General features: G+C 35.6%; 4 protein-coding genes and 1 long non-coding RNA gene across 5 annotated transcripts in view; 2 read left to right on the forward strand and 3 right to left on the reverse strand.

Moving 5' to 3' along the window:
- Positions 1 to 1,430, reverse strand: part of LOC113355748 (berberine bridge enzyme-like 26) — a 2,723-nt gene extending 1,293 nt beyond the window's left edge. Inside the window, exon 1 of the mRNA XM_026598686.1 lies at positions 1 to 1,430. This exon is cut by the window's left edge and continues 1,293 nt beyond it. Within this exon, the coding sequence (XP_026454471.1) occupies positions 1 to 614 (614 nt within the window). The 5' untranslated portion in view covers positions 615 to 1,430.
- Positions 1,431 to 10,339: 8,909 nt separating this feature from the next.
- On the forward strand, positions 10,340 to 14,079 carry LOC113355750. Its single transcript, XR_003362596.1, has 2 exons — positions 10,340 to 11,674; positions 12,170 to 14,079. It is a non-coding gene; the product is annotated as an uncharacterized LOC113355750 (long non-coding RNA).
- A 24,265-nt stretch (positions 14,080 to 38,344) lies between these two features.
- Positions 38,345 to 40,435, reverse strand: LOC113361107 (L-gulonolactone oxidase 2-like). Its single transcript, XM_026604466.1, has 3 exons — positions 39,743 to 40,435; positions 39,408 to 39,663; positions 38,345 to 39,316 (listed from the first exon to the last, which is right to left on the reverse strand). The coding sequence occupies exons 1-3, from the start codon at positions 40,433 to 40,435 to the stop codon at positions 38,481 to 38,483; spliced, it is 1,785 nt and encodes a 594-aa protein (XP_026460251.1). The 3' UTR covers positions 38,345 to 38,480.
- A 1,869-nt stretch (positions 40,436 to 42,304) lies between these two features.
- Positions 42,305 to 48,131, reverse strand: LOC113355751 (putative ATPase N2B). The gene is made up of 14 exons (XM_026598687.1): positions 47,918 to 48,131; positions 47,389 to 47,525; positions 47,140 to 47,282; positions 46,730 to 46,875; positions 46,348 to 46,427; positions 45,643 to 45,900; positions 45,396 to 45,506; positions 45,044 to 45,166; positions 44,381 to 44,502; positions 44,236 to 44,305; positions 43,827 to 43,919; positions 43,458 to 43,585; positions 42,964 to 43,105; positions 42,305 to 42,651 (listed from the first exon to the last, which is right to left on the reverse strand). The coding sequence occupies exons 1-14, from the start codon at positions 48,063 to 48,065 to the stop codon at positions 42,496 to 42,498; spliced, it is 1,857 nt and encodes a 618-aa protein (XP_026454472.1). The 5' UTR covers positions 48,066 to 48,131; the 3' UTR covers positions 42,305 to 42,495.
- Positions 48,132 to 68,917: 20,786 nt separating this feature from the next.
- Positions 68,918 to 70,625, forward strand: LOC113355752 (chaperone protein dnaJ 49-like). The gene has a single exon (XM_026598688.1). The coding sequence runs from the start codon at positions 69,271 to 69,273 to the stop codon at positions 70,375 to 70,377; it is 1,107 nt and encodes a 368-aa protein (XP_026454473.1). The 5' UTR covers positions 68,918 to 69,270; the 3' UTR covers positions 70,378 to 70,625.
- The last annotated feature ends 1,464 nt before the right edge of the window (positions 70,626 to 72,089 follow it).

The raw sequence follows: 72,089 nt of genomic DNA on the forward strand, positions 1-72,089 counted from the left end.
GTACCATACCCACCTCCACTAAACGATCCCCCAGCACCTACAGTAGGACAAACCCCTGCAGGAAACGCAAGAGTTTTGCTTTTCTCTGCAATTCTGTAATAAAGTTCGCCCAGAAGCGCACCAGATTGAACCCAAGCAGTTTTATTTTCAGCATCAACGCTAATTGCGCGGAGATTAGACAGATCAAGAATCAGAAATGGAACATCAGATATAGAAGATAAGCCTTCATAGTCATGGCCGCCACTCCGAATTTTCATCAGAATTCCATGTTGTTTAGAACAAATGACAGATGCTTGAACATGTGATTCATTTGAAGGAAGAATTATAAACTCGGGTTTTAGAGTGGCAGATGTTATGAATCTAATGTTGTGCACAGTTGACTGCCATATTGATGAAAATCTTGAACTCGTCGAGGTATAAACTGGTATGAAACCTGTCTTAGACTGGAGTTTAAGGCATTGAAGAAATTTTCCAGGATCAATTGATGTAATTCCTAATGAAAAACTGAAAAATAGTACTGATAGTAAAAGTAAAGAATGTCTCTCCATCTGAATTTTTTTCTTCTGTTTCACATATTTTATCACCTTTGTTGGTTGATTATATTGCTTATACATACAGATATACTAGTGCTATCACGTATTTTGAGTGCACAGTTAGCGTGCACTTTTAAAACATCCGATTTGTTATTATATGCATGTTAACTGTATTGTTTGGCAATCATGCAGGTGATGGCGGGAGTCCTTTACCTTAAAATGTCAATTTGAAAATTGAATTATGAATGCAGTTTATATACGTCGAATTCTTACCACACATGGAAAAAGAATTGAACAAAGGTCAGTAAAAATTGCCTGGCCACACCTAGCAATGGAAAAATCTTTAGTCATTTAGGATCTCATGTTATTCACGGATCTAGCCTAGTCTGGTAAGAAAGACTTGGCTATGCTTGATCCATGCCATGGTATTAGTGGGCTAGGACCCCTGAAATATATCTCCCCTCATTCATAATATTCACAGGAAAAACTGCGTCAGATTTCGGAAGAAACGAGGTTTTGTGGATTTCAGTTCCAAATTTCGATAACCCATAGCAATATTGAAGTCAATGCGGCCAACTAGCTTTGAGAATCAGCTTTCAACCACAAACTTACCGAAGAAACCAAGGAACACCAGAGAAAAAAGTGTTTAAATGAGTGGGTTTCTGTGTAATTCAACGTTTATGGAACAAAATTAGGAAACCTGAACCAGAATTTAGTGAAAATGACACAGAATTAGTAACTTACTATAGGGGCGGCATGGTTTATTAGAGGGACGGCAGTGTGATATTAATGTCCTTCTAGTTGGTTAGGGGATGTCCTATACGGGGTGTAAATTAACTAGATTACCCTCCCCATTTTTTAACCTAAATCAAAGGTAAATTGAAAATTTGTTTTTTTTCTCCTCCTCCCATCAACCCTAACCTCCATTAAACTCAAAATTTCATCGTGTTCGATTAATCGACGATTCGAAAATTAATCAAGTGTAGTGTAATGACTTATATGAGGTATGTTTTGAAAACCCTGTTACGATTTGGTTTATTTTGTTCGATTTAAGTTTAATTTTTATCGAAAATTAGGGTTTTAGATGAAAATTGAAATTGAAATTTCTGGGTTTATGTGAGTTACGTAGATTTTAACTCAATTACGAACCGTAACTGAATATTTTTATGTAATAGTTCAATTACCAACCGTATGTTCTTATATCTGAGAATTTTCTTCAGTTACGGTTGGTAACCATTTTAGTTTACGAATCGTAACTCAGTTACGGTTGGTATCGAGCATTTGGTTACGAACTGTAACCCAGTTACGGTTGGTATCGCGCATTTGGTTACCAACCGTAACTGAGTTACGGTTCGTATTGAACATTTAATAATTAACAAATACATAATGTGAGTAAAACTTACAGTTTTCTGAGAGGAAATACAGTCATGCTCGGTATACAAAACATTTTTGCTTCCTCCTCCGGTTTCCCATGGAAAATTATTCATTTTTAGAATTGAACCGTGATTGTAACCCTAACAAGTTTATTGTGCTGCTGATAACAACTATTTATAAGGTTATCATACCTAAATTATATATTCTAAAAAATCTTAACCCTAACAAGATTTTTCAACCGTATTAAAAACGTGGTGAAAAAGAGAAATATCCGGCTAAAAATGGAATATGCAGATAATCCATGGTGAAAACCTTTTCAGACTTTTGGGGCCAATCACGTGGACAGTGGATTGATCTTCCTGATCCACCTTAAAATTTGGTTATAAGATTTTTGAGCATTACCAAATTTATGAGAAAAACAAGTAGGTTTGCAACATTAAAAGTTAATGTTCTATAAAATGTTATACCTTGGAAAAGCAGCTACTTTAGCAGCTTGCTTCAGATTCTGTAACCGGTTCTTTCTGTTCTTTTCAGCATGCTGCTGCTTTTCTGCTCGTTTCTTGGCAAAAGGATCCTCTACTGGCTCTACAAAAAGACAAAGACATAGAACACCATCAGCTAAACTATTAAAATATATCGACCGTGACTTCTCTTTTGTACGGTTAGCAAAAACCAATTGCCAGATGCTAGATAGACTAGAATGAAAAGTCTCTTGGCTAAGCTCTTATCACTAAGCTAAACCTGTCCTACAATTAAGACGCTCCGAAATTAGATTCCTTAACCTTTTTTTTTCATTGTTTTCAGGCTAATTTTATTGACTTATGGGTTAAGAATCAAAAAAACACCTGCAGTAGTGACTTCAAACTACTCCAACAACATCTTGCAAACAAAATACACAATAAAAATCCCCTAAAACTATTGAGTATGAAACATTCACCAAAATATCTTGACTGTTGAAAAAAATCGAGAACTAATCAGTTACTACATAATTTAAGATGTATAGCGTACCACCTGTCTTGGTCTCAATGATGGGAAACATCTTTATCATCATTCACACGATCATAAACGGCGACACTTCCATGAATGAGTCTGTTCATGATAGCCAACTTTATCTTTCTTTCGGTTCTTAATACCTGCAATAATCAGAAAATCACATTTCGCATATCAGGCACTGTCTAGGAAAGATCTAGATTCTAAAACAAAGCATGTAACTATTTCTAGTTTTATCACAGGGACGATGATTGGACTAAATTCTGCAATTTATGGAGCTTCAGATTGGATAACAAACCTTTTGTTTTAGCAAAAGGTCTCCCAAGCTGTAGGTGATAACAAAGAAAAATGCACACATCATAGTTAGCCAGGTGATAAGTTTAGCAAACAGAGGTTTATTCATCTATGAAAACATACCGGCTTTTCCCTGCGAAACCTTGTGGTTGGTGGAGGCAAAGTAACTACAAGGACCATCTAGAGTGTGCACATTTGCAATTGCTTGAACTAGCTCAGCCCCCACTTGCATAAAAACCAACAAATTCCATACTAGTAGAGCTAATCATAACTTGAGAATCCTCAAACGTTGGAAGTTCAGAATCCACTGAAAAAAGCAAAGTAATTTGCTATCACATCCTTAAAGCAACCATTAGGAATTGCAATTCGGCAAAAAGTTAGAATGTAACACAGATGTTGTAGACCTAGATTCTAGTAGTAGTCCTGGATATAAAAATGAAACCCTTACACTCAAAACTACCAAAATCAAGAGAAGAAAGCGTTTAAATCAGTAGGTGCATCTGCAATTCAACATAAATGGAACAAAATAAGGAAACCCAAACCGAAATTTAGTGAAAAATGGTACAAAATTAAGCATCAAGTTGGTTCTTTTATGCTTTGGCATTTAAAAGATAGAAAGAGAAATGGGATACTTTGTGAAAAGATTAAACTTACTTGATTGGAAAATCTCGGATCTCTTGCAAAGAATGATTACAGAGAAAATGAGTCCAAAGTCTGTATTTTCACGGAGGAGAGAGTGACAGTCAGAGAGACTGGTAGGGTTTTTAGTTCATATTTTAAGCTTAGTTGTTTTGCCCCACAACGTAGAAATGTGAAATTGGTTTATAATCAGAAGCTTAGTTGTTCTTCCGGAGATGCGTTTGGGTGGTAATTGTATTGCCTTTTAGAGGTAAGAAGTGGGTAACTTTCCTGAGCAAATACAATCGAGTTAATTGTGAAATGAAACTGAAAAGGTTTTAAAAAGCGAAAGCGTGGGGCGAAGCACTCTCATACCAAAGCGTAAAGCGCTGCGAAAGCGTAAAGCGAAAGCGAGCTTTTTGAAATATATAATAATATATATAAATAAGAAGTTATCAGCATAATAAAAGAAAACTACGAAGTTCAGACATAATGAAAGGAACAATTAGACTAACTAAGCTTATGGCATACTGATATTGCATATACTACCCAAGAGATATTTAAAAATACTAGCCACGCATTTCTGCATCATTCATATCATCATGTAGATAGTCATCATGATCATCACGTCCTATAAATTAAGTTTATTAGTATTTAGTTAGAAAACGTGAAACAGGCCCTACTGGACTTCAAAGGCCGACTTTTCACTTTCTAATATAAACCAATTCGTAAAGCGGCGCTCTAGAAGCGCCTTGGACCTGAAACGCAAAAAAGCATCCAAAAGCGCGTCCCACAAACGCCTTTTTAAGCCATAGCATACAAGAAAAGAGATAAATACCTAAAAAGAAAGACTCAACTGTTTCAGTGAATAAGTTGATATGTTCCGGTAACTGTTTGCTTTGCTCTTTTCCTTACAAACCATTTCAAGATTAAAAGGGTTATATATGACAAGCATAAGACTTAGATCAAAATCTAAGACACATTTTCTTGTATCACTAATTTAGACTTCACCAGTTATTTTCCCATTGTGAAGCTCTGATAAAGTGAGCTAAACATAATGCAAATATGAACAGAATTTGGTGCTAACAAGGGTGTCACCGACAAGAAATTCATGACATAACAACCAAACATAAATGATAAATCCATTATTGCAAATCATCAATGAAAATCATTGAATTTCATCAAAACAATAACTTCAAAAGTTCAAATGTCTAAGCTGTTAGCCCTAATTTTAACCAAAGTCAAAAATGTCAATCCACAAATAAGTGATTTGAAACCAGATTACCTCTTGATTACCCCATTTGAAATCATTTGATTGTTAGTTTAACGATCATCACGAAACAAGCAATTTCGTTTGTTAGTTTCCAACTATCAACACCAGACAAGCAATCTCGTGAGTATCGCTCGTATCCGTTTTCTTGTGTCACTCTCTTTACTGCTCATGTAGTAAGAAGAACTTTGAGAAATTAGGGTTAATGGATTTCATTTGTATGAACGAGGGAGGGACTGTTACTTAAATGGTGTATTTTTTTTTTTAAATTGTCCTTGGGCTATATCAGTTTGGTCGTTTATATTGTTTTTTTGTCCCACAAGTGACATCCAGAGATGTGAAGATTTTCTTACAGTGTATTCCTAATCATATCGTTTATAGGATTAAAGTTATTACAGTTATCCTTAATAGCAGGGTTTGGGAAAGACGGTAAAGGAGAATGACTAGATAGCCTAGCTAAGTTGGCAGTAATGGTGTTTAACTGTGGAGCTAGCTTGATAAATCCCCCTAAAACAAAGTCAATTGCTTCAAAATTCCTGTCATAATTTTGAGTATAACCTCCTTGAAATCTTTCCTGAACTTTTAGTTGGGATCCTGTCTGAATGGCTTGTAATATAATTCCTCTGCTGCAAAATCAATATTGGTCTTGTGCATTTCCTTGCCCCGGGTCAGTACTAATTGAGCTTCTCTGCTTGCTCTGTCTGCTCTGCTGAGCCCAATTGTAGAGTCTTTGATGTTCCTTGCTCCCACACATTGACTTGAGAAAGAAAGTGCCACAAAAGAAAAGTTAGTATAAGATGGTAAATCACTATTAGCCATGATATTGTTTACTTCCAAGATGTTTATGCTAATAGTGATTCCAAATTTTTCTTTCTTGGTTCTGACCAGACTACTAAGTCTTAGATTCGGATCATTCGCATTCTCCTGGTAGTAGAGATTATTAAGAATATGCGTTGGGTTATGATTCACTCTACCAAAGGTGCATAGATGTTGAGTGATTTTCAGCAAAGTAGAATCAACAGTAGGGCTTATGTTCCTGAAGACCAAATCACATCTAGCTTTCCAGGTGAACCAACAAATAGTAGCAAAGGTAGCATTCCAGCTAGCAATAGGATTGTTAGAATGAGACCAGTTGTTGAACCAATCATAGAAGGATCCATAAGCAGTGAAAAGTTGATGGTTCTCCCCAAAGAGTTTGGCCCAAACATCGGAGGCAGCTGGGCAGGCCAAGAGAACATGAGTGATGTCTTCAGGAGCATTCTTGCAGATGGTGTATATGGGATCAATGTGATTCAAGATGTTGGCTGACTTGGTATTGGTTGGGAGGATGCCATGAGCACACTTCCATGTGAAGAGTTGAATAGCTGGTGTAGTTTCAAGTTTCCATATTTCCTTCCATGGAGCTATGAGAGTATCATTAGCGTATTTATCATTAATTTGCTTATCATATAGGGATTTAACAGTAAATTTCCTTGTATGAGTTAAGATCCACCTTATAATGTCTTCAGAGTTAGGATTATGATGAGTTTGGATAATGAGGTTTTGAATATCCTGGGTAAACCAGAGAGCTAGGATATTTGTGTCCCACTCTCCATGGGTATTGAATAGTTGATTGACAGTTTTGAGGCTTGAAGGGCATTGAGGGGTTTTTTGGAGTATGTCAGGTAAGTTATCAATCCATCTATCCTCTCAAATGTGAATATTAGTGCCATACCATATCTTCCAGGTGTAGTATTTTTGAATGCAAGAGATGTCTTCCAGAATTATTTTCCATATCCAGGAATCAGTGTTCTTTGGCTTGGTATCCATTCTGATAACTTCTTGATTAGGGTAATCAGAATCCTTTATGGTGCTGCTCCAGAGAGAGTTGGTTTCTTCAATTAATCTCCAGGCAATTTTTGAAAGCATAGCTAAATTGAAATACTCCATTTTCTTGAATCCCAATCCCCCTATATCCTTTGGTTTGTTGACGCATCTCATGCAATGTAGAATAATCCTTTAGATTTATCTTGCTCTTTGTTCCAGAAGAAGTCCCTTTGTATAGCGCTAATCTCTTTACAGGTGCCCTTTGGGATTTTAAAGCATTTCATTTGGTAAATGCTGGAGATTGAGGTAACAGTTTGGATCATAGTAACTTTTCCAGCTGTATATATATTGGTTTTCCAATCTCATATTTTTAAAGTCTTTCTATTAATCGAGTCATTAGCGACATAATTCCTTGAATGTCTTGAAGATATCCAACGCTTTTTTTCTTAACATGAAAGCCAACGCTTATTAATTTAAGTAACTCCAAAGTTTGGCATCATCTTGGCAGAGCGTATAAATAGTTGGTTTAAGAGTTTTTATTTCACCCAAAAAATAGTCCCTAAGATTATTAATTAGGAACGGCAACTCTTTCAATGAGTTAGATCCCTAGGTTGTTTTGCAAATACTCTATCTGGTTTTTCCTTTTTCTATAATTGGCTCTCTCATGAAAATACCTAGGATTCATGTCGAAAAGCACTAGGGTGTTATCTTGTCCTCTCTGCCTATAATAATTATATTCAATGTCAAGCCAATACTTTAGTTTATCCTACAATCTTTTCATTTGGTAGACCTATCCTCAGAATAAGACAAACCATTAACATGATTAATTTCAGCTATTATCTCTAATACGAATATGGAAATTACCAAAAAAAATTAACATTCCACAGCCTAATACCTAAAGGTGGGACTTGGGTTGGGTTAACCAACCCAACGCATGCCCAGCCCGAACGTTGGACGGACATGGTAAAGTATTTCAAAACTTTGGGCAAGTTTGGGCATAAATTTTATGAACCCGAGCTAAATTTGGGCAAGCATGGGCATAAATATTTCTAATCCATGTAACCCGTCCAACCCGAAGAACTACGGTATAGTTATGAAAACTATATTTGTATTATTATCTATTTACAGTAATCTTAGATATTATCTTCAAATCTAATAATGAAAATATAAGTTACATCTATCCCATTAATCATTCAATACGAAAAAAGTTTATATTATTATAAATAATCTTCAGTTATTTGAAAATTTGAGATAAATTGAGCAATAAAATCATATTATTACAAAATTTTGTTATTATCATATTAACAAACTCGTATATATAGTGAAACTTGGGCCAACCCGGGGAACCCTAGGAACATAATTTAGGCGAACTTGGCCAGTACCTCTATGGGTTCCACGAGTTCGATGGGTATCTGGAATACCAAAGACGTTTTTACTTTGGAAGTCAAGGGTGCATCTAAAATTCGTTCATTAAATAAAACCGAGTAATTGATCATGTGTTCGCATGGTTGCATTTCCCGTCCTTTCAAGTGGTATTTAGACCGTTTGGGTTACTCTTTTTGTATGGAATTAGAAGGAAGTAAGGCAATGATACTCACAAAAATAATTACGTGGGCATGCAGATAACTTTGTGATACCTCAAACGAAAGAAAAACATAACTAAGGTCGTACTAAAATATTAAAGGTAACTAGGCAAAAAAAAAATGGGGATTTAGAAATATGTTCTTCTATTGTTGCATTGAAAATATTTACATAAGTAAAATATATCAAATTATGTAAATATAAACTATTGCATAGGAATAATGTTTTTTTAAGGAATTTTCTTTTTGTATAAACTAGTATTTTAAATTTGATAACAAATAAGTCGACTTTTTCTAATAAATATCATTTGATGCTAGTATCTAATGAAAAGAATATTTTTATATATGTGAATCACATGTATCATATATAATATATAATACAACTCACATCATGTTACGTGCAGAATTGTCGATATTATACTATATATATATATCTCGTGTAAGCCTCAAACCTTTTAATTAATTTGATGAACCAATTTTACAAGAAAAAGAATATTTTATTTTTTAATTGTTTAAAAATTGTTAAAAAAATTGATTGGGTGGTGAAAATTATAAAATACCCAGTGTAATTAGTATAAAAAATTACATATTTGGGAACCCCCTCATCGCCTAGGGATTATTGTACCTCTGGTGTGGACATGAACAAAACTTTGTAAAAGCGCGTGGGAGGAGGAGTGTCGTTGCTGAGGTAGCAAGTAATGAACGAGTTAAGAAGGGGATTCCTGACGAGAAGTATTTATCCCTTGACAATGTTTGCTGTATATAAACAACGACTTTTTTACGTCCCATGGTTTTTTCTTAAGGACCATTAAGTTACCAGGTCAGCCACTGTTTAGGGATAAGAGTTAAGAGGTGTCGTAGTAAGAGTAAATGACTAAATTTTCCCTTTATTCAATTAAATTATTATTTTATTATTTTTATTTTTATTGTTTGATTAATTTTATCAATTTTAATTTTAAAATTTTATTTTATATTAAATTTTAGATTTCTTTTTCCATTTTATTTGTTACTATTTAAGAAACAACGAATTATGGTCCATACCGAGATTTGGTTGGTAACCTAGCAACAAGCTGGACACCAACCCCCTTTTTTTTTTAATCTTTTCATTGTATAAGATAGTCAAAAAAAAAAATTGAAACTTAATTCGAAACTTTAATCAAGGAATATTATTGTGTTCGTTTCAATCGAATTTTTTTCCTCTTAACCGAACTTTAGTCTATAAGAAAAAAAATGTAGAGTTCGGTCAAGTCAAATTTTTTATTCTCTTAACCGAACTTTAGTCTATAAGAAAAAAATGTTGAGTTTGGTCAAGTCGAATTTTTTGTTCTCCTGACCGAACTTTCCTCTGAAAACCTATGTTGATTTCAGTTACGCTGCTACTTTTTTTGCTAAACGAACTTTTGTACGACAACCTATATATTAAGTTCGGTTATATCGCAATCTTTTCTCCTAACCAAACTTTACTATGAAAAACTATATATTGAGTTCGTTTACGTTGCAATTTTTCTCCTAACCAAACCCGTGTTTTTCCGCTTATTTTAAACTAAAAGTTAGGCTACAAATCGGTGGACTCGACTAAACCAAACATTACTCTGTATACCCCATAATAAAAGTTCGTGTGCATGTCCTGGAAATCTGATAGCCGAACAAAGCAAAAACTCCATTAAAACTAAGTTCGCCTACCTGTGCCTTCAAGAACATTAGCGACATTCATTTGTGAATATGTTCGGCTACCTGTTCTCCAGATCTTGTAGCTGAACGTGTTTGACCTAGCCCAGATCAAGCTATAAAATTTCTTATTTTCAAGGAATTTTGATTAACCCAAGCAACAAAAGACTAAATTTGAAGTATTCCTGAGTAGTTTAAAGGTTTGGTAAAAAAAAGATTGGGGTAATTTGAGTTTCCTCCCCTGACGAAGATCATAATTTGCGTTACATCCCCTATAGAGATAGAATTAGTGAAACCTCCCCTTGTTACATTTTCTGTCCAAAACTGGTTATCTGAGTCAGCAGCTTTGTACAGCTGGACTAAAATATACACGTGGACCTTGAGTTTCCGAAAATACCCTTCTATTTTCTGTTTGTATCAAAACCATGACCGGAAACTAGTGGTTTCAACGAACACCATAGATGAACCCTAAATTTCAAATTGGTTGATCTTACCTTGATAAGTGGGACACCATAGTAACCCAAGAATTAATCTCAGACCACAATCTCAATTCTGAGCCACAAACCAACCCATTCTGCATTTTACTGTCATAGCCATTTTTTAGTTACCATCTCCTTCTACTTCAGACTCAATTGCTCCATCTCAACTGGAAAACAACAACACCCATCTCTACTCTCCATCAACAACCTTCTTGACCCCTCCATAGCCACAAACTCTACCCATTCGAACTCTAGCCGCCAACCACATAAAACCCAATCTACTCAACTCATCTGAGTCTTAACAACCTTCTTATTTCACAATCAAATCAAACCCATCATTCAATTACCCTCTTCAACTTTCAATCCAAACCCTAGAATTCCATCAATCATGACCAGTTCAAACAATTTTTTTAGCGATTTCAGATTCAAATCAAACCCACGTTCTAATTTCAACGGCACCGGAGATATCAATTTGTAATTGCAGTAAAATCCATCTTCTGATCCTTAATTTCTTCCACATCTTCACAGCCCCGAACTCAATTTCTCCTCCCTGATTTTTCAATCGAGAACTCAACCAAGCTATTGCAAAATCAACATCACCAAACCCGTATGAATCTTCTCACAACTCGTAGGAAACTCGAGTTTAAATAAAACCCATGTTCAGATTTTTATTTTTTTCCTTTTCTTATGAAGACCAACGTCGACGGAGATAAAAGAAAAAGACGATGATAAAAAAATATGATGAAAGAATATAAAAACGAAAATAAAAGAAGCATTAGCTCTTCTCGGCGTCAAATCCTTACTGAACTCCTAATCTCCCATGGCCGTTGTTGATGGTTTGGGAAGAAAGTGATTGTATTTTTTTATTTTTTTCAGAAATAAAAAGAAGACGGGGATTGAGAAGATGATGGTGTTTTTGACAGCTAAGCACCGCGTGTATGTCCAGTTGTACAAAACTGCTGACTCATATAATCAGTCTTGGACGGAAAATGTAATGAAGGAAGGTTTCACTAATTTTATCTCTATAGAGGAGATAACGAAAATTATGATCTTCGCCAGCAGGTAACGCAAATTAGCCCAGAAAGGTTTTCCAAAACATTTATTGTTTTTCTTCTCTCTAGGTAATTTAATCTTTCTTCTTCTCGGTAATTTAATTTTCTTTTCTTAAAACCAACTTATTTACTTAGTCTTACACTAATTCTAATTAACTTAACTTAATGATTCAACTAATCATTACACTAACTTAATTAAAAAAGGAAATATCGTCATTAAGATATATATTTGGGTAAAGGGATTTCTAATTTACTTATAAATGTTCTACAAAAATTAAAATCATGCTTCCCTCCGTAGTGGAGTGATGCCCGAATAGTGATAACTGGACTAAATCTAACATGGTGTTTCTATATTTCTTGATATAAGAGATATATAAATTATGAAAAGAAAAAAAATGTCTAGTGGTGTGTTTTTTTTTTTTTGGCTTTGAAATTTTAAGTGTAAATTGGGATTGTTAGGGAAATTCTTATGGCTATCAGTAAAAAATTTCATTTGTTGAGCCAGGTGGATGGGAAAACGTAAGCTTGCATTATTGGAAAGCAGTGCGCGACGGGTGATCAAACGCGTGGGCGACCAAAAACCTCGGGAGGCCGATCAGGATCTGCAGGCGCGCGATGAGCTCCAACGGTTAAAAATGTAACGGCTCTATTCTCAACGGCTACATCTTTGAAACCTATAAATTCCCGATTTTGAAACTTTTTCACTCACTCAAGCCACTCTATTCTCTTCTTCTTCATTCTTCTAAAACAAAATCTTTCTACAAAATGAGCAATCTGGTCAGAAAATTCGTAAACAGTTTAAGGGAAAAAAAGAAATCGCAAACATGAGCCTATACTGAGGCCTCCCACAAATATAGATTATACTCAGAATGGTGAAGCAGAGTTTGCTTCGCCGAATGTCGTTGCTGCTCCATCATTAGTTGATCAAGCATCCATAGGTATACCTAACTTCACTGGTTTCTGAGGCATCATAGAGGTAAATATCTAAATTATTATTTTTAAATTTAAAGGATTTTTATGAACAAATATAGATTAAGTTAATATACTAAATTATGGAGTAATTTGCGGTACTAGTGGTATACTTACTCCCGTGTTGGTAAACCAATTCTTAAAGACAATACCCATAAAATTCCAATCATGTACATGTACTGTACGAGTATCCGGGAGAAGAACACTGGTGGAGACGTATCGGTTTCCAATTTTGTTCAGAGGTATCAACAGATGAATCGGAGCCACAACAATGTTGTTGTTCACCCTTACAAGAATTTTCATGAGTTTTCAAATCAAAATGTACAAGTTATTCTTGATATTTCTCTCCGAAGAGTTGTTCTTTCACTCTAGAAATGGAATGAGGGGTTTGGTATCGGGGAGAAAGACTGTTGTACCAGTTGCATGGGATGTTTGCAATTGCAACTAACCCCCCAAGACAGATGCAAACTTCTGCATCAAATTTCGGTCGGTTGAGACAGATGTCGTTGGTGAGGTATGAACTAAATACAAAGGTGGATATTAATGAAGCGTTGTATGTGAACTAGTACAAGTCGATTGCAAATCCTATAATTGGTACACACAACATGCACATATATGGGTTTGATTTCTCAGGGTTGTCGGCTTTGGCCTTGATACAAACATCGTTCCTAGGCAGCCTGCTCCAGAAGATCCATGCTTTATGACTTACACGGGTGCAAGTTCTTCATCATCTTCGTCAAATTCTCCCGAAATCCGTTGGGAGATGCCAAGTATTACTTCAAAAGGTGAGCCAACCACGATCCCCATTGTTTCCCAAGCTATGGAACGTGATTATCCTTAATAAAATGTGGATGTCAGTAAGGATGAGTTGAAGAGACAACCTAGCGATATGTATTGGCTGGCTTGGAAAATGGGGGTTATACACTTGAATGTGTGTCGGAAATTCTAGACAGACACAATGTTTGGATTGAATCCAACTGTAAATGTTGATGGGCATTCATAGTCTTCTGATTCTACAAGGAGCAACCGATTATGGCACGAGAATGATACAATTGTGGGAGAAACACAAGTACCCACAATACTTCACCACAAACTGTGCTTGTATATCAACCTCAAGTATGTCACCCAGATGTTAGGCGCATTTCATCATTGTTCTCTCCCTTCAACCCAAATGACCCTTACTACACTGTTACACCACCAACACAACAATAAACAAGTTATACGTTTGGAGGACCGAGTACTTTCCAATCGCCTAGTGGTGTTCAAGCATTTCCTTCTCCTTATTCAAATTTTGTAATTTTTTTGGCGGGTGGGGACATCATGGGTCTTGGAGAATGGACTACATGCCAAGAAGATAGCAATGGACGGCGTTAAAGAAATTGTAACTGCTAATTTTGCTACTTATGTAATTATAATTTTAATCAATTAAAAGTACGACTTTTCTTTGAAGTCAAATTACATATATTTAAAATTAAGCATTACATTAGCATCACTGAGAAGTATTAGGTGGAACAACAAAGAAGTGGTTGAAATTTTTCAACGCCTTAAGGATTTCGTAACGATTTTTGAAACGAAAAACCATTTTTTTCCATCTTCATCATTCCTATTTTGATCTTGTTACCAACTCGTCATTTGTTTCACTCCGGAGTCTAAAACGATTGACTTGCATGGTTAAAGCTACAAATTCATCTACTTCTTTCTTAATCGATTTAAAACGATTGTTTATGTCGCACATCGCACGACAACTCGGATTACGAGTGTCGCTGTAGAAGCCCTCGTGAATAACCGCACAGAAATTCACACCCGGATAATGTGCTGAAGCAAGTTTTTTTTGTGACAAAACATAGTTTCTACAAATAGCTTCATCTTCTTCTGGAGTATACGGAGCTCGTCGAACTAACAAGGGGAGAGACATCTTTCGACAAACTTGTTGAAGTGAAGAGTTTTTTTTAAGCTCAAATAAGAGTAAAGAGACTAGAGGTATAGAATATGAGAATTTGGAGTTGAAGTGAAGAGTATTTATAGAGCTTAAAATTCTAGCCGTTGGATGATAAAAGTGTGTAGCCGTTGCGATATAGCGATGGCGTTTGATATCAACCCGCTGGCGGATAAAATCAATCTGCGCGATTCTGCCGCATCCGCCAACGGGTGGACTACGTCCGCGCGTTTTTAAATCACACACATGTCTCTTCTTCGTCCACACTCAACGAACTAATAAAATTTTTCACTCATTTTTCATGTTTATTAAGTCCACTAGAAATAACCCGTGCCATATCGGAATAATTTTTGGTCATGGTAATTTAAATAGATACTACAGAATATGGTAGGAATTATTTGATCCCAATGAAATTTGTATCATCCAAATAATCATAAATTCGGTTACACTTGTAATTGATTAAAGTAATAATTTCTGATATGATTGGTAAATTATTTTACTTTTCCGTAAAATAATATTTTTTTTAATCGATTCCCAAAGATTGGTGGTCTTTGATATTGTTTCATGTTGCATTCAAATCATTATGCTGAAAGAAACCATATGCCATAACGGCACTGCTTACGACTAATGTATTTTTTTTCCATCCATTCAATTCAGAGAGAGTTCTCTATTTTGTTTCAAGCAAAAATAATGTCTACGCAAACATAATAAAATTAGCCATATACATCACCAAAATTCTAGAGATAACCCGGGCCATAACGGCACTTATTGCAACATTATCTACTAACATGGTCAATCCCGGACACAACCTAAATCACATATAATATCGTGTTCTAATAATATTTATAAAAAAAAGAAAAAGAAAGGGGCAACGTGGTATTTAATTGTTGCCTTTAGCGGCAATATAGTTGCCCTCTAATGTATATTCTGGTTAGGCCAAGTACAACATATTTTTTATTAGTTCTTAGTAATTTTTTTAGGATTAATACAGATGGTCTGTACATGTGTATGCTATTATTCGTACATCTGCTTCCCTATCATTCCAAAATCAAAATATGAAAAATTAGAGTGAAAAAGGGTCGGTATTTGTCCTGTGTAGAAGCTATTAAAATAAATGAACATTCTCACGATATTCAGTCCAAATTTTGCGTGAGTCTTTATTTCGCTTTCCCAAAAATTACTCATTTTCTCGAAACTAACAACTTCCCTCAAATTTCGTAGATCCCCACTATAACTTTGATTTTTACTTCACATAAGTTCATGAAATCATCCAAATTTTCAAGTGATGTAGATTATATATCAACCAAATGGGTTTTTAATACACTCTTGATTTTTCATCCCATGTCAACTGAAAATTTTGGAGAAGGGGATTCAAAGATTTTATGTATTAGACATCCACAACTCATTATGTATTTGTGATTCTTTGCACATGTTTATCAATTGAAAGGGATAATTCATAGAAACGAAAATGGTAGTTCTGATTCTTTCACTAAATGTCTTCATATCAACGATTTTGTGCTTTGATTTGTTTCTCATCTAGGCATGCTATAAGATTTTGTTCTTTATAAATTACTTTTATTTTTTTATTTAATTTAATTTTTATTCCGATGCATGATTTAAATAAAAAGACAATTAATTATTATGGATTTTCTCTATAATTGGTGTTTTCATGTACAATTCTTCAATGACTGGAGAATAACTTAGTTTTCATTTAATTTTATGGATTTAATTGAAATTTATGACTCTTGATTTTGAAGATTTTTTTGGCGAAATTATTAAAGTATTTATTTATTTGTAGTTAGAGAATATAATGTAAACAATGAGGCAATTAAAGCTAATGGTTTAAAAAAATATATTTAATTTTTATTTATGAACCTAATTATGAGGGAACCCACTCAAAGTATATTTATGATGAAAAAAGGTTAGAACTCTTACATCCGTCAGATGTCTTTGGCTGGGATGAGACTGGGATGGTCGGATTCAACGTTTGTTTCTCAAAATGTTATTCGTCCGTCCAAAATCAAAAACCCATTCTATTTTGTATTATAGACTAGAATATGACCCGTACCGTAACGACCCGGGCTGTTATTAGGTGTCAATGATAAGTGATCGCCAAACTTTCTTCTTGTTTTGTTGTTGTTCTTCACCTATGGTGCTTGATTGATATGGTTTAATGGTTATGCAATTACTTTTTAACGATATGGTTATTAGATATTTTTTGATCATACTGGTTCCAAAAATTTGAATTTCCACCGTCAAAAATACTTGGCAAACCGCCATTTTAAACAACACCCTCACAAAGGTTATATATGTTTCTTTGTGTGGGAAAAGAATTGTCTTCCTTTCTTGTCCACTTTCCTTCAAAAGTGTAATGCGGATAAGAACTTTGTTATCTAAGTTCCCATGCTAATCACCATTACATTAATCATAATAACAACACAAATTCTTAAACGGTTCAACTAAATACAAATAACTGCTAAACAAATATTTAGTACATTTTAGAGTTTCAAAAAATTCACGAATACTGTTCAACGAAATTTTAATAAAAAAGATACTAAAAACTTAAAACGTTAAATTTTTGAAGCCAAACCATAATAATGTCTAGTTGCTGACAGCATCCAGATCCATGGGTTTTACTATTGGACATCCACTGACTTATGAGAACACCATGAGAATAACGATGGTGCACTACAGTTTGTATGCCCTACTGGTCATATATCTTGCTATTATATCTCTCATAAAGAGCTCACCTAAACCTCAGGTATCCGGCTTAGTAAAAATGCGTCAACGGTATCCAAAATACAGATGTAAAATTTAAACTAATGACTATCCATTGAGCATGAGATTACATATATAAAGGTGTGTACCAATGATGAGAATCAACACTTCGATATTGTGAACTATTTTCGCCAGGTCACAAACTTCTTGCTCCATAAAGATACCTGTCAAGAATAGAGGATCCAGAAGATGTAATCTACACCGTAAAATGAAATTGATCATACACGTTCTTTCCATTTTTAAGTATTACAGCTGCCACATTAGAATCTAGCAACATATAACTATGTGACCCTAAAGAAGCATCACGTAAAAATTACAACCTCTCATATCGTCGTTGATTCTTCTGGAAACATACCTATCTTTATTTGCACCAATGTCAATGCAATCTCGAGAGATCGATTTATTTATTTTTGTCAGCTTTACCGACGGAATTCCTGTATATACACATGTGATGCTACGATTAGCTAGATCGGATATTTTGTCCACTAAACCATCCAACCTTTCCCGCTTGATAGCATAATAGCACATTACCAAATTGGGTTGATATACGATAAAAAAGAGAAGATGTAGATGAAAGGTAAAGACGGTGATACAAAAAAGTGTAAGGAGCGTCTTCTTTGCCGTCTTTTTTCATAGTGTAAAGAAAGAAAAATTAAACTTATATTTTTCACCACGTAGAGAAAGATAGAATTCAAAACCAAAGACATTAAGAATAGAACCACAAAAGCACATGATGATAGGTCCCAACAAACATCGGCAATATGATATATAGTCCAGAGTGTTAACCTTGCTACGGGAATTCCCATATTCAATTCGCATTCTCTTCGATATTAGTAATCTAATACATGGGTAGAACATTAAAAGGAAAACTATATGAAATGCACTGCAAAAGCTCACCGAGTAAGTGGGATCCCATTACAAAGAAGTGTCATGAGGTGTTTTCTCTTTCCTTATAGGCAGTGTATACGATGTGGCGGTCTTGTATTCAAGCACCTGCAATGAAATATATGCATCATGTGATGTATTGATAATTGTGCATATTTAACCTTCACACCCTAAAATATTGTATAAAGGTTATGAAATACTAAATTGTTCACGCTTATACGCAGAAAGTTGACTGATCGATTACTGAATTAGCAAGAACAAAGGAATCATAAACCGAAGATATGTATCATGGATCTATAACTAAAGAGATGTTTAATCAGTTGAACAATCTAAATCATTAAAAATGTGTGTGATATGATTCCATGGAAGGAAATTTGTTTTCTTTAGTCAACATCTGAAAGTAATAAAGTTGCCGAACAATTTATTTGCATCCAAAATGATGAAATTATATTTGAAGAGCTTAAATTTCCATAACATAGATGACACTTTGGTTGGCACATTTCAGTACCACATAAATTTCCTAGTGTCCCATCTATAATATAACACAAAATGATTTGTTTGGTGTCCATGGTTGGTTTCTTTTATGGACCAAAATACCCTTATATTTTAAAATCATTTCCTTTATATAGTCCTCGTATCTGTTTATTTTCACCGCGGACCATTGTCATCACTGTCACCATGGCACCACCTTTGCCAACACCACCGAAAATCGCAGTATTGCCGCCACCGCCTCCACCTCCACATCCGCCATTTCATATTTTGTGTAAGATAGTTTGACTGAAACATTAATTTAATAAATACTGTCGGTTATTCACCACCAACGCCATCACCGCCACCGTAATCAGCACCCGCGCCACCGTAATTAGAACCTCCACTGTTACCACCATCACCAACATTTATTCTTTCACCACCAACATCATTTAGTCCTTCAGCACCAATTCCATGAGCACCACCGCAACCAGCACCTCCACCTATGTCTAATCGTCAGATTTTGGTAGATTTCAAGAATTCCTCCTCCACCAAAGTCAACGACACATCATCACCGCCATTACAGACTGACCTCCTTCAGTTTTATCTTCTCCCACACAAACCAGCACCAGCAACACCATCACCGACACATCATCACCACCATTACCACTACCGCAACTTTGATTTCATCATCTTATTTTCATATATTATAATTACATCTTCGGATTTCAACTTCACTCCGAAACAACTCATATTCCTATTTCAACCGAAACAACTCATATTCCGATTTCATGAGTTGTCTTGATTTCAATCGAAACAACTCATATTCCGATTACAATTACATCTTCGGATTCAACTTCATTCTCTGCCTTCTACGCTACTAATAAATGGCTATTTTTGAGATGCCAAATTTCTTCGATCATAATACCAAATTAAGACAAATTAAGGTTAAGTGGTTGCTCTACGAAAGAAGACCACGGAGGAAGTTACGGTTTTGATTTACTTCTGAAATTACAGATGCAAAATGAACTGACACGGTCCTTAACACGCATCCTAACAGAAAAAAAAAATCTACCTGTCTCGCGGAACTAAATTGTCTCATGTGACTGTAATGTGGCGTATTGGCTCTAACCCCTCACATAATGGTGTCTTGCACGTGAGATATGCACCTTATTTTTTCCTTATTTTTTTCTTTTTTTTTTATATTTAACAGATTTTCCGTAGCAACAAATTAGCATACAGTTGACGTGTGAAATTTCATTCGAGTAGGAAATGATGGAAGGCTTCATGCGAGTAAGAGATGATGGAAGGCAAATTTTAGGGTACTTTAATTGTTGTAAGAGGATAATAGCTTTTGAATCATATCTTCGTTTGTAATCCTTCAATTACGAAAGATGTCATGCATTTTTTATTCTCGAATCTGCGTAGCCAACACAGCCATCAAAATGACCACAATGACGTGACGTAGCACCTGAACCCCTTCCACCCCGTGCCATTATGGCACGGGAAATACACTAGTCTATAATATAAAGCAAAACGACTTGTTTGGTGTCCCAAAAAATTTTGGTTACTTTTTCAGTAGACATAAGTGCCCCTCCGTGTTTTCGCTTTGTTGCCTGCCTATCCGTCAGATTTTGGTAGATTTGTTGAACTCGAATGAAAAATTGGTATTCGTTGTTTTCTCAAAAAAAAATCATCGTGATTTCCTCCTAAGCCAGCGAAACCACTATTACATACCATCCCTCCTTCAGTTTCATCTTCTCCTACACAAACCACCACCAGCAACACCATCACAACTTCCTTATTCTCTTCTTCTTCCAATTAATGTTGTTCCCTTCAATTTCTTCCACCATTAAATTTAGGTTTTACACATTCAAAAATCCTTCATTCGATTTCATCATTGTCACCACCACTACCACTACCGTAATTCCGATTTCATAATCTACTTTTCATAGATTTCAATTACAAATCTCGATTTCAACCGAAATAATTCATCTTCCGATTTCAATTTCATCTTCAGATTGAACTTCACTCTCTGCCTTCTACACTACTAATACATGGCTATTTCTTGAGATGCCAAATCTTCTTCGATCATGATACCAAATTAATATGAATCAAGATTAATCGACTAATACACTCAAGTCAGGTACTCTGTGGTGGTGGTGGTGGTGATAAGGGGGTCGTGCAAGGTTTTGAGAAAAACATAGATTGTAAAGAAAAAAATGTAGGTGATGGAGTCATAGAGTGAGATATGAGTTAATGGTAGTCGTGGACAGTGGTGGAATAGAGATTGATAGCCAACAATAAAAAAGAAAGAAAGGGGAGAGATGATGGTACTGCGGCTGCTCTATGAAAAGAGGAGGAACTTAGGTTTTCATTTACTTCTGAAATTACAGTTACAAAATCAACTAACACGGTCATTGACCACGCGTCCCAGAAAAATCAACGTGTCTGGCGGAACTAATTTGTCTATGTAGCTTTGCTATGAGTGTAGACTTAGTAGACTATAGTGTTAGAGCAAGTCTTATGGTAGAATCCAACCTATTCCAAGTGTGGAAAATTCATGGAATGTCAAGTCTAGTGGCTTTCAAGTTGGGGTTTTCCACAGAAAATCCAAGCAAGGTTCCATGGTTTGGTGGAAGGGTTCGTGGAATCCATCTAAACGCCAATAAGAATAGTGTTAAACGCAATGTGTTGTTGAAATCTAACGGCTGAAAAAAAAACTCCATTCTTAATTGCGTTTTTTTAGCTCCATTCTTAATTGCGTTTTTTTTTATCCGTAGATTTAAAATGAGCTGTTGAAATCTAACGGCTGAAAAAAAAGTTTCATTCTTGTGTTTTTTTAGCTCCATTCTTAATTGCGTTTTTAACTCCATTAAGAATAGTGTTTCTACTATTCCACCATTACACTTGCGCTTCCATCCACAGTTCCAAATGCTGAGGTGGCGTGGAAGATGAATGGATTCCACCATAAGACTTGCTCTTATAATGTTGGCTCTACCCCTCAAATAATGATGTCTTGCACGTGCAATATGCACCTTTTTTTTCTTTTTATATTTAAAACATTATCTGTAGCAACATATTAGTATACGGTTCATTTGTCAAATTTCATTCGAGCAGAAAATGATGGAAGGAAAATTTTAGGCTATTTTGATTATCGTAAGAGGCTAATAGCTTTTAAATCATATCATCGTCATACTTTTATAGTACATAAAAATGTTGCTCATATTTTTTTCTCGAATTTTTCTGGTGGCAAGCACATAGTACGGTAATCACAACTGTCAAAATGACCACAATGACGTGCCATAGCACCAACACCCCAAACGACTCCATGCCATAATGGCACGGGCAATCCACTAGGAATAGTATAACCCAAATACCTCAATGGTTTTTTGTAGAAAATGAATCACCACGTAATAAAATAAATAGGAGACTTGACGAAATGGTTATGTGGGCAACAACTTAGCTTCAGCTCCCTAATTTGCTTGTCGCGGCTTTTTGATTCGCTGGTCCTCCTTCTAATTCTGATATAATTTCATGCTTCACTGGTGATAGTGCACGGGAGGGTTCTGAAATGAAAACTTCATCGCCAAGGTTATGCGGCAACTTGGAAGCTGTGAAGGAGGGATAAGTTTCGCTCTTTATATTAAATTCAGCGAGTGTGACTTGGTTATCCTTCTCAACATCACAAAAACAAACACCTGTGATTTTCTTTCATCCGGAGTAAGAACCTATATCAAACGGGATCAGAAGAGATTAAGTAACACTACACCATTTTTCCCTAATCGCAACTAAAATTAGTAACGGCCCAGCAGCCGTTACAAATTTTTCTGTTACAAAAGACCGTTACAACCTAGACGTAACAGGCGAAAGCCGTTACGAAATTTTTTCCAGATTCGTAACAGGAGGTAGCTGTTACGAATCGTAACATGCTAATTTTTTACGTGTGCTAATCACACGCTTGGTCATACTAGAGCTGGTAACAGGATATTATTGCGCGTGTGCCATTCAGCCGCGTGCAACTTTTTTCCGCCCAAGTTTACTAATGCTAGAGGATTATTCCTCCCCTGAAGAGAAGTATACCTATCGAGTAAACTCATCAACAATTTCTATTCTTCATTTATCTTTCTCTTCTCTTCGCCTCTGCAGATATTAGGGTTTTATCAATTATATCGATCTGTTAGTTTCGATCAAAGAGATTAGAGATTAGAGAGTTGCATCGATCGATATGTTAGTTTCAGTCATAAGTTTTTTCGATCTGTTAGTTTCGATTTGTTAGTGGGTTTTTCATTTGATCGTCTGCTTTTTCATTAGTTTTTTTTTTTTTTCATCTAATAAATCTCACCAACTCATTTCTCTCTATGATTTCATTTTAGGGTTTTTTTGTTCGGATAAATCTAATACGATTTTTTTTTTGGTTTGGTTTTAGGGTTTTGTCTCTGGAGAAGAACTTTGAAGAAGAAGGTATTTGTTTCATCGTATGTTAAATTAAATTTTAGGGTTTGAAGGATATATACTAACTAATCTAATCTGATTTCATGTTAGGGTTTGAAAAACTGAAGGTATTTGAAGAACTCTGAAGAACTGAAGTTGAAGGTATATGAATTGATTTTTTTTAATTTTAATTAGTATAAATTGATTTATTTTAGTTCAATTTTAGGATTTCAATTTGTAGCATCCCAATAATTTATCTTTTGATTATTGATTTATCAAAGCACAATTAGTAGTAATTGTGTTGTTTATGCTCATGTTTTACATTAAACCAACCATACGGTTGGGTAACTCTTGAGTGGTTGTGTGTAATTTGCAATTAGGGTGATAAGAATTTTTTTACATTGTATTCCTTGTGTTTGGTGATCCTAGATTAGCTTAATAGTATGAGATAGTGCAAATCAGAAAATTAGGGACCTAGTTTGCAGAACTGGTAGACATGTGGTGGGATTTTTCATTGACACCTAGGGTCCACCTCCTGGTTCGGTTTTACCATGTTATGATATGTTTGAAAGGGAATGTTGTAAAGGAAATAAAAAAGAAAAAAAAAGAAACGTACTTATCTAGTTCACGTCTTCTTCCAAACACCATCAGTAGCAAGAGAAAAAAATTGAGAAGACTCAACTGAAAAGAAATTCAACCAAGGTTTAGAAAAAAACCCTTCCCAACTGTGTTTTCTTCTAGAGTGATTGAAAGTGGTGGGTTTAATGTTCATTTTTGGTTGACCTTCATGGGGATTTGAAACTAATTGAGAAGGGGTTCTCCGTGTCCTCCTTATTTGGTGATTGAAGGTATGATTTCAACCTTAATTTTTATGGTTCCAACTGATTGATTGTCCTCTTTGATTCAATTGCTCAACTATTATCAACTTTGGTTAATTTAGGAATAAGGAACCTAGGGTTTCATTTGGAATTGATGTTCAAACCTCTTTATTACTGAGACAGGTTGTGAATTGGAACTTTAGGGTTTGTTTTGATTTTTTTGGTTACTGTACAGGGTATTACTAAGCAGATCTGTTGAATTGAAATAATCAACATCTTTTCAGAATTATTATGTATCGTCTGGTGACATTTTGGGCCTGATTATAGGCATTTTCGGTACTGAACTAGGTTAAAATGTCTTCTTTAGAATCATACCTCTGTGAACAAAAACTTCCAGCGTGACTACATTGTTGCTGTGACATCTTTTTGCCTTCAGAGTTAGTCAGCTTGTATGAAAACCGTTCTATAACCTTGGCAGTTCTGCTCTCTACGAACTTGACATTTCAGTACCTTAAATTAGCCTTAATTTCTTTACTGATAAGTTAGCATGGTATTCAACAATCCAGTTACAATTATATGTTTGATTATGCTAGCTTGTATGTATTGAGTTCCGCACTCCTGGCAGTTTTACTTTTAAGAAGATTAACACGTACAATTTGGTTTAGCCTTAAGTATCTTCTAGTGAGGTATTGTCCACCGTTTCAGTGCAAATGTTTAGGCTGATATTTATTGCTACCGCAATTGATTTGTTTCATGTAGTTATGTTCCAGTGAAGTTGTTCTGTTTTCTAACTTAGCTTCTACACGATTAAGGTATCTTTGGATTCGATAGGCAGGCAACGGAGCTTAAGGTTTGTTTTGCGAACTAAGGTGGGAACTTACATTACTCTTTCATAAACAGGCAACGGAGCTCAGGTAATAATGTTGTTTTATCTTGTTTGTTCATTATTTTCTGTTTTTCTGTGGTTGTATCTGCAAGAAATCATAGAGAAACATCAATCTGAACTTGCAGCTCAAAAATAATTTTACACTAGTGGTTTAAATGCTTCCAAGGAGGCTGAAGCATTGGCAGAGGATAGAGCGAACAGAGAGGTAAGTGTTTTAATACTTATCTTGAAAATGGTAAATTTTTTATAGTTGTGATTTATAATTGAAAATCTTTAACTTCTAGTGCTTCTGTGTGAGTCTTCTCACAGATGATAGCTTACTTTATTTCCTACTTTTAAGTGTTCTTTGGTCGCAGGTTAGTAGATGAGTGTGTTGCTATGAAATATTTAATTTGTAATGATTTGATTTCTCTAACTTTTTTAGTTCCAATGATTCAGTGGCTTCGGCGCCAACTTTATTTACTTCTTTCATTCTCACTCATATTTAATATGTCCTGCAAATAAAACTCAGTCACTGACATCTGGGTATCTTTTTTCAACTTCTAAATGTGCACTTCACAGTTTGTGGCCACATCCAATGGAAAATAGAACACTTCTGCAATGCGTTTATGTCTCAGTCAACTACAGGCATTCGGTCGTTGTTAAAAGAGCATGTAAGTAGTGATATGTTTTGCTTTTTCTGATTGTTTTTCATTTATGAGTGTTGAAATGAAACTTTAACATCGTTCCTTTCACCCAGGTGCACAAGGTAGCTTTATGTTATGAAATATTGTCTTTGGACCAGTTGATTTGGAAGGTGAATCGTTACGCAATCTCTAACAAGTACTATCTGTGATATTATTGCAGAATTGGTGTTGCTATGGAAAAGCAGTGGCAGAATGAGCAGCATGGGAGGTATCAAAAGATAAGGGAGTATATTTAGTAGTAATGAAAACTCATGCTGAGGGAACATATCTATCGATCTCGTAGAGGTTAGTTTTGCTCTTCATATATGGTTATCATGGCCATCAGAATCTAGATGCTCATCTAAGTTTTACAGAATATAGAGCTTGTATTCTTATACAAATTTTTTTTTGATAAATTGCAGTCCACTTGAGCCTACATCGCAGTCTCGAGGTCCCGTGCGCAACTCTTTTGCCACCTTTTGTTCTCAGCCGAGGTGTTGGTTGGCAGGTTAATTGGATGATGCTCTGCTGCAGCAAGTTTGGAGCAGAAAGGTTGGAGAACAAGGAAGTCCTTAGGTTGAAAAGCAGCTGCAAATTTGGTTTGTAAGAACTGAACTTAGGTTGAAATTTTATTCGATGATAGAACAAACTCCAGTTAGATGAATTTGTGAACATAGGAATTTTTATGAACTGAACTTAGGATTCCTGTGTATTCCCTTAGTTTTTGATACTTAGAAGAAAATTTGAGTAATTAGAAGAACAAAATTTGGTACTTAGAAGAATTCAAGTTCTTTTGTGTATGAATCAATTTGAATGTGATAAAAATTGATTGAATGAAGATGAATTTGATTGAAGAAAATATTGTTTATTGTGAAGGACAAATGAAAGGTGTATGCAAGTGGTTATTTGGAATTCCGGCGAATTCCGGCCGAGAATGAGCTGTCGGTCAACCTTGATCTGGTCAAAATTAGCCATTGCTGACTGATTTTGACCAGGTCAAGGTTGACCGGCAGTAATTTTTTTACAGTTACAAAAATATTCGTAACGGTTTGAACTTGTTACAACATCCTGTTACTAAATAAATTTGTAACGGCTTGGGCGTGTTACGACAATGCCACGTAGTAACGGCTACAAGCTGTTACAAGGGCCGTTACGAAAGAATTAGTAACGGCTGCTGGGCCGTTGCGAAAAAATTGTAGCACCCCTTTTCGTAACGTCCAAGAACCGTTACAACCCCGATTCGTAACGCTCAAAAACCGTTTCGAATTGGAAAAAATGGTGTAGTGTAATCACATAACAAAAAAACATAATTTTCCTTAGTAGTACCATAGGTACGTAATGAGTAATAATAGAACCTAAGTATCCTGTATATTTGTTTCTCACTTGGTACGTGTACTCCATTGGTCACCCTCCTCTCCAACTACAAACCACTGGTCATATCTGTTTTCTTCCTACATTATACTAACATTAAAAAATAGATGGTGTGGTGGTGTTGTTGGTGGTGGGTTGATAGGCACATTTTTATGTCTTATATAATCTCAATTGTATATATTATTAGTGCTCGATTTTATATTTATTATGGGTTTTTATGTCCCTGTAGGTATTTTTGGAGAAATAAGCTTTTGCGGCGAAATTGGCTAAAAAAGTGGTTTTTCCGCTCGTGAGAGAAAATTACTATACGGACTCTCACTTTGGATAAGGGGTAACCTAATTACTAAGGGGTGACCCATTTCCAGGCATCTGCTAAAGGGAGACCGGAACTGGATAGGGGGAGGTCATCTTCAAAATTCAAAACAGAAATTGGCGGGAAAAAAAGGCAGCAGCGACAACAGTTTTTGAGCAGAGATTTGAGCGACTTAGGAGGAGATTAATGGGCATATTTGGTACCTACGGACTCTAGAAGACATTACAAGCCCAGTACAATCAATTGGACCCGGAAAATTGGGCTGGAATACCCGTGAGAAGCAAAGAAAGGGAAAACAGAATACGTGTTCTCTGTTGGGTTTTTAGAATATTTTTGAGAGAATTCTGGAGGACTTTGACGCTGGATTAACATGTACATGGTCCTATTCAAGATTATGGAAGAGTTTGGTAGCTATTTTACAGCTAACAGCACGTGAAAAAGCTCAACAGAAGCGATTATCGTTTCAACTGCATGAGAAGAAGAAAAAGAATAATCACATATTTAGTCGAGATTTATGGATCTGTTGGGCTATATAAGTGTTGGTTTACATCAAAGAGAAAGTTTTAGAAACCTTTAGGAGAGAGTTTAGAGTCCAGGAGAGCCGAGGAGAAGCGATTACAGAGAAGACAGTGTTGTTGCTGCTGCTGCCATTGAAGAGCTTCAAGAACACGAAGAACAGACTCGTAGAGTCAGTCGTTCTTCAACAGTCTTAAACAGCAGTATCCGTGTTCCTCATTACAGCAGTACCGAAGTGTCGTTATTCAACAGTGCAAACAGCGAACTCGCTGTGTCGTTCTTATACAACACTTGTGTTGTATCGATTATTTTCAGCACTTACCCTTTTGTAACAGTGACGCTGTAACACTATTACAGCGTTACAAACTTCAATTATCAATTATTTTCATCAATAAAAACACTTATTTAGCCATGAATACATCTTGTGAATATGTTTTCGGGATGAGGAGATAAACCCATTAGCCAAGGCGACGGAGGAAGCCATTGTTCCACATTAATTTGTATAATTCTAATTTTACTATTTATTTGCAATATTATTATTGGATTATTTGCATGGAATTGAATTGAATTGAAATATAGTTTTTTGAATAGTTGTGAATTAATTTGATGAAGCATGCTGGGTTTTAAAACTTTTGATGTTTTACTTTGATTACAATATTACTTCAAAAATATATTTGAGGCAAATATTAGAATTATTTTTAAAGATAGAATTGCATGAATATTATTTAGAGTTTACTATTTATTTGGTCAATGGAATCCTAGTCTTGGTATTTTTCTCTAAAACTTTGAATTATTTTATTTGCCTGTTTAATTTAAATCTATAAAAATTGTTTCTTCACAAGTCTGAAAAGACCCGTTTTACCACTACAACTACAATCACTATTTGAAAACCATCAAATTTTTGGCGCCGCCGACGCGGATTTGTGTTTAGGTAGCATTTTTTTAGATTTTTTTTTTTTATTTTATTTTTGTTCTTCTTTACGTTTTTGGTTTTTTTTGTTTCCTTGCAGATTTTTGAAGTTGGAGCGAAAACAATTTTGCCAAAGGTGATTTACTTAAAGTTTGGGAGCGAAAAGCAAAGCTAAAGGAGCGAAAGAAGAAGATTTTCTTTATTTTGTAAAAGAGAGAAAAAAAAAGAGAGATTTTTTTTTTTTATTTTTTTTTTAGCTTCTTTTGTTTTTGCACTTTTTTTTGGACTTGGACTTAACTTTGGGACATTTTATTTTATTTTTAACCCTACGGAAGGGTACCCTTAAATACAAACTGTTTGCAGGGAAGGACGACGATTACGATATCGTCTCGGCCCCTCGGGTTCGCACGGACATAGGAGTCGTGGCCCGAGTCGACTTCGGTTCATCGCCCGTCTGGTACGGGAGGTAAAATCGAAACACCGCGAATCTCCTGCAAGCGGGTTACTGACTCCTTAAGGTGATAATTGTTTGAGGACGAATATGGACTGTTTTTTTTCCTAGTAAAGGGCAAGGCCTGGCCTAAACAAGATAAGGGTTCGGATTTCATCATCGCTCCCTTCTTGCCCGCCTTAGGAAAACGAAACCTAAAGCGAACCTAAGCCTAAAATTTGGACTATAAAGAGACCTATAGGGTATCGAGCTTAACAGGACAATCATTCGAAAAATATTGGTTACTCTTTTAAGCACACCTCGAAGTTCTTGACGGTTTCTGCGAGTTGAAATGCGTGACTGCGCCGCATTGGATCGGTGAGGTTTTGGGTATCAAAGCTCCACTGAGGTTCCCTCGCCTCTATTCAACTTACTTTAACTCGGATTGATTCCAGAGGGGTTTGCTTAAATTGTAACGAATTCCCTTTCGAAGGATTAGAAGCTGGTCTAGAAACAATCTTAGTGGAGCCATCATGCTTGTTGTTTGCTAGAAATCTTTAGGTATGATGTGGTAAAGTCGAGTCAGCCTGCTGTGTGATTGCTAGAACCTTCCTGTTAAAATTTTTATTTCTTTTTGATATTTTTAGTGTATGCCCGATTTTGTTAGGGCTTGGAAAAGAGATACTCTAGGTCGATTGATTAGCGAAAAACCTAGTAGTTCTTCTGATTTAAGCAGAGAGCTCGAAGATTCTTCTTTTGAGAGCCCTGTTTTTGGAAACTACAGTTTTGAGAATTTATCTCTGAGTGATAAAAGTACCCCTAGTACTCCAGTTGTGTCAACGATGGCAACTTTGAAAGATTACATGTTCCCAACTAGGACCAACCGAGCTTCGTGCATTAAATTACCAGCCACTACGGCTAATTTCGAGATAAAACCTAGTATTCTTCAGATGATTCCTATATTCTTAGGAAAAGATGATGAGAACCCTTATTTCCATATTAGGGACTTTGAGAAAATCTGTGGGACAATTTGAATAAAAGACCTTACCGATGAAGTCTTGAAACTTAAGATGTTTCCCTTTTCTTTGAGAGACAAAGCCAAGACCTGGCTGAACAACCTACCGTCTGAATCCATAGAAACATGGCAGGAACTTATCGCTGCCTTCTATATGAAGTTCTACCCTAAGCATAAAACTGCAGCTGTTAGGCAGAACATTAGTACTAGTGTGCAACAAGAGGGAGAGTCTCTTTATAGATTTTTAGAGAGATTCAATGATCTTCTATCCCAATGTCCTCACCATGGATTTGATAAGATGAAACTTGTAGAGATTATTTATAATGGTTTGGACTATTCGACCAAATCCATGGTCGAATCTATGTGCGCTGGTGAGTTCACTAGTAAAAATGTTGAAGATGTTTTTACCTTCTTAGGAGCTATTGCTGAAAAATCCCAACAGTGGGAGTCTTGTGTTGAACCCCCTAAAAGACTCTTGGTCAATAGAAGTAGCACCAATATGGTAGAGACGATTTTTGCGTCAGATGCTAAGTTTGCTGCTTTGTCCAGAAGGTTAGAAGCTTTGGAAATGGGTCAGACTAAAAATAGGTCCCTTGTTGAACCTAATAGAGCCTCTCAAGTCTCTAGTTGTGGAATAGAGCCCGATAATTCATTTTGGGAAGGTCAGGTTAGTGAAGAACAAGCCCATGCTGTCTATAACAACGCTAGGTTTGAGAACCGTCAGAAGTTTGACCCATACTCAGAAACCTACAACCCTGGTTGGAGAAACCATCCCAATTTCTCTTGGTCTAAGGGACAGAGTCAAGGCCAGTCTAGCAATTCTCAGCCTCCCCCAGGTTTTTCTTTTAAGAACTCTTCAGGTCAAACCCAGTTTCAGAACACTTTTGAGAAAAAGATCTCTACCTTAGAGGAAGCTATCACTATGTTAGTAAGTAACCATGACATGCTATCAAAGAACCACATGAGCTTTCAACAAGAAACTAGGCAGGAATTGAAGAATACTCCCCAGAGTCATGCCAAGTTAGAACTTCAAGTAGGACAAATAGCTAAGTTTATAAGTGAGAGAGAAGATGGAAGGTTCCCTAGTCATACCGATCCTAACCCCAAAGGAGAAAATCGTACAATCATGTGAATGTTGTCACAACCCTGAGGAGTGGAAAGAAGGTTGGCAACAAGGTTGCCATGCCTGATAGTGAACATGCTGTAGTTCACCCTGCTGAGCCACAGAATGAAGAGACTGATAGAGTCTCTAAAGAGACCAATGAGGGTCCTGTTAAGCCCGGCTTTGTTCCCAGAGCCCCGTTTCCCCAGCTGCTAGTTCCGACTAAGAGGGAGTCCAACTTTAATGATATATTGGAGGTTTTTAAGCAGGTTAATATCAACCTTCCATTATTAGATGCAATTAGGCAGATTCCCTCTTATGCCAAGTTCCTTAAGGACTTGTGTACGCGAAAGCGTAAGCTCAGTGTCCAGAGGAAATCCTTCATAGCTAGTCATGTGAGTTCTATTATTCAGAATACCACTACTCCTAAGTATAAAGACCCAGGGTCCCCGACCATTTCTTGCACAATAGGTAAATACCGTGTTGAGAAAGCGTTGCTTGACTTAGGAGCCAGTGTGAACTTAATGCCATACCATGTGTACCTTAAGCTAGGACTTGGTGAGATGAAACCTACCCAGATGACACTTCAGTTAGCTGATAGGTCCGTTAAAATTCCTCGTGGTGTGATCGAGGATGTTCTCGTAGAGGTTGACAAGTTTATATATCCGGTGGATTTTGTTATCCTAGATACCCAACCTGTCCCTGACCCAGAGAACCAAATACCAGTGATTTTAGGTCGCCCGTTTTTAGCTACATACAATGCGATCATTAATTGTCGAAATGGTATAATGAATTTGTCTTTTGGTAATATGACTATTGAGCTGAACATTTTTAATATTAGTAAGCTACCCTCCGAGCTAGATGAATCGAGCGTAGAAGAGGTAAACATGATAGGAACCTTAGTTCAGGAGTCATTACCAAACATCGTATCGAAAGATCCGTTAGAGAGTTGTCTATCCCATTTTAGCCTGGATTTCGACGATGGTAGTAACATTAAACAAGTAAATGCTCTGTTAGATTCCATTCTTGTATTAGATATTGATATATGGAAATATAGGTTTGAACCATTACTAGCTTCCGAGTCTACCTTAATACCTTGTTTAAAAGAGCCTCCTGAGTTGGAGCCTAATTATACATTTTTAGGCCCACCCAAGTCTTTTCCTGTGATTATAGCATCCGATTTGGATAGTGATCAGGAGAATAGGCCAGAGACCGTGCTTCAAGAAAATAAGGAAGTTTTAGAGTGGACCATAGTAGCTATGAAGCAAGTAGAGGATGAACAACATGATTATAACTTAGAGAAAGCAATTGACCTTTTTCAAGAACCCGATGGTCTAGAAATTAGGAACATTGTGACTAGTCTATGTAGAGGTACCCAAAATTCTAAGTTTGGGGGTAGAGAACTATAAGAATCTCTTGAGCATTTTAAGGACTGGGAAGATCCGGAAATCCAAACAATAATTAAAGGTTCGTCTGAGAGCAGTGAAAACCCTAAGTTTGGGGGTAGTAATGATTCTTGTGATCGTCAAGTATCCCCATTGGAAGTCCTTAACTAGGGACTCAGGCCTAGTGAGGTATTCCCTGAGTCTATTCAGACTCCACAACCCGATCCTCCTGATACTGTCCAGGAGAAAATCCATATGTTAGAGACCCGTTTTTCGGATGAATCTGTTTGCCGAGACACTCATATGAAGCCCAAGTGGGCACCTCAGATAAATCCAGTTGTCTTGCGAGAAACTTTAGATCAGGTTGTGCTCTATCTGCTCATTTTTCTGATCTTGAGCATTTGTCTCCTATTCGTGGCAGTTCTATTTGGTCTTATGGACCCACAATTGTTTCGACTATTGGTATACGACTTTGGAAGGTGACAATTCTTTTAGAGGTATTTTATGTCTAGCTAATGACTATAAATTTAGCATTTACTGGGAGGCTCCCGCGTTCATGTGATACGGTAATATCCTTCCTTATTTCTTTTCCCTCCAGTGGTAATAGTTTCTCCTTGTTCATGCTTTTAATTTCATCTTTAGAACATTGAGGACAATGTTAGATTTAAGTTTGGGGGTGGGGAGGAAACACTTTTTGTCACCTTTTTGCAATAAATAAACTCCAGAGCCTAGAAATTTATGTGTATTTAGGATGGCACTAACCAATCTAAGTGGATGGAAGCATTTTGGTTTTAGGAGTTGAGGAACCAATCTGATTAGATGGAAACATCTAGAAGAGTCTATTCATAAAAGCACAGAGCTCAGGTGTTAGAAATAACATGATAGGTTCACCATATCTCGTTGAGTCCTTTTCACTTCTATTTTTATTTTGTTTTGTTTTGTTTTTAAATCATGTTTCTCTAAGTGATAGGTGGGGCCCACGATTCAAGTTGTTACCAATGCTAAGATGAATTAGAGTGATTGAGTTACCAAAAAAAAAATATGAAAAAAAAAAAGTTGAAAAAAAAAGAAAAAAGAAAGAAATTGAGACCAGACCATTTTACCAAAAGGAATAAATTCAATAAAGTCGACCACTGGTACCCTTGTATATGCCAGTTATGTTGACCTAGAGTTAGGTTATCGACCACTGGTACCCTTGTATATGCCAGTGTGTTGATATTAGTCAGACTAGTATCTCAATCCATTAGGATAGGTTCATTTTGGCGGAGGCCTTCAGACAGATATGGGAAACGCCGTTCACTTAGTAAACATCAAAACCATATATGTTTTTCTATTTCCATCTTCTTGATCTATCCATGTGATTAGTTTTGACTCCGAATATGATGTCCATAGTGCAACTATCTGAGTAGAGCTCTGTCACTTTATATGAATTTTAGTATGCTTGAGTGCAAACTCGTGTACAACAATTGGAATTTCGCATCAGGGTACTTCTTCCTGTAGTCAATAAGTATGTCAACCAAGGAGATTCTTTAGTGCCTTCCAAGGTTCTGCGTAGATAGCTAAGGTCTGGAGTACAGGTTTTGTGGGTATATCTCTGGTAAGCCCTCCCGAGACTATAACTCGGCCACTAGGGCCACCTAGGGGTTTAAAGGCTTATTGCATACGCTAAATGCAATCGATGATGGCTGCGAAAGTGAGTTAGGATTTTATTTTCTATTTGATTTGCTCGAGGACTAGCAAATAATAAGTTTGGGGGTATTTGATAGGCACATTTTTGTGTCTTATATAATCTCAATTGTATATATTATTAGTGCTCGATTTTATATTTATTATGGCTTTTTATGTCCCTGTAGGTATTTTTGGAGAAATAAGCTTTTGCGGCGAAATTGGCTAAAAAAGTGGTTTTTGCGCTCGTGGGAGAAAATTACTATACGGACTCTCACTTTGGATAAGGGGTAAACTAATTTCTAAGGGGTGACCCATTTCCAGGCATCTGCTAAAGGGAGACCGGAACTGGATAGGGGGAGGTCATCTTCAAAATTCAAAACAGAAATTGGCGGGAAAAAAAGGCAGCAGCGACAGCAGTTTTTGAGCAGAGATTTGAGCGACTTAGGAGGAGATTCAATAGGAATATTTGGTACCTACGGACTCTAGAAGACATTACAAGCCCAGTACAATCAATTGGACCCGGAAAATTGGGCTGGAATACCCGTGAGAAGCAAAGAAAGGGAAAACAGAATACGTGTTCTCTGTTGGGTTTTTAGAATATTTTTGAGAGATTTCTGGAGGACTTTGACGCTGGATTAACATGTACATGGTCCTATTCAAGATTATGGAAGAGTTTGGTAGCTATTTTATAGCTAACAGCACGTGAAAAAGCTCAACAGAAGCGATTATCGTTTCAACTGCATGAGAAGAAGAAAAAGAATAATCGCATATTTAGTCGAGATTTATGGATCTGTTGGGATATATAAGTGCTGGTTTACATCAAAGAGAAAGTTTTAGAAACCTTTAGGAGAGAGTTTAGAGTCCAGGAAAGCCGAGGAGAAGCGATTACAGAGAAGACAGTGTTGCTGCTGCTGCTGCCATTGAAGAGCTTCAAGAACACGAAGAACAGACTCGCAGATTCAGTCGTTCTTTAACAGTCTTAAACAGCAGTATCCGTGTTCTTCATTACAGCAGTACCGAAGTGTCGTTCTTCAACAGTGCAAACAGCGAACTCGCTGTGTCGTTCTTATACATCACTTGTGTTGTATCGATTATTTTCAGCACTTACCCTTTTGTAACAGTGACGTTGTAACACTATACAGCGTTACAAACTTCAATTATCAATTATTTTCTTCAATAAAAACACTTATTTAGCCATGAATACATCTTGTGAGTGTGTTTTCGGGATGAGGAGCTAAACCCATTAGCCAAGGCGACTGAGGAAGCCATTGTTCCACATTAATTGGTATAATTCTAATTTTACTATTTATTTGCAATATTACTATTGGATTATTTGCATGGAATTGGAATTGAAATAATAGTTTTTATTGAATAGTTGTGAATTAATTTGATGAAGCATGCTGGGTTTTAAAAACTTTTGATGTTTTATACTCTTTGATTACAATTATTACTTCAAAAATATATTTGAGGCAAATATTAGAATTATTTTTAAAGATAGAATTGCATGAATATTATTAGAGTTTACTATTTATTTGGTCGATGGTGGAATCCTAGTCTTGGTATTTTTCTCTAAAGCTTTGAATTATTTATTTGCTTGTTTAATTTAAATTTGAAAATTGTTTCCTTCACAAGTCTGAAAAGACCCCTTTTTACCAATACAACTACAATCACTTTTGAAATACCATCATGGGTATTCAGAATACATTTGTTTTGTTCCACTGACCATTAGGAAGGGTTGTTCCAAATCTGAGAACCCATTTGAAATTCGCGAAAGAGTATGGAATGCACCAAGTTGGAATCAATTACTCAGAGAAGTAACTTAAATAGTATGGGAATGAATTATAAATGATATGAATCCAGGAATCAATCACAACAGCAAAAACCCAAAAAATATTGATAATATTAGATATTTGATTCACAGGCATATATGAGTCTAAACAAATCAAATGGTTTTTTACACTATATGATTACATCATCAACGAAGGTAACTATCAATAAAAATGAGCAAGATTAGTATTCAAAATTGTTTACCTGAGATAAATGGTAGCTCTTTTCTCAATAGACCAACCAAAATCTGCAGCAACACATACAAATATTAAGAAACCCAGATCCAAAATTAATCGAAACCAACCTAGTATTACCTAGTAAGCCTGAGATACAAAAGGACAAACATAGGAAGATGATAACCTCTCTTGAGGTTTATGTAGTTTAAGCATTCTAAGGGGTTGGTACTATTGAGTAACGCATGAAATTGATTATCGTTTATGAATCAATTGAATGTAACATATCATGATTTTGCTTATGGTTTCTGTAACTGGCCAATAATGGGAAGATTTGGAGGAAGAACAACCATATTTTTTTGTATATCAGAAGAAAATACATGGAATTGATATAATGCATGTAATTTTTAGCAATTGATAATTGATATAAACGGGAGTAAATGACACGTTATCTTTGGAAACTCCTCCTTTGTGTAACGCATTGAGTTTAAGGATAGAAGTTGAATTTCCAACGTTGGATTGGGGCGTGAAAGAAAGGTGTATTTTGAGCCACGATTTATATCATTCACTTTCCAGCATTTTCAGAAAAATGAGAGCCTTTGATCGCTGTAGAAGGCACATTTAGAGCCACCGGATGGAGGAAAACACATTTGTTTTTGTTAGATAGATAATAGGAACAAAAGGAACAAATCCAAAATTGTTTGAGTCCATAGGAAATGTCCTTACTGTTACCATTATTTTACTAGGTTTGGTAGAACAGTCATCTTGATACAAAGTTTCAACTTTTTCGTCATGTTTTGCCAAGTACTGTCAGATATTGGTTATTGTGCTGCCTACATCTTGGATATCATTCATTACATTATCATCTACTATTTGACCACCTGACATGTGTAGCAGCAGTAGTATTAGAACAAGTATAATGGTAGAATCTAAGCTATTTGTTTGTAGGTATGTTGTACTACACGGATTATTTCAAGCCGGTTTTTTCCCTCGTACATTATCTTTCTTAGAAAACGCTATTTTCTTTGCCATTTTGAAATATTTCCATCACCTAACCATTAGGCTTAGCTTTTCAAATGGTGAGGTGTGATGAAAGTTGGAAGATGGAATTCTTCCACCATAAGACTTACTCTTAAATTTCAGATTAAAATTCTCATCAACCAAAACAAAAACTGACTAAATCTTTGCTTCAGACTTTGCTCAGTACACCCAGTACCTAGCTACCTTAACTAGTACTCGAACTCGTATGTTATGGCCAACTAAAAGTGCTAGAAAGACATCAGTTTCGTATCTCTTATAACTAGGTTGTCCTGTCCTACTGTTTTTGGGCCATTTTTCATCGAAGAACGGTAAAAGTAAATATTATCACCCAGTGCTCACCAAACACCCTTATTCAGGCTGAAACTGCCAGTTTGAGAAATGTTGGAGAGAACATATTGACTCTCAATGACATGAATAAAACAGATAAAATTACATAATGTTTTGATCGTAAAGGTTAGAAATGATATCATCGGAAAGAGGTTGAGCCCCGGGCTCCATCAATATTAATGCTGGAGGAAGCCATAACTCACTCGAGAATTAGGTATATCAAACTCTTCGAAAAGAAGGGATCATCAACACGGACCTTTGATGAATTTTTAAATGAAACTGTTGGCCCAAATCAAATTCCGTGTCTTCACCGTCGACCAAGTGCTTTTGCTTCTTTCCGGACCATTTGATACATAATTCTCGGTGCTTACTACAGCTTTGATTTTGACGGAGCCATTGAAATTCACTGAACGGTTGAGTAGAGGAGTAGGACTATTCATATTGGGGAAACTCACTGAATTGTTGAATTATTTTGACGGTGTAAATAATGAGGACAAAGATGAGATGAAGAAGCAAAGAGAGAGAGAAGAGAAGAAGCAGCAGCACCCACTCACACATCAAAGGAGGTATCAGGTTCGCATAAAAATGGTTGGCTCGCATAAAAAGTGAGCAAATTTTGCCTCAAGAAAAAGGACAAGAAGAAAAGAAGAAAATTCTTGTTGTTGGCCATGCATGATGGTTGTTGTGATCCTTGTGGATGCTTTTACGTCAAAAAAATTGTATCCAACTCAAGTTAAGTTTGCTATGTTTACAATTTTTCACATGTGGCTTGACACCCAACATTCCTAAGCTGTCAATTACTTTGCCTTGCCAAATTAGTAATTCCACTTGTCCGAGAACGGGATCCAGAAGTGGTAACAGACTCAACCGCATATACAACACACCGCACCGGCGGTCGTTCATATGAGCGACTGTGAATCAGACTTGTTTAAATGCCTACACACTCTAGCATCCTTGTAAACTCGACCAGGCCGACAAAAATATCCCTTCTCCGGTGCACAATGCAAGTCGTCCGAGCATAGACACAACCCTTCCAATGCACAACCTGCCTTAACTATGCTTACTCCGTCACCCAAACCAAGAATTTGATCAGTCCATTCACTAGAAAATATCCCAAACGGATCGTACATGTCTTTCACCTTCAAAAACTCTCCAGCTTTAGCGAACTTTCTCATCACGCCTTCAAATGCAACATTCCGGTTCTTTCCCCAATGTGGTATTCCACCATATTTGAAAATACCAAGCTGTTCTACTTCTTCGAATACGTCTTCGTGAAGTCGAGGTTTATTAGGATTCTTACTTCTGTAATAAGTTATATCGAAATCTATGGCGTCTTCTTGTTTACCTAAGTAAGCGTTGGAAGCTTTTACGTATCTCATTAGAATTCCATTGTAGAGCTCCGCATTGCAAAAACATTGCGGTTCTATGTCTCGTAGTTTTTGTATATCTTCGATGAAGTTCTTGACGTTTGGTAGTGCAATGCTGATAGTTGTTTGATGAAAGTATTGACTTTTAAGTCTATGATCCCATGGACATGCTGTAATTTGATTGTCATGCGGACTATCGAGGCAGCTGCCGGAGGCTTGTAAGCGATTTTGGAAACCTATTACCGGGTAACCCTTAAATGTCTTGCCGTCGTTTGTAAATCCTAGTCCAGCGTTCTTTAAAATGGAGGTTGTCATCTTTGCAGTAATGCATTTTCCATTAGCATCCCCTGTTGATTCTTGACTCTCTTCTGTTGCATAAACAGACAGAGATAAGTGGCAAGTCTTATAAATGTCGACGGTACACCATGCATGCAATGCAAGAACGATTAATGTACGCACCTAAAGATCTGATTATAGCCATTAACAAGGTTGGTGTAGACCGGAAACCTATGAAATTGTTTAGACCATTTCCGGATACATTAGATGAGACGCGGTCATCAATCCGGTATACCGCCTTTCGTTGGCTAGGGTACCATGTTATGTCTGCAAACTCGTGTTCTTTACCAAAGCTAACTGCCTGTTCTGCCAAATCTGAGTCGTTGCTCTGGAACATTGTAATGGACCGTTTGAACATTGGTTCCAACCTTAGAGTAACCTGCAAAGTGCATGTAAAAGATGGTTTTGATACTCAGATTAGAGAATGAGCTCTACAATATGATAAGACAATATATTACCTGCGAAATGACTCCAAGCACTCCTAATGACACCTTGGCTGCGTTAATATGTGGGTCACTGTTGTCAATTATCCGGATCTTTGCGTAACCTTCATTGCGTCCGGCAGGAGTAATAATTCGTAGTTGTTCGATATAATCATGAACAGAACTTCCAACACCCCACAAACCACTACCATGAGCACCAGTCGAAATCAACCCACCAATGGTTAAACCCCACCAGTAAGGTCCGTTAGGCAGTGCCATGCCAAACTTCGCAGAATCTTCGATCACGTCTTTCAGTGTTGCACCAGACTCAACAGTCATTGTCATTGTAGACGCGTTGATTGCCAGCGTACGGTTGAGATATAGAGTACTTATGAGCATGTTGTTCCCTTTTTGACTGTCAGGACAAACCAATTTGGGTATACTGTGAGAGTAACGAGTTGACACCTTAACCTTGGTTTTGTTCATAGAAGCCATTGATACGAAAGAAAGAAGTTCTTGTTCTGTTTTCGGGTAGACAACATTCGAAACTTCACATATACTTCTATCAGGAAAGTCTCCATAAGAGTTGGTTACAGTACAATGTGAACTGGTTTTCGATGATAAACAGTGTATAGGATCATCTGGGGAAGTAGAGTTCACCCCGAAAAATGAAAGTAATAGACTGCTTAATCCTATGCAGGATATTAAATTTGTAGCACTCTGCAACATTATGTCTAACTCATTTCATTCTATGATTCTTTCGCTTGGACATGTAATATATACAGGTTATGGTGCGGTTTTTGGCGTGCAAAACATTTAGACTTTAGAGAGGTGCATGGGATACTGCGGTCGGAAGAAAGTGATGTGGAGTACCTTACCTTTCAATGTAGGGTATCTTAAGAGTTTTGTTTAAGAGTGGTGATTCACCATGGACCTTAACTACATTTTACTCCACAGCCCTTTCGTAATAATGGAATCCACACAACTACCTTATGGATCTAAAAGTTTTCTTATATGAAATGATAATGTCTCTCATCGACATCGTCGACAACAATTGGGTGCCAGATTATTAGGGAGGGCATCAAAATTCATATACGACAAGAAATTTTCGAGTTTGTCATGAATGGATTTTGGAACACTCAACGTTAGCAACCATGATCATCTTAGCCTAGTTAAAAACACTCCCCATTAGCAACCATGATCATCTTAGCCTAGTTAAAAACTGGCTGACGGAGAAATGGTCAAAAGAAAATAATCTTGGTGAACCGTGTGATAGAACCACACGAAAACCACCGGACGCAATAAAACCCATAAAATGGGAACCCCTGTTTTCTTCTACGGGGCCCACCAAGATCACATCAAAAAAATTTTGAGAGGAAAAGTTGAATTCGGTTTTGGTGTGGTTTGCGGTCTGTGCAGAATCACCCAAAAAAAAAATCATAAAGCAAATTCTAACTTTGTACTTGAAAACTAGGGGTGTCAACGGGTCCGGGTCCTTGCGGGTATCATACTATCCAGAACCGGACCCTATTATTTTGCTCGGTTCCGGTCCCTACCGGTTCCAGATCCGGTTCTAAAATCATTAGGCCTAGAACCGGACTCTATTAAGCAGTCGGGTATCTAGCGGTTCCGGGTATTTACCCGGTATGTCATGTTCCATTTTAATATGTATGTAAAACTAAGAAAAACCGTAGATTTTATATCATGTCGCCGCCATCAACCACGAGTAGAGATTAGCACCACCTCCCTGCATCTTCACATTGCAACAATTGAAATATATCAGTTCTCCGTTCAAGGTCACATCTTCCCGACACATGAAATAGATTGAACACAACACCCATTCTTCATTCAAGATCTTATTAGCAAACAACGGCTTGAATCTTTTTTTCCCAATTTACAGACAAAAAAAAAGATGTTAAATCTAGCTTACCAACTAATGATACTATAAAAGCTAACAAACCTATTAAAGAATCGATAAAGTAAACCCAAGAAGCCAATCAAATTCATTCAAATCAATGAAGAAATTTATCAAATTCAACTTGGAGTTGTAAATATCAAAAGCCATACACAGAAGTCGTCCAAAAAGATGAGGATAAGTTCGATATGAGATCGGTAGTTATCACTTAGTATGAACTTGGAGGAAAAAGAATTAATTCAAGATTAAAAGATAAAGATGGAGTAGGATATACGTTGATAGTTTTTTTTTCCAGTTAATATATGTATTCAAGATAGTGATACAGTGAAGCATAACCTTTCTTTTTTAGGTTTTATAAAATTATGTCTGGGTACCCGTCGGGTAGACCCGGTAAACACCGAAAACTAATCGGTTCCTAATCGGGTAGACCCGTCGGGTATTAAAAGTCTTAACGGGTACGTTTTTAGGACCCGGAACCGGATCCGTATGAGCCGGTACCAAACCGGGTCCGGGTAAATGGGTACCCATTGACAGCCCTAACTTAAACCTCCTCAAAATAAGAAAATTTTGTTGATACATCTCATAAAAATGTGTTCATGACTAGACTAACAGGCATTAAACTGACTAAGCTTCCATAATGGTCCAACTGTATAAGCCCCTTTCGCAACCTTGATTTTACTCAGTTAAGACTTTAAATCACTAAGATCAGTTTAAATGAGGGACAACAGTTTGTATTACACACTACACCTGATCCATAATAGAAAGCTGCAGCAGTAATCTATGAACCCATTTATTAAAATGATACAAAGTACAGAAGTTGGTAATTATTTTGTGAAACAAGAACAACAATAAATCATGAGGATGAATGGAGCAACTAAAATGAGACTGCTGGTTCAGATGATGAAGGTTCAGATTTTGAAGTTCTTGGATGAGAATCACTCACTACATGTTGATTCTTTTGGAAATATGGATGTATCTGTGAAACTTTTTCCAAGTACAAAGAGCTCTGCATTTCAATAAGTCTTGAAACCTACAGGAAGATCACGGTTTTTAGATGTAATTACTATAAATCAAACACATGGGAGGCCAGTAACGACGATTACAAAGCGTTTCAATGCATTCAGAAAGACGGGAAAAGAGATAGAAGCCACGATTAAACTCGTGTCATTAGCATGGGTTGTAGGAACTCCACAGTGACTGGGGAGACATGAATGCATGATCTTGTGGTTTAGCTGACCGTTTACCGTAGGGCCAATCAAAAGGTGGAGTTGATTTTTATCACCATTATACACGGATCGAACAAACTCACAATAATATAAATGGCTAGATTCAGGTAACTTACTGCTCTACGGAAGGCAAACATCTCTTCTTGTCCTGATAACAGGGACTGAATACCAGATGGTGCACCACTTGAACTCACACTTCCTTTTGCTAACACATCTCGACGTAGTGCCCCACCCTCTGTCTCTGTCTCGAATTGAAAACTGAAAAAAAAATTGCTAACATCAAACCATGAATGTCTAAACCAACCCCGACATTGCATAATGTAGAGTATGCTATTTCTTTCAGATTTTGCACAAACACTGTGATTACCACTTTTGCTTGACTCTTGATACATATATTTGTCATTCAAGGGTAACTACTCAAATTTCCCAGTAAAGAACTCGTTTTAAGCCTATTGCTGGATAATAAATGTAAAATATGGTGACACAGTTTTCATATAAGACCAAAAGTGTCAACCCTGTTATAACTGGACATCCTAAGCGCTAACATTCATGGTATACCTGTAGAGGGATTAATGATAATGTATTTGCAGCTGAAAACCAGAAAAATTACCTCTCCAAATCAAAAAGTGTTCCCTCATCTGTTCCTTGAAATAGATTATCGATAGAAGAAGCTGCAGTACAAAAAAGGCTGCAGTGATGATTGTATAACTCATCGACGAGGGTGATAAATCGGCGTGCCTGATACATAAGAAATTGATTAAGAACCATGATAAAAACAGATAACACATTTCTTTTGGACAAATAAGGTGTCTAAAACAGAAAAAAAATTTGGTAACCCTAGGCCCTAGCTATTTAGCAATTAGCTCATTAATGCCAGCTCTAACTAGTTATTTCGGCTTTCTACAGGTGGCTTCAACTATAACCACAGGTGTCTGAGCAAGATAAGAATGAAAAAACCATAAAAATAACAAAGAAATACCTTGTCCCTAATGCGCATACTCATCACGGGAATGTCTGATACAAATATAGTGTGGTAATTTTTTGCTATTGCAATATAGTCTGCTGCTCCAACCTGCAAGATAAAGATAAGGGCATGTCTTCACAAAACGTGATGTGGCAGGACAAAAAGTAAGAAGAGAAAACTTAGCAGTGGTTAACTGGTTGTATATGTTCTGCATTAAATGAGGAAAAGAGGTCTTTTTGTATGGGAAAGAAAAGCTGTCTTATTACTTCTGCAAATTGATTCCCTGGCATTCTTATCACATTTCATCATCGACATTTTCTTAATTATGGCAAATGGTAGATAAAGTACCGATAGAATTGAGATAGTTAAAATAATCCATCAAATACAGTTTCTTTATTAGGATTAAGTTTATATATATTATTACCGGGCGACCACATAGATAGTCAAATGTGAAGCGCGCTACCCCATTGCAGCTTTCAGGAACTTCCAAATACCTGAACAGAAAGCATACAACATCAGTTGGCAGATGTTTATTTGTGGGTATAATCAAGCAACGTTTAAGTGTATACCTTCCAAACATCACAGGGATAGTATTGGATACAATCTTTCCACCAGATTGGTTGATGACTTTAGACCACATTTTCTCAAATTCTTTAGCTGCCTTATCATCCAAGGGTGACAAGTAGCGAACCTACGGACAAGACATTGAAGGACAATCATTGGTTATATTCATCATAGTAAGTTCAACAATTACGATCTACTACTTCTCATTTTTCTCATGATTTCAGCATCACCATTTCAGCCTTCATAGAAATCATCAGTTAGGATGATGTTATCTAATAAAGTAAATCCAAATGAAGGTTACAAACCTCATCCAGAACCTTTTTGAAATCTGTAATGTTCATTGCCTATATTACCTTTTATATGAGGCACGTTAAAATATTTAGAAAAAGGACATATTTTTTAAAACACCGAGATCTTTTGGGAATATTCAGCATTCGAGATAGGTGGAGGAAGAGGAAATCAAGGACACACTTAGGGAATTGCAGTAAGTTCATCATCAATTGGTCATTTGTCAAGTCAGTTAGTACCAAATACAGATAGAATCATAAATCTGCAGATGATAAAATCGTGCAAGAATCAACAGATAACAGCTAACAGATACATAATCATGACTGTGGGCATAGACAGGTAACAACACAAATAATTAGCACACAATTTAAACTCTTCACCTGATCTACGCTGCTTTTTGCTATAAAACGGCGATAATCGATCTCACTTCCAATCAAAACATTCTGACAATGCTCATCCAATTTCCGTACAAGTTTCAGGAAAATATCCTTCTGCATGCCATCCTAGTGTTGCAGAAAAAAAAAATACGAGAGTTAAAAGGAAAGCTTCTACTGGAAAAAACGTGCATATCTAAGTACAAGAACCACCCATATTGAGAAAATAAAATAAAATAATGATTATGATTATGTTCTGCAGTACGATTACATAGCACCAATGATGTTATATCAAATTAAACTAGTTAGCACCAATAGATGGATTGGATTGGTAGCTACTATCAACAAAACAAAATACCTGATTCAAATCTTCAGGTGCTCTATTACTAGTAGCGACAAGAACGGTCCCAGTAGTTAACAATCTGCTCAGAATTCCAGATAAGGCGATGATAGCGAACACATCAACAGTCTGTAATAGGAAAACATATAACAGATTACCGATTAATCTGTCAATCGGTAACCACATTTATAATTTTGTTTCTGTAAGCCTCATACAAGGATCACTTAGTCCATTTAGCAAGTACTAGACCTGCTTTTTGCAGCACCTGTATCTCATCAAAGCAAAGAATGCTTGCTCCTTTTTGACCTGCTTGACGATCTAGAAGAAATTTGTCTGCTACAGCAGGGAGAATGTTTTTCAGCTGCACTTCTTGTTTATATCTTTCTTCTGCAGCCAACCATTCTTTCACCTTTGTATCAAAAGGAAGGTTCATAATCCAACTAGAAATGCTTGACCGTGAAGACTTCTCCTCCACTTGTTTCTTCCATAGATTATGCATATGTTCATTTATTTCAAGCATGGCCTACAAAGAACATTATGGAAGTGTAAGTTTCATAACTAGAGGTACCAGGATGAGCCAAAAGATGTGGGGATATATATCACAGTAGTATATGAATGTCACACATGATCTCTGTGTCTTGCTTTCAAGTTATAGTCAATCTCAATTTAACAGAGGAAGACAACATGATTTCAAGGACACTGTTCAATTCGCAAAACCATTACTCCTGCAAATGCTGTTTGCTTTCAAACAGCGGGTGGCAGATTAAAGTAAATGTATGCATTTACCTGCCCCACTCTCTTCAAAAACTTCAAAATAGTAAGGAATAATAATGCTTTGGCATGTGTGAAACAGGAGCAGTTTATCTTCTCCTGTTTCTTTTTATTTTCGATCGTGAGGACAATAATACAGTGTTCTTAAGTAGGAAAGATATACATATACAGAGAAGCGTGATTGGTAACAATTTCTAACCTCGTGAAAGTGATACCTTCTTCTGTGTGGAATGATACCTTCAGTGGAACTGTAAAACATGTCCATCAGCATTGTTTTTCCTGGAAATGCACAATGCACGAGTATGTACTTTAGATAACAATTCCACATATCAGCAAAAGATTAAAAATAAAGTAACTAGAGCGACTGCAACATATGTTTTTAGGAAATTGTTAAGAAAAGTAATAGAAAAGGAAAACAAATAAGGTTTTTACTAGATAATGACTCAAGCAAATGATGGAAATATGGATAAAGGTTCAATTATAAACATCCTAGTAACTGGAATTTCTCAGGACAGATAAGAAATAATCATACCAAAACCATTTACTCTATGGAAGCACATGGTCAATGTCCAATAACATACCACTTCCAACATTTCCATACAAATATAATCCTTTAGGGGCAACTGGAGCAACTGGACGGTGACCAACTGCGGAATCCAACCTCCTCTCTCGATTAAGATATGAGACCCATTTACCCACTCCTGGTTCTACACTATCGTTTCTTTTCCTGAGCCACAGAACATAATTTATTAATGAAAAAAACAAGCACTTCTTTCCCACAGTTAATATAATTCAATCTACTCTTTAGAATATCAACAGTATTTCAGTCCATTAATTCCTAATGGACGGCTTTCCACAAATTATATCAAAATTGCACATACAAAAGTAGATTTTCCAAGAGCAGGCATCATATTTTCATCCCCCTCTAATTAAGAATCAAAAACCTCTCGCACAGATATGTATATAAACTCCCATAGAAGCTAGAACTAACCGTATAATATACTTTTCCATAAAGGAACTCCTTTTTTTGTTGGCTGCTGTCCATACACCACCCTGTTGCCTAGCCTCAGCTTCCTCTGTCAAAAGCCTTCGTCTCTCATCCTCTCTACTCTTTTCCCATTTGTCCAGCTTTAACTGCAACATGAAAAAGTGAGAGTTATTATTGATGTTAGAAAACAAGTTCAGAAAAGCAAATACTTCATCGAATAACATCATTGACACGAAAAAAAAAAAAACATACATGATATTCCTCCATATCTTTCTCATACTGCTTCAACCTCCCAAGTAAATTCTGCAATTCAATAGCCACTTTTTCTTGGAATGGGTCATGTTGTAGCTTCCCTTGTTCAACCAAGCTCTTGTACTTAATAAGAGGTCCTATTTACAAAACCAAATCCAAAAATCAACAAAACACTATTAAAAACATGATCAAGCACCACCATACCTCACAATATTTGTGTAAAAATATGTATTAATAAGCTTTTGGAGCCAATTTGGGGAGTGGGGGCAACTGCCCCCACCACCATTGGATCCAACATAGGATTTTTCTCATGCATGTATTATACAACACTGAATCTTATAATTTACAATTTCTGGTCGGATTTTGAAATATTACGAGGTTTCAAACATAATCCTAAGCTTCAAAATTACCTAAATTAGAGAAAATGATACAAAAACAATATCAAATTTGAGCTCAGTAAACAATCGTAAGAGAATCACATTATAGAAGAATCAAGATGATTAAAGTTATAGAAGTAAACAATGCGAACCTGGATTCTTTGAGGAGGAAGATGAATTGTTAGAAGAAGGATGATTACAGTAACAACGAAGAATCACATTTCTGTGAACATTAGGAGATCTGCGAGTTAGGGTTTCACGGATTAAAGTTCGTGATAGAGACATTGAAATTCTCCTCATTGTGTGAAGTATTACCGAGAAGAAGAGAGTTCTCCAAATGATCGGGGTTTTCTTCAAGTAGCGCCATTTTTGATTGAATCATGGGAAAAAAGTGCAAACATAAATGAAACAAGTGACGTGGTTTATTTGTGACCGGTTAGTTTTAAGAGAGTGTACCATACCTACTACCAAGTTGGGACATTTCCGGATTTTCAAAATACAAGGGATGGGATGGGAGAAATATATTTGGCAAGTTGGGAAATTTCTTTTTTGGCGATTCTCGAACATATTTGGTCCTGCAGCATCATGATCAACCATTTTACAGATGATTAGATGTGATATATGTTGGAAAACGATTAATAAAAAATAATATTTTAAAGTTTTAATAAAAATTATAATTTATTGTTTTATTTTGTGAGTGAAACTTATTAGTCACACATTGTGGAGTTTCCAATTTTTAGTAGTTTTAAAAAACCATATAAACCTTTTAGTCCCCACATCGGGGAGTTTTTCTTCTTAAGTTGTATTTGTCAATTATATAATGGTGGGTTTGTTTACAGAATTCACGATTTTCAGGATTTATAATTCCATGGGATTATGAATTCTAGGATTCATGTAAATCCCTCGTGTGTTTGGTAGCTCATTTAAAATTCCTAGAATTCATAGAATTATCTTATTTTTAAAGTCCATATACTGTTTGGTACTCCCTCCGTTCCTAAATAATAGGCTGGTTTCTATAAATAGATGTTACAACAAAATAGGCTGGTTTCCTAATTGGGAAAGTCAAATGTTACTTTAGTTTTTTGGGACCACTTTTCTCTTAACTTTTTTTATAACAAGTGTCATGTGGACCATTTCACTTTACTTCTTTTACTGACAAGTGTCATGGGGACCATTTCACTTCACTTCTTTTATTGACAAGTGTCACGAGGACCACTTTCAATGATTAGTTCTCTTAATTTCCTTAATGTTCTCTAAAAACAAAACCAGCCTATTAAAAATGAACGGAGGGAGTATTACCTTAGAATCCTAAAATTGTATATATATGATATTTAAAGTTAAAAAAAGTGGGTCCATAAATCCCTTGATAAGTTTCCCAGCAAATCTTAGGAGGGAGGGGTCGGACTCCATATGAAGGATTTGCTGGAAAACTGAATCTCGTGGGAAACGTGATTCCAGGAATTTGGGCGACCAAACATAACAAAGGAAACATAATTCCACCGAATCCCATGAACCCATAAATTCCACCTTTAAAATTCTACATCCAAACCCAGCATAAACGAATTCACTACTTTTGTAGAATCTATGGGAAAGGGGTTGCTCTATATTTAGAGAGACCCTTAAGGGAAAAAACATATTATATTATTTTCTCAAGTGTTCGAGATTTTCCTTTATGGTTTTTTCGGAGTTGCCAAGCTCAAGTTGAGCATCTACTACATATACTAGTAGTAGGTGTACTAGGGTGTTTTATCCTGGAGATATCCGTCCTGCGAGGGCTATAGCATCACTCTTGAGTGTAGCCGGGCGCAAAAGTCTTACGGGCAACGTGTTGAACACGTGACTCACTCTGTTTTTCCAAAGTTTTGCCTTGTTGTTGTTGCGGAGATATGGGGAGCTCGTTCGTTTCATCAAATCGATCACTTCCATTATAAAGGAGTTAAGTATCAATAACTTTTTCTTATTTGATTTTTCCTTGTTTTTGATTATTGCACCCAACAATCTTAAGACACTAGAATTTGTAATAATCGAAAATGGTTGGTTGGTTTGTGAATCATGGATGTTAATTGTGGAGTGAAAAATAAAAACGAATTTTTAAGTCAGCTGTAGAGTTTCGAGTTTATTTCTTAACCTAGAAAGAATTTCGATGAACCCTTTTGACACAACGTAGTAGGCATCCTGATAGTTACCCACGTAAAATTTCATAATTTTTTGAGTTGTAAAAGTATATTTTTGATATTTTACAAAACAGAGAAACGTTCCTGAAAAATTCTGAGGGGCAGAATTTTGTTGTTAACTAAAGTAGTTTTTGTGGGGTAACCATGAGTTTTTTGATATGGTGGTTCAAACGAAGTTTATAAATCTAGATATTATCTTCAAAACTCATATTTTATCTAAGCTAAGGTTTGTGAGATGTGGTGTATTAAGTGATTGGGAAATTGTTGTGTCCGTGGTCAGAGTATCAAAGAAGTTTGTGACATGAAATTGAAAAGGAACATGGCTACCAGGCGCATGTGCATAAACACAAGTATTCCAAAGCTGACAAAGGCGAGAACATCAAACACAACTCTAATCGTAGTCTTCATAAGAAAGGTATGTTTCGTAAAACTGAATCCGGCATTACTTTAATTAAGGGTGATTGTTATGTTTGTAAAATTCCTGGCCATACGGCATTACTTTAAATCTTTTAGCACAATTGTTCAGAGTAATTCTAAGCCCTTAGAATTAATTCAGTTAGGCCTAGTTGACATGAGTTCAACCCAAAACCACTATGGTAAAAGATGGTTTATAACTTTCATAGATGATTGTACGAGGTATCATCTTGTATGCTTTCTTAGGGATAAGGATGATGCCTTAGAAGCCTTAAGATGTATAAACTTGAAGTTCAAAACCAATTAGAAGCCTTGAACATAACAACTGTATCCTTAAGAAGATGATAATTGCCATGTTGAGTAGTTCAGGATTACCTACGGGTTTGTGCGGGGAGGCAGTCCTCTTAACTAGTATATCCTGAATATAGTACCCTTAAGGATCAGATGAAACTCCATATGATTTATGGAAAGGTAGATGACCTTCTTATGAATGCGTCAAAGTGTGGGGGTGTTTGACTAAGATTGTCATTCCTCTTCCTAAAAGAACTAGATAGAAACCAAAAATGTTGAAGTCTTCATATAGGGTACGCTGAGTATAGTTCTACACATAGATTTTTGGTTGTGTGTTCTGATTTTTCATACTTTGGTGTGATTTTTCTGACTTTGTTGTGAATACTATTACATAATCTAGGGATGCTGAGTTCTTTGAACATGTTTATTCTTAAACCTGTACCTCATTAGAGATGTGTTGTTGATCCCCTAGATTTATTTTCAAATAGTCAGAACTTATCTTAAAGGAAGATGAAGTTAAGGTTGATCCTAAGAGAAGTAAAACAATCAGACTTGAGACTTCTTATGAAGCCGACTTCATAACATGCCTAGCTTAGTCTAATCTATGGACTTGTAAAGAAGCCTTGATATCTACTGAAACCTCATTCTGGTAAGAGGCTTCATTTAGTAAAATGGACTCAGTCCGTCGGAACCTGACTTCGGAGGTTTCTAGTTTACCTCCAGAGAGTAAGACCATGAGATGTAAATGAGTCTTTAAGAGGAAACATTAGGTATATGGAACTGTGGAAAAATATTAGGCTAAGTTGGTAGCTAAAGGCTATAAACTAATAGAAGGTGTATACTTCCTTGATTCTTATTCATATGTGACGAGATTTACTTCTGTTGAGATGTTAATTGTTATTGCTGTCATAAACAAATTAGAGATACATCAGATGGATGTTAAGACAGCTTTTCTAAAATCGTGAATTAGATAAAGAAATTTACATAGACCAACCTGAGGACTTTGTAGTGAAAGGTTATGATGACAAAGTTTGTAAGTTGAAATTTTTTTTGTATGGTTTATAAAATAAACACGTAAACAGTGACATGGAAAATTTGATCATGTGATAATGTGTAGTGGATTTAAGTTAATGAATCTGACAAGTATATTTACAAGTAACTTGTTAAGGATGCATGTGTAATTGTATGCTTGTATGTTGATGATATGCTTATACTTGATACAAACATAGATGTGATTAATTCCACTAAAAACATGTGCTGAATGAGAACGTTGACTTGAAAGACTTAGGCCCTGTTGATGTAATCTTAGGGATGAGGATTAGAAAATAATATAACATATGTAATCTTAGTCATTCTCATTATGTTGAATTTGTGCTTAAGAGATACGATCAGTGTGATTGTAAGCCTGCTTGTACTCCGTACGATTATTCTTGTAGACTCAAGAAAAAAGGGTAATGGAGTATCTTAACTTGAATACTCAAGAGTTATAGGATGTCTGATGAATTTAATAAACTGTAAGAGTCCAGACATTTCCTATATTATGAGTAAGTTAAGTAGATATAATTGTAGTCCAGAGCAATAGCATTCAGATGCACTGAGTAGAGTATTATGATACCTAAAATACTCTATTACCTTTTATTTGATTTATGAAAGGTATCTTGCTGTCCTTGAGGGACTTTGTGATGTAAACTGGATAGTTGACTCAGAGGAGTCTAAGTCTACGAGTGGATATGTTTTACTCTAGCATGAGGGTTTGTTTTTGGAAGATTTACAAACAAACATATATTGCTCAATTCATTATGGAATCTGAGAGTAGTTAGATAAAGCACGATAGGGGGCCGAGTGCCTAAGATGCTTTTTAGAAGACATTCCTTTCTGGCATAGGCCTGTGCCAGCTATATCTGTACATTGTGTTAGCAAAGCTATAATAGCTAAAGCTGAAAATAACTAATCTCAATCGGCGTTATTTCCATTGATTGGATAAAGTCCAAGGAGAATATCGCGCAACCTTTGACGAAAGGTTTATCCCAAGAGATAGTTAGAAATGCATCAAGGGGGAAGGGGCTTAAGCTCATAAATTAAACTTGCCATGAAGGATACTCAACCTTGCTGACAGGAGATCCCAAGAACAAGGTTTCGAATGAGACAACTAATTTGTGGTGGGTAAAGGTAAACATTATCAGAGAATTTTATTCTTTGTCCCTTCCCTATGGTGTAGACGTGATAGTGTGACTGCATGTGAAGGATGACTTTTAAGAAGTCTTAATGAGTTCTATAGTTTCAATTTAAGATTGAAGTGGGGTGTAGCAGTAACACTCTTTATGGAAACTCACCTATCTGAATGAGGAAGTGGGGCCGCTTCCTATGAGAATATGAGCTTTGATTCTCTAGAACATTCTGAGAAACAGGATATGTCCAGGTCCAAATTGGACAAAATGGCACGAGCTTGGCAGCAACCTTGGAGATATCACCCGTGGTTGTTATTGCGAATTACATCAAATGCTAGCAGTTCAAGACATAGTTCACTGTCTCTAGCAAGTAATTCCGGTAATATCTCACTAAGAAAAGGTTCAAGACCTCATGGACACCTCTGCCTAAAATGGTATTTCCTGCGCTTTTTATGTGATTTTCGTTTTGATGGTTTTGGTATTACTGGAACTTAGGAACTAAAGGTCACTAAGGGTTCACTAGTTCATGCTTTTTCACTTTGGTGAAAGATACCTATAGTCTCACCATGTGAGAACTAAAGATGAAAGCTCTCAATACTATTATGATTTTTTCAATCCATAGTATGACCCTGGGGTCAACACACTTTTGTGTGAGGGAGAGGACGTAGAAATGACTAGTATTATTTCAACACTTGCACGATCAGTCTGTTTGGATCGTGAGATTGGGATGTTGATTTACTAAGATCTATATGTGTTTTCATGTTTTATTAAGTTTTCATTCATGTGGGGGATTGTTGGAAAACGATTAATAAAAAATATTTTTTTTAAAGTTTTAATAAAAATTATAATTTATTGTTTTCTTTTGTGAATGAAACTTATTAGTCCCACATTATGGAGTTTCCAATTTTTAGTAGTTTTAAGAAACTATATAAACCTTTTAGTCCCAAATCGGGGAGTTTTTCTTCTTAAATTGTATTTGTCAATTATATAAACATATTCACTACTTTTGTAAAATCTATGGGAAAGGGGTTGCTCTATATTTAGAGGGACTCCTAAGGGAAAAAACATATTATATTGTTTTCTCAAGTGTTCGAGATTTTCCTTTATGGTTTTTTCGGAATTGCCAAGCTCAAGTTGAGCATCTACTACATATGCTAGTAGTAGGTGTAGTAGGGTGTTTTATCCTGGAGATATCCGTCCTGTGAGGGCTATAACATCACTCTTGAGTGTAGCCGGGCGCTAATGTCTTAAGGGAAACATGTTGAACACGTGACTCACTCTGTTTTTCCAAAGTTTTGCCTTTTTGCTGTTGTGGATATATGGGGAGCTCGTCCGTTTCATCAAATTGATCACTTCCATTATAAAGGAGCTAAGTATCAATAACTTTTGCTTATTTGATTTTTCCTTGTTTTTGATTATTGCACCCAACAATATAATACTTGTAAAAACATTTGATAATTAAAAAGTTTTCCTAAATTCGCTGGATTGATTAAATGTCGCTCATATTTTAATATGATTGGTTGTGATGTTGATAGATCAAAAATGCTCGAACACGCGTGAACAAATATTTTCTGAGAAATCTTCCTAAAAGAAATGGGAAAAAATAAATAATGAGATTAAAAAAAAAACAGAAAAAATGTGCCAAAAAATCCTTGCCAGTGAATATTGAGTTATGTTTGGCACCCCAAAGAGGAAACCGATGACGTGTACCTTCGTGTTTTGGTTACCGTAATATATCCTTATGATCTTTTCAACTTCGTACTCTCTATTGGCAGCCGGTGAATACTTTTGGCTTCTTTACATGTTTCCCCTATCTCATATAGTTCTTGATTGATCATTTTGTTGGGCTTCTTGATCTGTTTCTCTGCTGATATCTTTGTTGGCGAGTATTTGACTAGTCTGATATGTATGTAGAGGTACCAAAAAAAATACACCCTAAATATTAAGGATTGCACATTTGCTTAATTTGAAAATAAAATGTGAATTATTATTTATTTCTAGCATTTATTTTTGGTTTTTTCTATCAATGAAATATATGATTCGTCAAATTTATGGGTTTTTGTATCATGGGTATGAACTTCCACGATTACAGTTTGGCATTCAAACTCTGAAAGTATGAGTGATAGATACTAAGAAGTTATTACATCCATATAGTCTTTAAAATAACTCAAAATCTAAATTAATTTCAACTTAACAATCATCAAATTTATGTTGAGTGTGGATTTTGATGTAACGTTTCCTGAAGCAGTGCAGATGGCGCTTACTAGAGTTATCTCAGATCATAAGCGTATCATGTTGGTAAGTAAACCTGGTATTGTGTGTAAGCCTTAATTTAAGTTTGATAATAGTTGGATTATGCATAAAGAGTTTATTATGAAGATGGGCAGTTGGATTATGCGTAAATTTGAAGGATCGGTTAGTTTTCTTTTTTCCTTAAGAAGCTTCAAAATCTCAAACACATATTGGAGTAGAGAGGATTTTGGTGGTGTCAGGAGGGAGAAAGATGAATTGACAAAAAAGATTAGTTTTCTTGATTAAGTGGAGGAAACTCATCCTCTGACAAAGGAGCAGTTTAGTGACAGATTACAGAGTTTACTTAAGTTGAAGAATATATCAGTTATGGAAGCAAGGAAATGGTATGCAAGGGCTAAGAATAATGATTTCGGGTGGGGAGATTCTATTTCTTCATATTTTTTTTGGAATTCTTAATGATATGAAGAAGAGACATATTATTGTCAAGTTATATGTGGATGGTGTTGAATGCTTTAATCAGGCTAGTATTAAGTTGGAGATGAGGAATTTAATTGCTGAAGATAATGATGTGCCTTTCTCACTTGATAACTTGTACTTTACCAACATTGAAGAAGAGGAGAAGGTGGAGATGGAGAAGGAGTTTTCCGACGATAAAGTCTACAATGACGTTAAGCAGTTTGGTGCTAATAAATCTCCTAATCCCGATGGCTTCTCCATGGAGTTTTATAAGTGTTGTTGATATATCATTAATGATGATTTTATGAAGTTGAAGGGTGAATTTACATATTTGGCTCATGGGATTGAAGACTTAATTGTTCTTTTATCTCATTAATTCCTACGAAGGAGGATTAAAGTGTACCTAAAGATTTTAGGAAATTGAGTTTGTTGGGTAGCGCATACCATTCGGCCAACCACTGTCGAATATCGGGGCATTACGATACCAAATCCAAATCCAAAGTCTTTTCCAGTAGCAAGTACCGAGTAGACTAGAGAATATCTCCTAAGAGTAGAACATAGGTTTTACGCCGTCCTGTCCGAGCCTCGCACAACTTGTACTACGGCAAACAAGAATACTTGACGCTACACGTGTCGCGATTGTTTTAGTTTTTGGACCATATGGAAAGTAGTCACCGTGATAAGGGATTACGAATTCTCGACCATTAATGCAGATATACTTGCACCATGTCCCGTTTGCAGAAGCTACGGGGTGTTTTCCCCTTCACAATCCTGCCAACTGCAGCGCTACAGGGGGATTCCCCCCCCCCCCCCCCCCTTTCACAAACTGTAGAGTTTCCTTTACGTGTTCGCTGATTGAGTTGTAAATAAATTTAAAGGAAATAAAGGGGAGGGGTTGTTAGTCTACATACCTGAAACCCACTTCTTCCACGCGTATTGCCGCCCACCATTTCTGTCTGTCCAACGCCTGCTCTGGTGAAAGATTTCGGTTGCTCAGGTCGTTCTTTACGCACTTGGCCCAAGTTATATTCGGTCGGCCTCTGTGTTGCATCCTTCCTTCAACGTGCCTGATGCAACCTACTCGCACTGAGGCAGCATGAGGTCTTCGCTGGAGATGCCCAAACCAGCGCAGCCGATGTTGTGCTAGTATATCCTTTGATTGGAGCTACCATAAGTTTCTTACGTACGTACTCATTCCTGATACGGTCATGCCTCGTATGTCCGCAATCCCACCTCAGCATCCGCATCTCGGTACTCTTCAGTATCAAAGTGTCACGGCTGTTTATCGCCCAACATTCCGCACCGTAAAGTATGGCAATCCTGATCGCGAATTTGTAGAACTTTCCTTTAAGTTTTAGCGGCACTTTGCGGTCACAAAGGATGCCAGAATCCAGACGCCATTTCCCCCATCCATATTGGGTTCGATGGCGAATATCCTCCTCGATGCCCCCATTACTTTGGAGTACCGATCCTAGATAGCGAAATGATTCTTTCCTTGATACAAGTTGTCCATCCAGAAGAATGTCCCCTTAAACTCTCCCGGAATCGCTGAGATCGCACTTCAGATAGTCGGTTTTTGTTCTACTAAGTTTGAAGCCCTTCGATTCTAGAGTCTGATTCCAGTTTTTCCTCTACATCTTCTTTTGAGTTTCCAATACCATCACTCGGGGAATTACGATACCATCACTTTAAATTGGAGCCTTCCTCGGCTCCGGAATATACACAAGCTCATATCTCCGACGTTTCGTGTCCCTCATGAGACCAGTACCTGACATATCCCGTCCAGCGTACTCTCTGACCATCAGCAAGTCACATGTCGTCGGCTATGATACCATTTGTAATGACCCGACCCTCCACCGATAATGTCCCCACTTAGCCACTGCATTATCCCACGGTATGGGATTTTACACATACATAACTGCGGTCTTTCAACAGAAACTTCCAAGAAGGTCGCCCATCCCTAGATTCCTTTCAAATTGAGTTTCAAGAAAAAATAAAGATCAATTCCAATAAATTGGGAGTGCATATGGCTAATTTTTAGAATTAATATAGTTGAAAACATCAAATTATAAGAAATCCCTAATTTATTTCATGAACCCTAGAATCAAAATCAAGAAGAACAAGCATAAATTCGTTTTAAACATCTCTAATTTATCACATAGAATATCATAAGAGTATAAAAAATATTCAAATTTCATTGAACATGAAATCAGAGAATTACATAAAGATCAAATCAAAACAGTTTTAAAGAAGTATTTTTCCCTACCTTTTGTGTAACAAGAGATTCCAAAGAAACCAAATCAAATCAATTGATCAAAACGATGTAAAACAAGCTTCAAATTTAAAGTTTTGTGGTAAATTCTCCTTTTTCTTTGTTGTAGGAATAATGAAAAATCAGAAGTGAAAAAAAGATATGACTTTTAATCGAAATTCAACGATTAAAGCTTATCAAAGAAATTTAAATGTCCAGAAAGCCCTTTTTCGGACTTAAACTCGGCAAATATCCAAGGCAAGTGTCAATTTGTTGCAAATTCAAGTATAAACAACTGTATTAGCGTTTGTACAAGCTATGAGCAGGCTCATGCAAAAAGAAATATAGTTTTCTAATCCAAAAGGATTGCGCTCCCACCTTAATACTACCCACTTAAATAGAATTTTGTCCCGAAATTCAATACAAAGAAAGATACCTACGAATTACCTCCTAATAACTCTGGATGTTTCTCCTGGATCTCAGATTATATCTCCCAAGTTGTCTTTTCGAAGTTGTGATTATTCCAAATAACTTCCACAAATTTGTTAGTTGTTTTCGTTTCAAGAATCTCAATTCTCATATTGAGACCCTTCTTCTTCATAGCCGGAGTAGAACGAACAGAACTTATACTATTTGACATCAACAAATCATACTTTCAAAAGGTTAACTTTGTTAGTAACTACTCATTACTGACAACCCAAGCATATACATACCATGGTATCTAGTTGTTTTTCCTCAAATTTCTGAAAAATAAAAAATCCTTAACACTTCTTTAGAAAACGTGGAATTAAATCAACGTTTCAATACCCAAATTTTAAACAAAACAGAGTCAAATTGCGGAAAATACTTTATGCAAAACAATGAAAATCCCAAAGAAAATCGAGATGTATGTCTGATACCGTTTGTAATGACCTGACCTTGCACCGATATTGTACCCACTTAGACCCTGTGGTTACCCAGTAGTGTGGGGTTTTTCACATGCATCGTTGCGGTCATCCAGTAAACACTTCACGGGAGATCACCCATTCCTGGATTGCTCCCGCCCAACACGCTTAACTGCAAAGTTTTCTACCAACTCTGGAACCAATTATGCTGAAAAGGCCTCAATATTAGGAAATGATAAACCATTAATTATAATTCATTCGTCCAACCACTACCGAGTATCGGGGTATTAGAAAAGGCCTGGAGTTCTTTGTAATATAGATATTGGGAAGGTTTTTGATCATGTGAAATGGAAATCTTTGTTGAGGATTCTTGAGAAAGCATGGTTTTGGAAGGAGGTGGATTTCTTGGATTAGATGGTGTTAACTTCTGTTAATATTATAGTTCTTGTGAATGGTAGCTCAACTGAAAATTTTAGGCATTCTAAAGGGTTGGGACAAGAAGGCTCATTATATCCTTTTCTTTTTTTGTTAATGGTGGAAGTTTTATATGAATTGTTAAAGGATGCTACTCTTAAATCTCAAATTCATGGGTTTAAGGTGGTGAAGAATGGAATTTTGATATCTCATTTGCAATTTGCAGATGATACATTGATCTTTTTGGATGAAAATATTGAAGATATTAGAACTCTCTTTATTATCCTAAATACTTTTGAATTGATGACAGACAGGGTTAAAACAAAATTTAATAAGAGCTTTATGATTTGTGTTGGAGATGATGATATGGTGAAGTTTTTCACTTTAGGGTTAGGTTGTAAGGTGGATCAGTTGTAATAAAGTATTTGGGATTACCAGTAGGAGCTACTTCTAGGCGTTTTTCTGTGTGGGATGATGTTGTGCAAAGATTGGAAGTTAAACTGGATCCAAGGAAAAAGAAGTTTTTGTCTAAGGATGAGAGACTGGTGTTGATTAAAAGCTGTTTATCTGGTTTACAAGATTACTTTCTTTCTCTTATTCACATGCCAGCAAATAAGGTTTTGAAATTAAATTGGCTTATGTGAAATATTTTTGGGATTTTAACACTGAGAAAAGGAAGATGTGTTAGGTTTCTTGGGTGAAGTTTGTAAACCAAATAAGTTTGGTGGATTGGGTATTAAGAATCTTAGATGTACTAGAAAATCACTCAAGGCTAAGTGGAGAGAAATATATTATTGAGGAAATTGGTTCAACAAAAGTTTAACAATAACCCAGAGATTTTGGTTCCAAGTGATGTTGTGAATCCCTAATAGGGGGGAGTGTATGGGAAAATATCCAAAATTGCATCTATTTTATTGCAACAACATATGAGTTTTAATATCAAGAATGGTAAATAATTAAGATTATGGCGGGACAATTAGACTTCTTATGCGAAGCTAAATAATAGTTTTCCTTTAATTTATAAAGTGTGTAATAACAAGCTTACTATATGATTGTGAATGGAAAATTATATTGTAGTACTAAAAAGAATCTGTGTGGTGTTTAACAATTAGAGTGGGACATGTTGTGCAATGATATGGGTCATGTGCATGGTTTGAATGATGATGTTGACTTATTTGAATTTTATGATGGATTATCAGTAAAGAAAAGTTATGAAATGCATCTTCAGAAAGATGTAGTTTGTCATTTTGATAAGTATTTGTGGAAGAAACAGGTCCCCTTATAAATCATTGCCTACTTTTAGGTATGCTTTAGGATAGGGGAATTAATGTGCAAAGTGATAATTTCTTGTTCTGTAATGTTGTGGAGGAAACTGCAGATCATATGTTTCTTCAATGTAATTATGCTTTTAATGGTCTAACTATCTTTATGGAGGCTTTCAAAGTGGTATGGGTTTCTCCTAATTCTACTAAGGGTCAGTTTGAAGCATGGAAACAGAATAATCTTAAAGGAAGGTCTAAGAAAGTCTGGTAGCAGGTTATTATGCAATTTTATGGCATCTTTGGAAAGAGATGATTTCTAGAGCTTTTGGTGGAATAGCTAAAGAGGTGGATGAGCTTTGCCTTGTGATTAGGCAAACTCTTATTCTATGGTTATCTGAAACTAATGTTTTCAAAGACATTCCTTTAAATCTTATGTTGTTTTTAATTGGATAACTAGATTGGAGCTCGGTTCTACATATGTAAGGGATTTTAAAACTAGTTTCTTTATTATATTCTTGTGAACACTTTTCTATTTTAATATAACTTTCTTTTTCAAAAAAAAAAAAAAAAAAGAAAGAAAACCTAACAATCATCACGATTAACCAAAGAAAAATCCTTCTAATAGTATCGACCATTTACCTATCCATATATATCAAATGTGATCAAAGAAACTAAGATACAAAGTTATCCTGAATTAAACAAACTGTAAATAACTCTAAAAAATAAGAAAACCATACTTATCTAAAAAATGACCAAGAACTGGTCTAGAGCGACACACGCAAAATAATGTTTCCAATAGTCATGACCATTTACTCATTCGTATATATCAAATGTTATCAAACTTCATACCTAAGAAACTAGTTCAATAAACTGTAACTAACCTTTGAAAATAAGAAAACTTTACTTATCTAAACAATGATAAATGAAATATTGCATTAGTTGTAGATCGTATTGAAATAGTCTTGTTATGGCACGACTTATTTCTAGTAATTACATACCCGAATTGTAACATCGCATGATTTGTCATTAATTAGTTTGATTTTAGCATTATCTTCTTTTTTTGAAAATTCAAACCCAACAGAGATACAAGCAACATAAGAAAGAAAAAAAAAACATTAAAAGAACCACAATAAGGGACAAGAATGTTGCAAGATTATCACAAAGGAACATTTTCCCTGATAAGCACCTCTGACAACAGACTTACATTTGTAGTTCCTTCATTTCTACTATTTATATTATCTTCGAAAATAGAATGACTTAGGAAGTCAGAAATTTCACCCCTCCAAATACTAATGAGAGACGATTTCCTTACATCCGGATCTAGTATGTCAGCTACCTGGTTTCCAGTTCGATGAATGATCTTAGAACCCAAGACGCTGAAGTATATTTGTTAATATGTTCTGGTCTTTTCTTATATGAAATGTTCGAGCATTACTAATTTTCCTATCTTGGGGAGTTCATTAATTGGCTTCATGATTTTGTGTGTTGTATGAGCTAAAATTCCTAACATATGTTGATTTTTTGACAGAGTTTCTATGAAAACAAAAAGTATAAATCTATCATGAAGGAGGGTGATAATATCTTTAAGATAAATGCAAAACAGGGTCATTAAGGTAAGTTCAGTAGATTGTTTGATAAATAATGTTGTTTGAAAACTTTTTTCCACTATTATTTTTTCTTCATACGCCATTTTCTAATTCTTATTTGCTTTATCATGTTAGAAAGCATTAATATAAATTCAAGGAACTAATGTGGAGTCTGATGGGAAATACATTAGAGGCATACAAATGTGCTCGTCTTGTCGCATTTTTTCATGGTTTAGACTTCCTTTATACAAATATAGTTTACTTATGTATCTTATTTTTAATATGTTCATCTTTTGAATTATGTAGTAAAACCATCAAAATACTTTATGTCAGACAATTCTCGGCCTCCTATGTGAATCCGACTTTGATTATGCGGAGGCTATAAATTTTTTTCATAAATGTATCGAGATTAATCATGTCAAAAACACTGAAAAAAATATTGAGCTATTGCTTTACCTTTCTGTATTACAAGTTCACTCATTTCCATTTATTGTTTTCTCTAATAATCATCAAAGATATCATTTTTTATCGATAAGGGGTAATTTGTTTCTAATTCTATTTTAATGTTAATAGGTAAAATTGAGGGATCCACCAAAGTTTCTGCAGAGTAGATGTCGGGTTTTTACTCTAAAGTCTATTGAGTACTCCCATCAAATTGTGTGGGTAATCTCCTACCGCATCAACAAGAAGTATGTAATACGATGAATACCCTGTTTGAGTTTTATATCTCATTATCTTTCCTATTTAAAAAAAAATGTTTGTATAGTTGTTGAAGGTATTCCACTGGTGTGCATATTGGGCACTATGTATGTTCAGTTGTAACATCTTTTTTGTTACACTTATTTCTGATGGGAAGCAAACAATTTAATAGAATCATTATTTTTCACCGGTCATCTTAAAAATTTATAAAACTATGCAATTAATCTATCAAATGGTACATGATGTATTAGAAATTATAAGCAAACTCGGAACTTTTTTAGCTAAGCAGACAGACTTGGAAAAAGGAATGTGTTCGTTTACAAGAAAAAACAAGTCGTACTTATTTCGATTGAAATTGAGATCTATCATATACTTTAGGAGCCTGGAATAAATCAAAGAATTACATAAAACATATTATTCATGAATACTAAACCCTATAAAATGTAAGAAAAAAGACTCAGTGATTAAAGAGAAGGTAAAGAACTCCGAATTGCTTTCGCCAGGAGTTCGAGGAGATTTTTTTGTTTGTTTGCTTGGATAGAAAAACCTTTATGCTACTGAAACGACATGATAAAACATAATGGAATTTCTTAATTAATCCACACAAATGAGATCTCATAAATTTAAAGTTTCCAAGTCATTCTAGTAACTTACAAAATAACTCTCCACAGACAGAACTTCTTAATTAATCCATACAAGTGAGATCTTATCTTATAAATATAAAGTTTCTATGACATCCTAATCCCTATAGTCCATACTCCTGGAGATAGGGGATAACTATATCGGCAGTTTGCTGAAGAATCTCCATAAGACATCCAAAAACTTGAAGGTTCACATATTGTCTTTGATGCTGAAAAAGTGATGTTGGCAGGAGTTTTAGATTACCCAAATCCCATTGCCCTGGGATCTCCCAATCATCGATAGCCGCTAAAATCCAGGTAGCAAGTTCAAGGCCTTCCGAGGGACTAAGGTCATCGAGGAAAATTGTTCGCTGAAATTCAATAGAAGGGCAGTTACAATGATTTTCTTAGCGATCATTATTTTGTTATATGCTTAAGAATTTTATTGTGTTTTCGATAATTACTCTTCCATTTTGCAACAACAGTTGTTTAAAAGCAGTTAGGTTCTAAAATTATCAAAGAATCAATGGTCGATAAACACAAAGATATTTTTTTATACAAAGGTTATCCTTTTATTCAATAGGTTATGTGCACAAATTTAGATATCTTTATCGTGATAATTCTCTGATTCTAGTTTTAAGCTTTGTTTGTATAGGTTTATGTTCTTTTGTTTTAAAATTTATTTGTTTGAAGCTCCACATAAAGTTTTTTTGGTTGAAACCTATCTTCCTTTGATGTTTTTACTGGAAGAATAATGCAATTTTATGAAGGCTCTAGAGGAGCTACTCAAAAAAGAGTCAACCATTGTAAGTTCACGTCCATGTTTTCTAGAAGATCTTGAAGTGTTGAGTTCAAAAGACCGGTAACGACCCTTCTAAGGTGGAATATTTAATTTTAGTACGAATAAAACATTTGTCGTGTGTTATATTTTTTACCATATACTGATTTAAAATAACAATAAAGTTCCTGGAATGAAAATATGCAACCAAAGAAATAAACATATGTTAAAAATTAAAAGTACAATTTTTCTTGTTTAACTTGTTTCATACATGATTCAAAAGATGCTTCTAATATGTAAAAATTTTGAAAGATCTAAACTTTTTAAGTTTTCATTTCAGGTATTGAATATTAATTCGGCATCTTCTCAAATGAAATTAACATAATGGCTCATGCTATCTTTTTAACCTCATAATCAAATACACCGAAAATTCTTTACACTCCCATCCTAGAAAAAAAATGATACTATCATTTATTTATTTTTACATTTTAGTCTATTAAAATGAAAAATAAGAGTATCTCTTTTCCTGGGATGGAAGCAGTATTAAAACCAAGAAATGAAAGTTAACATAAATTAAATGGAACGAAAAAAAATAGAAATACAAAGTTGTTTTTTTTTTGGTTTGAGATTTTAGGGAGTGCAAATATAATCTTTTTTGTTTTTTGGGATTGAAAAACACAATACCTATCAAGGATTTTGAAATTTGAGGGAATGCAATTGCAGCTTGTGCAACTATGAGAAAATATTGGTTTCTGAGAAACAAAATAAGGTTTAACGCCTAGAGTGATCAAAGTGGTAGTTCCGATATTAATATTTGAATATGGGTGTAGAATGGAGGACGCAGTATGGAATCCAATTTATGATTTGTAGATCTTAAACGTCTTCAAAATTGGTACAAGAAAAGTGAAAAGATGCAAATTTAAAATAAAGTCAATGGTCTACTCCTCAAACTAGATATAATCTTCTTCTTGTTGTGATAGTACTGCATTAGAAAATCCTATTTGAGCCTTTCTTTAAGGTGGATAATATTTCTACAGATTCTTTTGCAAAATGAGGTTAAGGCTTTGTACTGGAGACAGAAGTGTGAACATGGGTAGACCTGTTTCTCTGGCGCGAATTGAAATGCCTGACATACATAACTATTGGTTATGAAATTAGATGCAATCTTTTTATTTAATTTTACTTTTTATATTTAGCTGTCAACTGAAAGGTTATAATATTTTTGAAATTCTTCGAGTTGTTAGAATCAATAAAATCATGTCATTAAGCGAAAAAGATATCTTCACAAAGAGTGTTTTATGAATTCTGACCTGATGGATTTATGAGAATAAAATATATATATACAGTCTTATGATGAATGGTATATCATCCTAGTGGAGCTTTATTGTAGTATTTTTTTGCATTCTTCCAAAAAGTTTATGGAGAATGGTTATGATGGATTCAACAAAGGTTTTTTTTTTTTTTACTTTGTAAGATCTATTAGGGAATGAATACTAGATTACTAATGACATATAAGCTTTTGTAGTTGCATATGCATGCAATGTCTGGATAATTTTAGATTTTATTTTAAATTATGAGACTCAGTTTTGCACATAAAATCACTTTCCGAAGAAGAAGAAGAAGAAGAAGAAGAAGAAGAAGCTCAATTATTTATCTAACTTCATTCTCTTTGATACATGTTCTCTTGCTAATGTTAGACATCATTGCATGCTAGTGAACTTTCTTACAATAAACCTCTTAATGAATGTTGTTAGTTAACTCTTTTATGTATTTCTTAGGATAATGTGTATATCAAGAGTATGACCGGGTCAATGAATCAATCTACAAATGTGCCATTGGGTAATTAGTATAATATCATATAATTTATTCTTTTATATAAAATAAATAAAGTTTATTCTCTACATTTTGATGTTACAAATTTAAGGCATTTATTATCTACCATCCCTTTTGTAAATATATAATATATAAGATATCTGTTCATGTTCATCATAAACAAGCATTTACTACTAATAAGTTGAGAAATTCTTGATTTTTTCTTTCATGTTTTCCTTCCACATTTTTGTTGGTGTTTTCTCAGCAGTTTTCAATTTGAGATGTCTGGGGTAAAAAGTAGTGCGCACATAGGCATCCAAGCCATTGCTAAGCTATTACTTGTAAGTTTCGTCTTTCAATTTCGAGTTTCTCAGACAGATATTTATATGGTTGGAGATGATAAAGGATGGACCTACGAAGCTATTTCATGCACCGAAGGCAAGACCTTTAAAGTTGGAGATACTCTTAGTAAGTATTTCAATTTTAGGCTCAAATGGTTCGAGTCCACTCAAGTTCACTGGTAAATTTTTTGGATTGATAAAACTTCATTGTTTTTTGTTATTAGTCTTAATGTCATTGTTATCTTGGTTAATATAACTTTGTTACCCTGACTTTTCAGTGTTCTATTATGATCCACCGAGGCACACTGTTGTGAAAATCCCAAGCAGTGCGTATCCAAATTGCACGAATTTGAATGACTATAAACCGGTTTATACGAGCGGAACTGATGAAATTATACTAGAGTCTGGAATGAGTTACTTCGCTAGCAGCGTTCCAGGGGACTGTACTTCCAGTGACATGAAGATCGTCCGCAACGCTATTTAATACCCGACAGGAGAAACATGTTTACGTGGCAGAAGTTTTTGGATTGCTCTTACAAGTGTTCTCCACGATTTCACATCCATCACTTTCTCTCCTGAAAAGAATTTATAATTTTAGCGATTGAATAAAAAAAAGTTTAATATTTTTGTTTGGGTCTATTGTGATGATAATTTCAAATTACAAAGTAAAAATTAAGTTTTCTAGGTTAGCTAGTTGCTTAAATAATTAAAAGAGTATTTCTAATATTTAAATTTATTTGTTATTGAAAGACCGAACTCGAAGTTCAAAATGTCAGTATAAATATGTCAAAAAATTTTTTGTTTACCATTAACCTCATAAAATGTGAGAGATATCCTTGTTTTTGAGATTAAAATAAAAAATAATAATTTGCTGAATTTTAAACTCGCGAGATTGGGATATACCCAAATTAAAATATGATCATTTGAAGTAGATTTTAAAACCCCTTATACATATTGATTTAGTAATGGTTGAACTGCCCTTACTTAATTAGTATCAATCCGTTTGATAATTAGATTAAATTAGTTAGTCTAATTATATGGATTATAATTTATTTTTTTGATAGGTTTATCTTATGGATTTGATAAAATTAATGATTTGAAAAAATTTGTAACTTAGTGTTTCAAGAAATTAGCAACTAAAGCGAATGGTTTTGCTAAAACAATTCTCTTTATGTAATTATTTTCATTTTTATTCAACTAAAAATCTCTTAATCGAACTAAGCTACTGCCAGCATAGTCGTTTTTGAAAATACAATGTCGCCTATGTTTAGTCTCCAACATTTTATAAAAAGTCTGCGTGGTTATGTTAGTAATATTTTATAAAAAACTAACGGCTCAATCAAAAGATATTGATTTTACAAACGCATAACAAAAACTAGACAGATAACATCATTTTACTAAAATATTCACCATAAATTCATATTAGTCTCAAATTAAGCAAACCCAAAGCACACTGATAGATAATATATTTATCTACAACTTTTGTTAAGACCTCAAATTATTTTAGCATCATTAAGACTGCCTAAGAACATCAAAACCACAGTAAAACGAAACTGTCCAGAAATTCAGAAACTATTATCTAAACTGAAGATAACATTCAATGGTGAATTTACGATGGATTATTCTCAAATTTTAACTAGTGATACCCAATTATGTTATCTACCAATAATAAAAGACTGATCATCAATCAGATGCATAGAAGTTTACAAATAAATTTCAGAAACCTAATGATATAAGATTTAACTAAATTAAAATCAAGTATAACAAAAGACAAAGAGAATGGGGATATAACATTCTACCTCTCAATTGCCACAAACTCCTCTTGATTTTCTTTATCTTTCATCTCCAAAAATCTCTACCTCCATCTCCTGGCCTTTCTTTTCCAACTTCTAAAATTACTTCTCTTTACATTAATAGAAAACCTAACTATCTTATTTATCTTTTCATTTTCCCTTAATTTTATTTATTATTGATTATTCTATTTCGACCCTAACTTGTAGCCTTTCTAATTCAATCCACTCACGTAGGCTAAGATCAAGGAACAATAATCTAAACCATAAGGTTAACTAATTCGGGTATAACCCGACATGAAATAGTGGATAAAAAATATAGGGTATTACAGGTTGCCTTACCGTTAGATATCCAACGACTAAACTTATATATGCTAAATGATTTCACACAAAAACACGAAACATTTTTTTATTTTCTTGAAATATGAAAGAAATTTTATGAGATCTCGAAATTATGGAGCGACGACTCAATCCATCAATCTCACACATAATTGTTAGGCTCCCGGTAAGCCTTAAGTACGAAAGTTAGGCTCCAGATAAACTCGGGTAGCCCTAGCTGGTTATGACTTATGATTCAATCATCATCGAATTCGATTTGTTCATTTGTGAAAATCATGTGCTTCATGATTTATAAAAGGGAATAACACTATTAGCGGGGTGATACCAATTCAGCGATCTGACGGTCAGGATTTGTTAATATTTATTTGTCTTATATGAATTGGTATCATCCCCAAGTAATACTGGTATCCACTTTATAAATCATGACGTGCTTGACTTCAAAATTAACCATAACAATCCTTCAATTATCAACGGTATATAATATTCAATTAGACCTCGTAAGTCGTCATTGACATGATTTTTAACCGTTAGATAGTCTTACATCTTGCTGTAACACCCAAGGACGACCACAAAAGGGATACAGACAGACAAATCTAATATTCTTCCTTATAAAAAACTGAAGACCCGAAATTTTGATTAGTACACCGAAATCAAATCCGGATAGGAATCTCAGAAAACCTTTCGAAGAAGAAAAAAAATGAAACCCTAGGAATTCTTAGATCTTCACAGTGGAGAAACTCAACTCAAGAAAGGATTCTCAATTCGGAAAGGATTCTCAATTCTTCTGTAAGCTCAATTTCCGATTTTAATTTTTCGATTCGTTTATATACATATATATGTGAAAAATCGATTCAAAATCGATTCGTTAGGTATATGCTTTTTGTGAATTCAACTGAAAATCCCTAGTTCTGCTAGGGTTTGTAAATTTAGAAAGTGTAATTCGATCCAGAGTATTGAGATTTTGTTTTAAGTGATGGATGGAAACAAAGATGAGGCTGTGAAATGTTTGAAAATTGGAGAAGCTGCGTTAGAGGTTGGTGATCGTACTCGAGCTTTGAAATTCATTAACAAAGCTCGTAGACTTGATCCGAATCTATCAGTTGATGATTTGTTAGCGAGTTTAGAGAAAGAATCTCAAGTTCCACCTTTTTCACCATTCTCACAAACTAATGGACAAGCAGGTTCTTCTTCGGTAGGGAAGGAGAATTTGAAACAGAGGGTTAATGCTAATGGATCATCGTCCACTGCGAAGGCGAAGAATTATACTGAAGAACAGGTGAGTATGGTTAGAAAGATAAAGTTGCAAAAGGATTATTATGAGATTCTTGGTGTGGAAAAGAATTGTAGTGTTGAAGATGTTAGAAAGGCGTATAGGAAGTTGTCATTGAAAGTTCATCCAGATAAGAATCAAGCTCCTGGTGCAGAAGAAGCGTTTAAATCTGTGTCGAAAGCGTTTCAGTGTTTAAGTGATGAAGAGAATAGGAAGAGGTATGACGTTATGGGATCTGATGAAGCTGTTTATGAAAGACCTGCTGCGAGGAGAGGGCATCATAATCATAATGGGTTTAATGGTTTCTATGAAGCTGATATTGATGCTGAAGAGATTTTCAGGAATTTCTTCTTTGGTGGTGGAATGCCGAGAACAACTACTCAATTTGGAGGGTTTAGATTTGCAACTAACATGGGTGGTGGTCCAACTGTTAGAACTGCAACAGCTGAACAGGGATCAAATGGTGGTTTTAATGTTCGAGCCTTGATTCAGATATTGCCAATTTTACTAGTACTGTTGTTGAATTTCCTTCCGTCATCGGAACCCATTTATTCGCTGTCCAGGACTTACCAGTATGAGCATCAATTCACTACTCAAAGGGGTGTCAACTATTATGTCAGGACAACTAAATTTGCGCAGGATTATCCGATTAATGGCCAAGAGAGAAGATCAGTTGAACAACGAGTTGAAAGAGATTACTTTTCCGTTCTCCAACAGAATTGTCGGGTTGAGATGCAGCGGCGTGCTTGGGGTATTGCTTATGAGACACCACACTGTGATATGTTAAAAAAATTCGATCAAGTTGCTTAATATTTCTTAACTGAGGTGTGAATTCTCTTCTCATTTTGTTTCGTCTGTTAAGCTGCTACAATGATACAGTACTACTATAATGTTTTGGACGCGAAAGGTTCAAGTGGCGCGAAAACTTATATTTTTCATGTTTAGTAAGTGATGAGGTAGTTAAATAATATACGCATTTTATCTCTTCAAGCTACAATGGTATTATCACAAATTTACACTCTTTCAATGGGATTGATATGAACTTGTCTACTGGTGCATGCTTATGAATTCTTTGGCAAACCCACATATACTTGCTTGGTTGTTTGGAGTCCTACTGTCCTAGATGGGAATATTATCCTGGTTGTTCCTTTTCTTGTTAACATAATAATAGCTCAGTGACACTGATTATAGATTTGTGTGTTTGTACTCTTCTGGTTCAGGATGCTTGAAAACCATGTACAGTACGTCCAACTCCCCTTCATTTGCTTTTTTATAATTCAGTTTTCTAAGATTAGTTACGTAGGATTGCTTAACCATTTTCTATACTATCCCAAATCTTTCTGTCCGGTTACTTTTGTAGGGCAAGATTGAATTGGAGACCTGATTCCAAAATGTACCTTGCATGCATCTACCTTAATATTCAGGATCAGCCCTTTGCTTTGGTTTAGAAGACTCTCTATGGATTCATGGTACCTTCTTCCCATCATCAGAAATCCTATTTTTGAACCAAGTGAACTTCTCAGAGTAAGACTGGCAAAATCAAGCAACATAATCTGGGATATTATAGATTGAGCAGACTAAAATAACTAACTGATTTGGCATGACTTAAAAAAACTACTCTCGTTTTGGTTTCAGTAATTTAAGCCACTTCAAAACCCTTTACTAGATTAGAGAGCTGATTACAGCGAATTCTGCATTCACCAATGGAGAGAAGACGTTGGTCCTTGAGGTTTATGTAGAGTACAAGAACAGGTAGCTTTCCTCATCCCAACCAGGAAGAACAGCATCTGAATAATAACGATTCCCCAGACTGCACACCATCATAGATTTTGGAAATTACATGAGCGGTTGCAGGGCTTTATGTTTTGCTATTTTAAATTCTCTTCTTCTTCTTCTCCATCATCAACATCAACACCAGCCAACTGAGTTACCTCCAACTAAAGTGCCCCCTATAAAATTCGAATAGAAAATTTAAAATAAAATTTAAAATAAAAATAAAAAATAGCAATGGATGTCCCTCGCGGGATGTGTCTGTGGACTGGAATTCTTAATCCCTACTCAACTGTGAACTTTTACGGGGAGGAGCTGATGAAATGGACAGCACGGGTTTAGGGCCCATGTTAGGGGCACGAGTACCAGCTTGTGCCGTTTAAGGGTACCGGAGGGTGCATGCATATGGGACTATTAAGGTTTGGGTGGGACTGTTAAGGTTTGGGTCCCGATTTAAAGAAGAAGGTTATTATTGTGACTTCACATTCCATTAGAGAGGCGTCACCTAATAGGACAAAAACGGATCACTCATAAATAATATCAAAAATCCCTTATCTAAAATAATTTTGTAACGACTAAACAATCCTTATTTAGTTAATTTTAATTTAATTTAATTTAATTAATGAATTTTGTTGTATACTTGGTGAATTTTGGGACAAAGTTTTTGTGGGAGGAAAAACTGGCCGTAAAATAAATTTCTACGGTTGGAAATAATCCAAACCTGGTAAAATCACTTTTACGGTTGGAAATAA

Source organism: Papaver somniferum, chromosome 3 (assembly GCF_003573695.1).
Source record: "Papaver somniferum cultivar HN1 chromosome 3, ASM357369v1, whole genome shotgun sequence".
NCBI lineage: Eukaryota > Viridiplantae > Streptophyta > Magnoliopsida > Ranunculales > Papaveraceae > Papaver > Papaver somniferum.

Coding starts and splice junctions, on each gene's coding strand:
- LOC113355752 (XM_026598688.1), top strand. CDS start 69,271: ATGGATGGAAACAAAGATGAGGCTGTGAAATGTTTGAAAATTGGAGAA.
- LOC113361107 (XM_026604466.1), bottom strand. CDS start 40,435: ATGTTGCAGAGTGCTACAAATTTAATATCCTGCATAGGATTAAGCAGT. Junction 39,664..39,742: donor TGCTTGGAGTCATTTCGCAG/GTAATATATTGT, acceptor TGCACTTTGCAG/GTTACTCTAAGGTTGGAACC. Junction 39,317..39,407: donor GGCTATAATCAGATCTTTAG/GTGCGTACATTA, acceptor TTTATGCAACAG/AAGAGAGTCAAGAATCAACA.
- LOC113355751 (XM_026598687.1), bottom strand. CDS start 48,065: ATGAGGAGAATTTCAATGTCTCTATCACGAACTTTAATCCGTGAAACC. Junction 44,503..45,043: donor CAAAAAGCAGCGTAGATCAG/GTGAAGAGTTTA, acceptor TCTTGTCCGTAG/GTTCGCTACTTGTCACCCTT. Junction 44,306..44,380: donor ATCCCTGTGATGTTTGGAAG/GTATACACTTAA, acceptor CTTTCTGTTCAG/GTATTTGGAAGTTCCTGAAA.